Raw genomic sequence first — 61232 nt, 5'->3', positions numbered from 1 at the left:
TTCACCAGACTTGCTGACAATGTTTGTGGGCATTACATCTCGGCCAGTTTCGATAACTAGCCAAATTGTACCAGGCACTCTTTGATTATAGTCATTGAATTACTCGAAAAACGGGGAATTTAGCCTTGTCCGCTCTTTTAAGTCGAACAGTTTTCATCCGATCTTCACTAAACTTGCTGACAATGTCGGTGGGCATAATATCTCAGCCAAGTATTATTACCACCCAAATCGCCAAATGGCTGTTGTAGGGAGGTTGCACCATATACTTTTTTAATGATGATACGCAGAAAAAAAACAACATTCAATGAATTACGTATATTATGTATGAAGTGAAATAAAGATAGAATAAAAAGGTTATTTAAGGTCTAACATTGTTCTGTATAATATATATTTACACTCATACCAAGCTGAGAAAAACTAGAAAAGGCAGGAATACAATATTCAGTGAAACATTTTTAATTTAAACTATTAATATAGTAAGATAAAACAGATATAGAATAAAAAGGTTATTTAACATTGTACTGTACAATACGAGATATATTTGGACTCGTAGCGGCTCGTCCAATATGGTTTTCTCAGCTGGGTACGAGTCCAAATATATCTCCGTATTGTACAGAACAATGTTAAATAACCTAATATTATTTTGCAATGAATAAAACATGTTTGTATGAATTCATACATGTCTACACAAGCAGAAGTATATATTACTTATACAATGTATTGGTATAACGACTAACCATTAAAAGCATTCCGGTATAGCCAGTGCCTCGCATGTTTGTGAATGCTCGCAAAACCATCTCGTCATCCTGTTAAAAACAAAACAGCAAAAATAGTTATATAAACTCAATTTATTTATTTTACCTACACATATACTATAGTTCATTCTTACATTAAAACCACTTAACACTCTCTCGAATTCAAGAATTGGTTGCAGTCAATAGAACTATGTATTTCAATATTCAGGCAACATCTCTGTTATATGTTAGAATATTCCTTCTATCCACTTAGGCTCATGCAATATACTGTACATAACCAACCGGTATATTTAAATGCAGTTGACGCGATTATTTAGCAAACGATATGTTTTAAATAAAAGTAACAAATGTTACATATATAACGAACGGTTTGACATAACTTTCAAAGGAACAGACACAAAAACAACTAGAAGGGTAGTTAATAACAGATTTAATGACACGTTCTAGACCTGTTAATATGGGAGTTATGCACATATGATTTTTGTAACGTGTGTTACAATTGCAAACTCGTACAAACATACCGCTAAGTCTTTTACAATTCAAGTATGTAAGACATTTATCCACCATTTTACTCATTATTTGCTATTATTAATTGAATATGGTTTGGCATTTAATTACTTATTTTCGCAGAGACGCATGTGTTTTCGAAACTTATTTAGATAACTTAATTGTGACAAAGTAAATCTTACAGAAAGCTTACAGACAATAATAGTGTTCGAATCTCTCACAAAGATGAATCGTATCTGTAGTAGCAGGGGGCTTTATTTGTTTAGTTCATTTTAACAGATATGCGAGATTAGACTACAACGACTATCGATGACCTGGCACTGTTCAGTGATGAAACAGATTACCTAGAATTTCAGAGATGAAATAGAACGTTGCAATAAACTTTGCGGCATTTATTTACTCAATATAAAATTGATACGCGCAATCTGTTTGAGAAAGCCTCCTTCTTGGAAACAAAATTAATGATTCTGATAAACTGTCGCTCACTTTAAGACCATGTAGTAAATTTTTAACAAAACTGTTATAACGTAATTGATATATCAATTTTTATCCTGTTTTGTAGAAACATGTTATGTTAGCAAGAGCTTCACTAGCGGTTATATCTTGTAGTACATACCATTTCAACATATATAATATATGTTCATAGTATTTCAATAAACAAGTAAGAAACTTGACTAAGAAACTTCATACACCCATGATGACTATTCCTCTATGTACGAACGGTGACCTCAAAAACATTAGCGATCATGCACTGCCCATGTACGATGTACCTGTAATGTCTAAGAATCATAGGTGAAGTCAGTCTCCAATTACTAGTATTAAGTAGAAACGGTTCACGTGCTGACAGTCACTGCCCCTTGATGTTTGACATACTAGTCTCAAAATTGATAGGGGGCATTTACTATACATGAGCAGTGTGTCTGTACAATTTGATGATCATACAGCAAGACGTTCTCAAGATATTTAACGAAAACGGTTTTTGCAGGGTCACATTGACCTTCATCTTTATTCGACTAACCTCAAAATTCAAATGGATCATTTGCTACCCTGGTGCAATGTGTATATAAAGCTTGAAGATCAAGTCATTCTCAAGATGTTAAGCATATATTTTTGTAATACTGTCAACTTGACCTTTGATCCACTGAAAATAAAGAGCTGCCATTCATTGCCAATATGCGTATCAAGTTTTAGGATCATAGTTAAAAACAATTTAAGATTTTGATCGGGAACGAAACTACTAACAGGCAGGAGGAGTACGTACAAACGGACAGATGTCCAGCGCCTTTACGGAATACATCTTCGGATGTATAGGAAAAGAAAAATACCTAAAGGGGATAAATGTTTTGGCTGTTTCGGAAGAACACAAGCCTAATGTAAATGGACAATTTAAAAGTCATCAGGTATGTGAAATTGATATATTTCATTGATATACTTAGGCAAAATGATGCGCAAATCAAGGTATAAATGCAAAAATATTCTTAACTCCATGGACTTCGAACCCTTGTTGCATAACTCTATTGACTAAGAACCCCAACATTTTTGTTATAAAAATAATATAAATAGTGCAAAATACACGACACTTGGTAATACGGCTGTTTCAATAGTATGAAATCTATATCTGCAATTATTTTAGGAAATATCACCATTAAAATTTTACAAAAATGCGTTTTCTATTAAATGGAGATAGGTACCTTTTTGCAAAGGCCCTTTCAATTATTATTGTTACACCATATTCTTATATCCTTAAAAATACAATATCTAGGTCTATTCATTACGTAACTCAATGAAGTAAATTTGGCTTTGTATCCCGCCCCACGCGATCATAGATAAACACACACATTTGAATTTTCCAACATCGATATAATCAACCTAGATTGGTTTTATAAACTCAAATATGGTTGGTGAGATCTACATGAGTTAAAAATATGAAAAATGCCTTCTGTCATTAAATGTTCCATATCTTTTAAAAACTCCTACAAACTTAACTTTGCTACCCTTTCAGCTTCGTCTCATAGCTACTGTTCCGTCTAAACAGCTGATCGTATGTTTTGGCATGTTGCCGTTTGACTCCCTGTATATGGCAAGCCGAATTCGGAGCTCTGTGTATAGATCTAGTACACATCATCAGTAAGCTGCATAGATGCGTATAGATGTGTAAAGTGGACAGATTTTTTAAAGGTTTAGTGTGGGATATAACGAAAGCTTTTAAACTTTCACGATTCAAATTAATTAAAAAAAAAACTTATATGAGCCGTGCCATGAGAAAACCAACATAGTGGGTTGGCGACCAGCATGGATCCAGACCAGCCTGCGCACCTGCGCAGTCTGGTCAGGATCCATGCTGTTCGCTAACAGTTTCTCTAATTGCTATAGGCTCTGAAAGCGAACAGCATGGATCCTGACCAGACTGCGCAGATGCGCAGATGCGCAGGCTGGATCCATGCTGGTCGCAAAGCCACTATGTTGGTTTTCTCATGGCACTGCTCATATTTTTCTACATGATTTTGTCTGTCATGTCCAGGGATTAAATCTAGACTTGAAGTCAAACACGTGTTATAATACAAAAATATGTACTTAAAGTCAATGCAGTCGCGTGCACGTATTGCATCTTGAAAGTAAAGCAAGGTTGAAAAGTAATATTTATGAAAAGGCAGACGAACAGTTCTGATAGGTCTCGGACCTTTCGGCTTCGACTAAAACTGATTCGGTGTCAATTTTCTTTCAAGGTTGGACCCGTAACAACAAATCAAAAACGTTCACCAACAGCGCGTGCTCACGAAAATCTCCGTGTTTGTACACTTTTTCTCCAATTTTTGCATGCCCGAAAATGATAAAAAGAAACTAAGGTATTAAACTAAAACAATAAGCCGTAACCATATATTTCAGAAACTGAATTTTTTCAACTGCCTTTATTTGTAACACCGAGGTCTGTAGTCATTGTGATGAAATATTTGAGTAAATCAATTATCAATTATTCAATTATCTTCAATAACCTCTTCAGTGGTGTAATAAGATAATACACTTACTTTGATAAGATGTTCCACCTGAATCTGATTCTTCCCAACATATGCATTCACCTCGAAGTGTTCACTTTCATAACTTTCATCTGAGGTTGCTGCCTGATACGGAAATGTTTGTAACAAATTATTTTCTTTTATGAACTAGAGATGCTTTTGAGAAAAGCGCATGTCTCCCACAACTGCCCCTATGAAAAATGTTAGTTTCTCTAGATGTTTTAGACGAGTGGATCCAATTAGATGGTCTGGATGAGTGGATGCAGTCAGTAATTCAAGGGCCATAAATCAAAAGTGCCTGGGTGGATTTGGCTAGTTATCGAACTTGGGTAAGGTCTTATGGCCAAACACATTTTGTTCAAGTTTGGTGAAGATCGGATGAGAAATGTTCGACTTAGAGAGCGGACAAGAGTAAACAGACGGATTTTTTTCGGTAATTCAAGGGCCGTAACTCTAAAATGCCTGGACCGATTTGGCTAGTTATCGAACTTGGCCGAGGTCTCATGGTCAAACACATTTTTTTTCAAGTTTGGTGAAGATCGGATGAGAAATATTCGACTTAAGAGTGCGGACAAGAGTAAAATGGCCGATTTTTCGATAATTCAAGGGCCGTAACTCTAAAATGCCTGGGCCGATTTGGCCAGTTATCGAACTTGGCCGAGGTCTTATGGCCAAACACATTTTGTTCAAGTTTGGTGAAGATCGGATGAGAAATGTTTGATAAAGAGTGCGGACATGAGTAAAAAGGCCAATTTTTTGATAATTCAAGGACCGTAACTCCAAAATGCCTGGACCAATTTGGCTAGTTATCGAACTTGGCCGAGGTCTCATGGTCAAACACATCTTGTTTAAGTTTGGTGAAGATTGGATGAGAAATATTCGAATTAGAGTGCGGACAAGAGTAAAAAGACCGATTTTTGGTAATTCAAGGGCCATAACTCCAAGACGCCTGGACCAATTTAGCTAGTTATCGAACTTGGCCGAGGTCCTAAGTCAAACACATTTTGTTAAAGTTTGGTGAAAATCGGATGAGAAATGTTTGACTTAGAGTGCGGACAAGCTTTGTGACACGCGCGCGCACGCACGCACACACACACACACACACACACACACACACAGACTGGAGTAAATCGATATGTCTCCCACACCACTGTGTGGTGGGAGACATAATTAATAAAAGCAAGTTTACAAACATTTTCTAAACACAGATAGTAGGAATTTCATACAAAGTATTTGGATTAGTTTCGCTGAATCTGTCTATTCCGACTTTTTGATTGACCGTAAATAGATCTCAAATTAGTAAACCTACTTCTAATCGCATCACAGTTTCGGTGTTTTGCTTTTTGCTCATTTAGTGTCAGTAATTGCGGAACCCGTCTCGCAGAAAACTCTTTAAAATCATGTCAAACTTTGACAAGCTCTGCCTTCTAAAAATCGTAAGGCTACTGGCGGTATCTTATATATTAAATAACGCCAATTTTTATCGACAAATGATAGCATTAGTCTTGTGCTTTGCATTGCAACCACAACTAACATTTTAAATTTCAGTTCAGATTTACGTGCTTTAAGCGTCTCAGATCAACAATAATAATCTTAATATCACAGTAGAAACCAATCTGACTAAAGTACACCTCCTATTACGCTACGCTTAGGTTCTGAACACGTGCTGTTGATAGTCTCGTTCTGGCGACCCTTCCGCTAGCCAGAGCCTTATTTACAACATTGTGTAAATCTATGTTTAGCCTGGGTTTTTCATATTTACAATTCATATGACGACCACATCGCGACTACGCCCTCGTGTTTTGAAAGAAATCATATGTCTTGGTACGGACTTGGTCACGTAAAGTGTCAGGCAGCCGGTTAGTTCAGCAGGTAGGGCACGAGTTCGCAGCGAGGGGTCCCGGGTTGGAGCCCCGGACTGACTGAATATTTTTCTTACTCTTTGACATTTGAGGCTAGTTTGATGGTACAGCCAAATGCTTGTTGAAACAAGTCGTCTGATTTGTGAAAATAAAAATAGCAATATTGAAAATCCAAAATATACAGAAGATGAACGTGAGTGAGTCATTCTCAGATCTTCGTTTAGAAGATCAAGTACTTTAGTCAGATTGAGAAGAAACCTAATGATTACAGCACAGATATATTTTGCAGCGACTTATATGCTTTAATAGTACCTTACATAATCAAAGTTAGGTCAACATGAAATAAAAACTGATTGATTTGTGAGCCCTCCAAATTAATATCGAAATATTTTTAAACATTATTCAAAATTCTAATCTCATAATATAGTTTGCTCATAATGTTAAATTAAAACGCATAATTGTGCAGTTGAAATCACCTGATATAAGTACATTAGAGGTACAGCTCAGGCAATTAAAAGAACAATACATACAATTTAAAGCACCGCATGTACAATACAATACACCATATATAGAGGATATTACATGAGTGCCTTTTAACCCTTAGCCTGCTGGCGGCAAGTGATTCTGCCTTTGCGACCAGTGTAGACCAAGATCAGCCTGCACATCCGTGCAGTCTGATCATGGTCTGCACTGTTCGCTATTCAGTCAGTAATTTTTCAGTGAACACCCCTTTGAATAATAAGTGGTATGGTCCAAATTGAATGATGGATCGGTCTATTTTAGATATTTAGCAGGGTAAGGGTTAATATTGAATTTATTAAACGAGATGAATAAAATGATAAAATGCGAGGCTTTGCCGAGCATTTTATCAATTTTATTCAACGAGTTTAATAAATTCAATCTGAAAAGTCACAAATGTAATATTCTTTTTATCACATGTTATCCTTTCCTGTCAAACATCAACAAATCTACTTTCTTTTACTATATAAACAAGTCAATTTGACCAACGTTTCCTATACTGTAAATGACCTCGACGTCAAAGCTTTATTACACTAGTGTATTATCATTTTTATTTAATGGCTTTATTACACTCCCGCGACGTCAAACATGTGATAAATAAAGATAAAACACCGCATATGCAGTTGGAATCACAGCATGCAAAATGTAAAAGCATGTTGCATAGATTTGCAGGTACCTCACATACAAATGAAAGTATATCAAATATAGTTGCAAGGACCACATTCGAAGTTATAAATACAATGTACCACAAATAAAGGTAAAAGCATCGCATTTACATAATAAAATGTAGAAGACCCTTTTGAAACAAAGAATGTAACCAAGCAAAATAATAACAGACTCGGTTGAATTTAGTCTGTTGAGAGGATTTGAAAAGTGCAACATCCCACACGCCCCTTATTTCCGGCTTAAGCGGAATTCTATTACACAGATACTGAATGGATTCCAGAGGACCAGAAAATATAACATCACTGAAATCAAATGCGGTGAGACTTTTTATAACCGCAACATAGTCAAGTTAATAGAATTACATATAGAGTTAAAACCACCGCATATGCAATTGAAAGCACAACATATAAAATTGAATACCACATATGCAGTTGAAAGAACTGCATATAAAGTTTTAAAGGCCACAAATTGAAATGGAAACACTGAATATGCAAGTGAAAACAGGGATATATCAACATCACGAGACAGCTAGAGCGTTCCCTACATGCACATCCTTTCAAGTGTACATGCCAGGGTCGTTACGCAGACCAGACTGGCGTAATAAGAGATTCGATATAACTGTAGGGTTTGAGATGGAAAGTTTAACGTTACAAGTGTAAGATGAGGTAACACTTCATGAACAGTTTTTAAATAAAATTTACTTTTTTTGGAACATTTAGCATTTATTTTAAACGTTTCAATCATATTTCTTTTTAACTGTGACCATTACATAATTTCAAGAATTAGTAAAAAATTGCAGTATCTTGTTGTCCCCATTACATGATACTTTGAAGCAGTTGAGTGCCTTTTTCTTCAACTGGATTAATAATGACTATCCTAACAAGTTTTACTGGATTCTGTGCCAGTACTACCTTCTCCATAGTTAGAGGACGAATGATTTCGGACACAATGTCTTTAATTGAACTGTTACGGAGAAATACGCCTCGCCCGAGGATCGAACTAACGACTCCGCGATCCGTTTTCTGTGTTCTTCCTATTGAGACACATTGGAGGTTCCTATGGATATAAGTATCTAAGTTGTAATTATCCTGTCTCTATGAGTCCGTTATATAAAGTTCAAACATAAAAAGAGCTCGTAGAACACGAAATGTCCTCTGCCCATTGATGCATTCAGTGACTGCATAAGGAACAGAAGTTATTTGGTCACTATAGACTGAACGTTTGACGCACTGACCTTAAATCAATAATTATGGGTCATTTACCAGTCATAAGTGACCTCCGTATCAAATTTAATCTCAGACCAAAGCATTTTCTAGTTATTTGGCAAAAAAGTTCTACTGTTCTGGTTCAATGTAACCTTGACCTTTGACCTACTGATCTCAAAATTAATAGGGGCCATCTACTGGTCATGATCAACATCCAAGTTTCTCAAGCGTTCTCAAGTTATTGTCCGCAAACGTTTCAACTGTTCTGGGTCACAGTGACCTTTAGTTTTGACCTACTGACTTAAATTCAATAGGGGCCATCAGCTGGTCATGATCAACCAATCTATCAACTTCCATGATTCTAGGTCAAAACGTTCTTGAGCTATCATCCGGAAACGGTTAAACGGTTTCTGGTCCCTGTGACCTTGAAATGTGACCTACAGTTCTCAAAATCAATAAAGGTCATGTGCTGGTTTTAACCAATCTTCCTATCAACTTTCATGATTACGGATTAACTTTTCCGGATCACTGTGACCTTGACCTTTGACCTGCTGACCTCAAAATAAATAAAAGCATTTGCTGGTCATGACCAACCTCCTTAACAACTTTCATGATCCTAGGCCTGAGCGTTCTTGACATATCATCTGGAAACGGTTTAATTGTTCTAAGTCACTGTGACCTTGACCTTTGACCTACTGCTCTCAAACTCAATAGGGTTGATTTGATCGTCGTGATCAACATTCTTGTCAAGTTTCGTGATCCCAGGCCCAAGCATTCTCAAGTTATCGTCCGGAAACAGATTAACTGTTCCGGATCGCTATGACCTTGAACTTAGACTGTTGACCTCAAAATCAGTTAGGTCAAAGCGTTCTTAAGTTAATAGAGAGTCTGAGATTTCAACTTTCGCCTTCTTCTTCAACGTCTCTTGCGAAGTTAACGTATGAAGTTCGATTAAAATTCCTTGAGATTTCAAACTTTAGAATGACCCTTACTTCTTTTAATCCGCCCATTCAGTTTATCCATAATTATGATCTTTTTTTCCCCGTGCATTTTGATATCAATTGTCCGAAAGGGCAGTACTTTTACAAGAGGTTTTAAAAAAGAAAATTAAATAAAAACATTTCAATTAATATAATCATTGCATGGATATTAGTGCGATTACGATAAAAAACAAAACAGTGTGAAGAATGTAAAACCTCGTTGGTGTTGCTCCGGACATTTAGGTTTTATATAATATGATGTCAGTATACAATGCACGATTGTAAATCATACTTGAGAGGAAATAAAACTGATAATCATAACAACGTATTATATTGTTGATGGTGTTCTTGAAAGATAATACAGTTAATATTTTTAAACAAAACATGAGACACCAACTATTACAAATGCATTTCTCGATATAATTTGAAGTTAAGTTAAATATATACGATAAAGCAAACACAAAAGGCATGACCATAAAATATAAAGGACAGATTCATCCGTCATGCTCTCAGACAACACAATATTATCGTGCCAAGTCACCAATTGTCTAACGAAACAGTCAAGAAATGTTAGGTGGAGACGAAAATTGCCGCACAAAATAACATGTGGGCATATACACGTATTTGTTTGAATATACTATTTCATAAGTAAAGCATGTGCAGATCCAGGAATTTTGGTTAGAGGGACACCAACTTTAAAGATGGGGTCACCCCTTTCAGGGAGTGGGGTATGGTCACACCGAGTTTCAAGACCGATTCCCTTTGTAAAAACGTAAGAATCAACGAGGGGATTGACCCACAATGCCCCTCTGCCAGGATCTGGGTCCGTGCATGTAAATAATGAAGTTATCCCATACGGCTAACACGAAACTTCTCGCATCATGATATCATAGATCTGAAATTGTCTGATACTTCAGAAATTTGTCGTCTTACTGGTACCATTTTATGTTTATAATTAATACGTGATTGTCGTATTAAGTGTCCGACAGCAACGGATTGATTTTATTTGGAAGTGAAAATAAAATGTTCTACCGAATGATAATGACGCGTTATGATTCATTTTTCAAGTAAAATGACTGTCATGCCATGTGCCTCCATTTCAGTCTTTGATGCCGAGTATGTGGACAGAGTAGATGTAAAAAGACTGAAATTTTGACTTTCGTGATATCACATCTTCGGACGTACAAAACTTCATTTCATACAACAAAAATGCCCATCTGGTATAATCGATAGCGCCTAGGGACACAAATATGCCGTAGAAGTTAAAGTTTAAACAAAATCTCAAAGTTTCTCAAAATCATTTGATAACTTCATACTTCCAGGTTAAATTCAATGTATTTAGTTAAATCTTTAGCCATACGAAACGTCATTATTCTTATACTTATTGATAGTGTTTCGCATCAAATTTAGCCTAATTATACATATGGATAATCGAATAACTTAATAAGCAGAAATCCTGAAAGCTTTTTATTTCACATAGTAATAAAGAGAAGTCTTAGGCTTACTTGATATTACATGGAAAACTTTAGTAGCAGCATCTGATATAAATAAAATACATGCATTTCGGTGACGTTTTACTCCAAATATATATGAGAGACGTTGAAGGAGAATGCGATGGTTGAAATCTCAAACTCTCTTATATTATCTGGAAACGGTTAAACGGTTCCGGTCCCTGTGACCTTGAAATTTGACCTACTGATCTCTAAATCAGTAAGGGTCATGTGCTGGTCATAACCAATCTCCCTATCAACTTTCATAATTATGGATTAACTGTTTCGGATCACTGCGACCTTGACCTTTGACCTGCTGACCTCAAAATCTATAGGGGTCATTTGCTGGTCATGAGAAACCTTCTTATCAACTTTCATGATCCTAGACCTGAGCGTTCTTGACTTATCATCTGGAAACGGTTATATTGTTCTGGTTCACTGTGACCTTGACCTTTGACCTACTAATCTCAAAATCTTTAGGGGTCATCCGCTGTTTATGACCGACTTCCTTATTAACTTTTATGATCCTAGGCCCAATTATCCTTTGGTTATCATCCGGAAACCGATTGGTCTACTGAGAGACTGACCGACCAACGGACGCCGACATCTGCAAAACAATATCCCCCTCCTTCTTCGAAGTGTGTGTGTGTGTGTGTGTGTGAGGGGGTCATACATATGACGGACTAAAACAATGCGAAAAGAAAATACATTTCATTCCCTTTTAAATTGCTTAAATATACTTACCACAAACGTAATAGTGTCGGCACTTAGTGACGTATAAAAAACGGTCGCCGCTTGTCCTTTACTATCTATAGTTACGTATTTGCTGCTGTCAAACTGACCATTTTGAAACATTTTCACTTTAATTGTTTGTTTTGCAACCGGTTGTCCGTTAGCATACAACATATCAACCTTTGATAAAGATAAGGCAAATTGTTAAAAAATATTATACAGGAAATGCTGCAGAATATATATATATATACTGATTAATGTACTGCTGCTCGTTCGATCCGTAAGTGAGTTTTCTTCCGCCACTGCGAACTTGTTTAAAGTGCAACCCAAAATTTAAAGAAATTTCCGCATATGCAGAAATATTTTCATAACTTCTAAACTACATTAGAAACTTGTGTAAAGTTACCAAGTTTCTATCACATTATGAATTATGTAAATGATGTATACGCATTCATATGTTTTACTGGATCATGAAATATACTGCGAACACAGCCATACTAGTATTTGATTTTAATTAAGACGTTAGCTGTATAAATTTTCAAAACAAAATGTGAACACTACGCAAGAATATAATCTGTCCTGTAATAAAGTCCAATACCTTAAGGTTATAATCCATTCCTGGTCGGAAGTTTAATTTTGATCTTGTAAACTTAAATATGTACGGGTTAATGGCAAATATAGTTTCCCCGTGACTAGTAGCCTCCTCTTTGCCAGTGGCGCTTTCAAAAACAGTGGCAACAATTTCCAGACGACTTCCATCTGGCGGGAAATCCCTGTCTCTAAGTAACGGAGAATTTCGGATATCAGCAACACTGATATTGAAGTCTGTCACACTTACTTCTTCTCCATGATTGTTTTCAAGCTGACGTAGACAAATCATCAAAAAGGTCATATATTGTTTTTTACCAATCTTATCTGGACTGCGCACTATATGGAAGTAAGTACGGAATAGGATTTCGTTACATATTATACTGCTACGTTTCATTAACTGTCTCATATTTCCTTTCATACACAAAATATGGATATAATACATTATGTTGAATACAGGGCAAAGTTTCTTAGTATATTAAAACAAATCTGGTTTATCTTTGATAATGCACGCTGAAAGTTTCAAAGAAAAACATTTTCTTATTAGAAGCGAAACGATATAGTAGAAGCGACTATCCATATTGTTTATACAACAAAACGAACTAATTCATTCCATTTTATTTCTTACATCACATTACTCACAAAGGGTTTTATATGAATTTTAGACACCTACCAACTTCGGTATGATGTCCAGAATGTGTTCACTGAGTCCAGCTTGATTCTTCAAGTTCAAAGTAAGTCTTGCTTTTCCGTCGACAGGTTTACCATATACATATCTTAAAAAGACATGGCGATTCTAAAAGTGTTGAATAGCTGTAACTTGCATCATATCAAGCATTACTTAATGGTGGAGCTATCAGTATTTTGCTAGTTGTGTAAATAAAATAACTTTTTGGTACGTCTGAACAATAATTAATATTTCTAACACTGTACAAATATGAAGTAATGTGCTTTTCTTGTTTGAAACTGACAGCCTCAATTAAGTTTACTTACTTGGCTCTAACTGTTACTAGTATATCAGTTGTATCGTTAAGAATGCACGGTACATCAACGTCAACTGTTACACCAAATGTTGGAAGAACTGAAGATGTATAAAATCACATATTGGTATGTTGAACATGTGTTGAAAGCCTTATTTCGCTGAAGGCGTATCATGGAAAATAAATTCCTTTTGTAAATACAAATACAGGACGTAAGGTTAAATGCTCCTTACTAGGCTAATGACTATGAGTAGAAATTGTAAGGTTTGTACAAATGATATTACGTATGAGCCGCTCCATGAGAAAACCAACATAGTGCATTTGAGACTAGCATGGATTTAGACCAGCTTGTGCATCCGCGTAGTCTGGTCAGAATCCTGACTGTTCGCTAACAGTTTCGCTTATTGCAATAGGCTTTAAAAGCAAACAGCATGGATCCTGACCAGACTGCGCGGATGCGCAGGCTGGGTTGGACCCATGCTGATAGCAAATACACTATGTTGATTTTCTCATGGTGCGGCTTAATTATATTTGTGATGTCATAATATGCCATCTACTGTCCGCTTACCATATTCTTTTACTTCAAAGAATGCCTCTGATTCTGTTTCAAACTGAAATAGAAATCGTGTCCTTTAAACTGTACAGCTTTATTGAATGATCAGTATTCCCCTGTTCAAATACGGAAAATTATGTAAAAGGTGGATTTGGTAAAAAAATAAAGTTATGAGCACGTTGCACTGACCCATCGGTGCAACACGACTTAGGTAGACGGGTTATAAAATTAACCGTTATCATATGCACATAGAAAACAGAATCAAAGTAGTGTAGATAAAATGTAATATTGAACATTCTTGATATGTTTACATCTTGGTTCATCCTTCCAGGGCTGTATTTTATTTCAGGCCATCAAAAACAAAATTTTTGATTGGCCCCAGTATTAACACTAGTTAAAAGAGAACAAATAGATTATTTATACCTTAGTGTTATATCACTAGAAACGAAATCATTCATTTTAAGCGTATGCAGTTATTGCTCTCAGAATATGACCGTGGTGTGCAATTTATTTCGTAATGATATATTAAGGATTAAACGCACTTGTATTTCTGGGCTCAAAATTTAACACTGAAAAATAAATAGAAAATAACCTTTTCTATCGGGATATAAGGTGACATAATTTATAAGACTGGAAGATCATGTGCATAACACGTCTAGCCTAAAATGTAAAATACAAGGCATGAAAACATAAAACAATACAAATCTTACCTGTCCTGTGTAAAAAGCTCTTGCTTTCCATCTCCCTATTTCAGGGTTCGGAGGTAAGGCAAATTCGCTGTGAAAGAATCCGCTGTTACTCTTTACTATTGTCCTTCTTGCCACTGTTGTGTCTGACGGACTCTGTTGGAAAAATGTTAGCGCTACAGAAACAAAATGCATGCATGGATGTGTGAAATTGAAATTGTAAGAAAAAAACGTTCAAAGCAAAAATAATGCAATGGATTTTGTTGATGAAAGGTGGAAATAATGGGCTCTCTATATGACACAACATAGCATTGAAATGTATATGCAATATCACCAGCTGTGGTTACGTTAGTATAATCGACCTTAGAAATAGCACAAATGTCACAAGATTATGAATGCGACAAAGGTTCCCGTTCTTGATTATGGCTTTGTAAACCAATAAATGTAGAATCTGATATATATATATATTACATGCATTGCTTACCATATATATCACAGAGAAGCAAGTATATACATGTACTTTGAAAGTGTATATTTTACAATATTCATACATAAGTGCAAAAGATATACGTAAGTACATATGAGCCGTGCCATGGGAAAACCAACATAGCGGGTATGCGACCAGCATGGATCCAGACCAGCCTGCGCATCCGCGCAGTCTGGTCAGGATCCATGCTTTTCGCTAACGGTTTCTCTAATTGCAGTAGGCTTTAAAAGCGAACAGCATGGATCCTGACCAGACTGCGCGGATGCGCAGGCTGGTCTGGATCCATGCTGGTCGCAAACCCACTATGTTGGTTTTCCCATGGCACGGCTCATATACACTATTTAACTGTAATTCGCTACTTCAATGCCTTGTCTGGGTAAGCTTATAGTTTTAGTTTAAACATATTTTTATTCCGAAATGCATGAAATATTTACAATACAACATTCCAGGAATTGGACAGAAAGCTATATTAGCTTACAGTTGTCCTCTCCTTATAAGGTTAAGCTTATAGAAATGGATAAATGCGGCTTCAGACTAAATTAGTTAGTTAGGTTTATTTCCAAAAACCTTGAACGTTTAGAATAAACGTCATTGCAAAACAGATTACACAACTTTTCAGTATAAAAAAACAAGTTCACAAGTTTTAAGTTCACATCCCACTACTATCATTAATCTAAATATATATAATTATCTTATTAAGATAAATAACAATGTAATTTCATACTTCGTGGGTACTTATCGTAAAGTGTCTCGGCTGCCTAATTAGTCTCGACAAAAGTTATTCTTCTTAAACCATTTCAAATCCTTAACGATATCTGATTTAGCAACATTTTCGTTTAAAGTTGACAGTACTTACGACAATATCCATACCCACTTGCCAATTATTAACAGCTCTTAAGGACTCGTCAAGTGCTATTGTTCTTATTCTCACTGCAAAACAAAACACTTGAAATACACATGCATTTTGTAATGATTATTTAATTGCTTATTAGGAACGTTACAAAGGTTGTTTATCTCGCAGATTATAAGTTTAGTCTGCTTATCGACTGGTTATATGAACAGCAATACATTAACCCTTGCACTGCTAAATTTCTATAATGAGCTTGTCCATCTTTCAAGTTTATTATTAAATTCTCAGTATGTACATAATATAAACATGAGATTCACATTTCAAAAATAATAATAAGTACATGCCAGTATAAAAAAATAGAAAATCTATCTATTCTGATGTCAAGTACAGATGATCTACCCTTGACCGAAAACAAAACCACAAGGGCAGATCTGACTTGATTTGTCCGTAGAATTACCAGATTTTATGAAAATTCTTCAGTTCTAAGAAGAATTCAAATATTTAGAGTTGTAAACTAGCAATCAATATTAACAGTAGCAACAGTCAATAGATAAGTAGGGAAAGAGGTCTTTTGGGGAAATAACTTTTAGCTAAATAGTAAAATTTACAGTTGGAATCTATTGTACTTCCTTCAGGTTTCTAAATAACTGTTGTCCTGTTCAAAACAAGTACAGTGTACATATATGACATAGGAGTAGATACTGTTGGTGTTAACAAACTATTCATGTTAACTTAAAAATAAATGTTTAACGTTAAATTAACATGTTATTATTGTAACAAGTATTTTTAAATAGACAAATAAATATTTCATTTTGGTAAGGTACCTTTTTGAAATAAATTCTATGCAGTACATATATACCATATTCAGAAATTGTTCATGAATATGAGAAAAGAAAAAAAGCACAATTAGTCGTTTAATTATTATGGCTGTATGGCTATTAAAGCCGTGACAAATTTAACTACGCATACCAAAAGCATATCAAAATTGTAAACATTTATATTGTATAAAACATGTACCTATTATTGTGTAAACATACATATAATTGTTCAAACATATACATAGATCTACATGTTTTAAATAACAATTTTATAATTGTACACAGTTTAAAAACCAAGTATTAATTTCTCTGTCATATCTTCCAGTCAAAATAGTAATATGATAGCATTACTGTAGGTTATTCTTACCAAATAGATAAGTGACTGTCAGATTATAGGCTTTTCATACAAACTTGAGTCTTTAGATAACTGGCTTTTAGATTTTAAAAATTTCTTATTTCAAATAATAGATGCCCGATAATAGATAAGTTAAGCAAAAAGCATAAAATAAAGTTTCTTTCTCTATAAGAATGACTATCTATTAAGCTTTGACTAATTATTAATAGTGTACATACTACCTTGTATTTTTTTTAAATATTTAAATTATTCAAAATCTGTTCATTCTGTTTTGTAAACATATGTATAATTGTATAAACATAAACATGCACATTTAGTTTCCTTTCTCCATCTGTACATTTGTATGACTATCTTTTTAACTATGACTAATTAAAATTAAAAAAATACATGCTAAATTGTAGACATTTGTATATTTTCCAAAACTATACATACTGCTTTCTAAACATACATATTTTTGTTCCAACATATATGTACATACACATTTTAATCGAATATTTTATAATTGTACATTTAATTTAAAACCAAGTATTTCTTTCTCTGTCATAACTTTCAGTCAAAATGTTATATAGCGTTATTATTATCGTTATACATAGTTCTTGCAAAATTTAAATGACTGACTTTCAGGTTGTTAAGATTATTTATATAGGAAAATAAAAATAAAGTAGAAGAAATAAAATAGATACACAAACACATTACAGATATCTTTGTCCCTTAATATTACTGATGCAAAGATAACACCCATTATTAAATTTTGATAGCCTGCCTGACAGTTTTTATGATCAAGTCTATAAAATTACACAATTTTAACAATTCATTTTTATTTTCTGTGTTAAATAGTGCCTTGAACTTAAGTACATTTGGATGACTAAAGTAATACTTTTTAAGCTTTTTCTGTCTTTCTGTATGAAAATAACTACACTTTAATATATAATGATATTCATCTCCTACTTCATTTCTGTTACATAAAGTACAAAGTCTTTCAGTCACTGGAGTACCCGTCCATCCCCCTACTTCAATTGGTAATCTATGATTTCTTGTTCTGAAGGCAATAAGAATTCTACTTAGTTTGTTTGGCAAAGTTTTGAGAAATGTGTTCATTTTCAATTCTGTTTTAAATATTCGATAGTTAATGCTACTAGAAGATTTTTGTATAATGGCATTCCAAATGTGTAGGTACTGGTCATTTATCTCTTGCTTAAAAGCTAGTGAAAACCATTTTCTGTTCAGGGTTCGTTGTTGTTCCCAAATGTTACCAAATCCATTTAAATACAGTAATTTTTTAATTTGCTCAATCCATTTTGAATACAATTTTCCTTGCTGTTGCAACCCATATATAATGTAGTACATGTGATTTGATAACTTATCATTTTCTAAATCAGTAAGCTTACCCCAAATGTTTATTATTCTTTCATTAATATATTGTAGTGACTTTATGCCTAATTCTCCATATAACATATGAGTTGGTGTAGATCATTTAAGGTGAAATATTAGTTTAAAATATTTTAACTGTACTTTTTCTAAAATATCATTGTTTCCCAAGCCCCATAATTCACATCCATATAACAATATTGGTTTTATAGTTTTATTAAATAACTCAATCTGTATATCATAAGGAAGATTTAAGACCCTACTCTTTTTTAGAAGTAAGAACATTGCTTTGTTTGCCTGTTCAGCTATGTGTTTTTTAACTTTTAAGTAACTCTTAGATCCGGAGAGATATATACCAAGATACTTATACTCATTCAAAATATCAAGTTCAATTCCTTTAAAAGTAAAAATCACTTTGTAGTTTTTACATTTAGACCCAAATATAAGTGCTTTAGTTCTATCAATATTAACTGTTAACCTCCATGTATCACAATATTCTTCAAAAAGCTTTAGGTTTTCTTTCAAGTTAGTACTATTACTACTAACCAAAACAGTGTCATCTGCATATAAAATAATGAAAAGTTGAAAATACATTCCTATATCTTAATATGAGATATTACATTTTATTCCATTTGCATCATTCAGAATGAAAAAGTTCTCTAAATCATTTAGAAAGATGGAAAAAACAAGGGAGATAAATTTTCCCCTTGTCGAACACCCGTCATACAGGGAAAAAAAGCTGTGGTCCCCTCATTTGTTTTTACTCTAGACTTAATATTATTATACATATTTTTGATTAGGTTAAAGCATTTCCATTTTATCTGACCTTTTAGTAGTTTAGTCCAAAGGCCTTGTCTCCATACAGTATCAAATGCTTGTTTAAAATCTTAAAATCTATGAACACACAGTAAAGTTTCTTTTTTAGTGAACTTAATAAATCTATTAAACATTGCGGAACAAAAAGATTATCTGTAGTAGAATGTTTTTTCCTGAATCCTACTTGGTAGTTTTTAATAAGATCATATTTGTTTGCATATTTATTTAGTCTATCATTTATGATTCCAGTGAACAATTTCCCTAGACAACTTAATAAAGTAATGGGTCTGTAATTGTCTGGTAAATTTGCGTCACCTTTATTTTTATATATTGGTATTATAGTGCCTTCTGTCCAGCAGTCTGGAATTATACCGTGATTTAGAATTAAATTAAATAGTTTTTTTTTTATACTGGCATCATAATTCTCAAAGTGCTTTTGATATGTTCATTTATAATGCTATCTATACCTGGGCATTTGCCATTTTTTAGAGATTTAACAATTTGTATTATTTCTTCTTCTGTGATTTCTCCATTTATGTCTTCATTTATTTCGTTCAAATGTATTTCGTCAACCTCATCTTTATTTTCATTATTGTTATTTTCCACTCCAGACAGGTTATTATCATTTATAATTTTAAAAAACTCATAAAAGTGATTACAACTTGCCTGCACTTTATTTTTTGTTTTATTAATAGAATTAATTATTTTCCAGTATTCCTTTGGATTATTTGACTTTAAGTGTCTTATAGACTTTCAGTCTTTTCTAGTTTAATCTTTCAATTTGGGCAGTACCATAAACTATTAAAAGGGGTGCTTAATAGCAAACAGGCTGATCACGAATCAATCGTGTCTAGTACGGTAAGGGTTAGTATTTGATTATCGTTAATTAAGATTAAAATTCATAAGGACCTTAACGGTTTTAATATAAATTTGTTTCAGAATTTATTCAAACTTTAGTCACCAAAAACATTTATAGCTTTATTAAGATACGACAAGTATAATAAGTTTTAGATTGCAAAAATATCACGGTGCACAATCACGTGACTTGTGACGTTTCAGCTGGGGTCTCACACCAAGCACAATTCATAAACAAAGCGGTGTTTTTGAAGGTAAGCTTTTTAAAGATATATTTTTGTAAAATGACACCTAGCTGGTGCAAGTCCTTATATTAATGTGTACCTTTGCAAAGTATTGCGTTGGTAGTGAAAAACATAACTTGCGTTAACTGCGGCAGTGCATTCAACGAGAGGAACGAGAAAATCGCAATTTAAAATAGTGCTTTCTGTGAGAGCTTTTGGACTTTAGAAAGGATAGTTTTCAAGTTCGGCGATCTATCCAGAAATACGCCATTTTTTTAGCGAAAATCATATCAAAATGATCTTAGATATCAAAGAGAACGCATCGGTGACAACTAGTTGGTCGTTTATCAAGGAGCAGTCGCTTGGGTTTGGTTTTCAAATTCAAACCATTTGAAAATATGCTAGCTGTGGGAACATTGCGGTTTGTCCAGGTTACCAGCAAAACTAAAGCAGACACGGACGTATGTTATATCACCGGAGGTACGCATTAATATAAGGACTTGCACCAGCTAGGTGTCATTTTACAAAAATATATCTTTGAAAAGCTTACCTTCAAAAACACCGCTTTGTTTATGAATTTTGCTTGGTGTGAGACCCCAGCTGAAACGTCACAAGTCACGTGATTGTGCACCGTGAATATTATATCTTTATCAAATACATGATGAACATGTTATTTGTGAGGTCGAAACTATTAAACATTCAAGCAATGTGTGTTAGTCAGAAGTTTGGGCGGGAGAGTACAATGGCCCAGAGCTAGAATCATTAAAAGTAGGAGATGTAAAGTTATATTACATATCTGAAGAAATGCTATGTAATGTATCTTAGCAGTAGATACCACTAGCCAGTTTTCTATTCTGTCACAGTGTAAACCTGGATCATTTTTAACTCCATTTTAGATATATTTAGTCAATGAATGTCTGCAATATTTTGTCGGAAAATAGGACAAAATTAATACCGGTAACAGAATAGGTTTATTGCAACGATGACGATGATTTTAATGTTATAAAATCTGTAAACAGATCTTTTGAAAGCATAGAATGCAACCAAGCAAAAAAACAGACTCGTGAGAGGTAATGGAAAGTGCAACACCTCACATGCCCCCTAGCACCGGCTTAATCGAAATTTTATTATAAAGATATTGAACGAACCCGATGATCCCAAAGGGCCAGAAAGTATAACAACACTGACTCCAAGTTACGGGGCGACCTTTTACGGCCGCCACACGGCACTTAAAATTGCAAACAAAACAACGCAATATTGACTCATTACATTTTTCATTTTTGTTCCGGTCATATGATGTAAACAACTTGTTCCGCTAAGGTCATATTTATGATTTTTTTTTTGTTTTTTTTGTTTTTTTGGTTTTTTTTTTTTTTTTTTTTGGTTTTTTTTTTTTCATAAATGTTGTAGAAATAGATCTGTTAGTGAGGTACTTAAAGGGGAAAGTAAAAAAAATAAAAGTACCTCAAATGCGATTGTAAGAATTTTTAATCCAAATATAGATCAATTTTGAGTATTAATAACTCATAAATGGTTTAAAATGGAAAGTATCCGGAAGTTCCTTTGCGTAGATGCAATTATATAGCAAAATAAGTTGAAAAAAATGTAATACTTTGGTGCGCTAAGAAGCGCCAGCTTCTTTCACATGTAACCCCCTGCGAACCTTGATCTACGCGCCTGTTTTGACGCCTGAAACGTCACATGGATTCGGAACCAATAAATAGTTTTAAATATGTCTTGCTTTAGACAGTCTTTCATTTGATACAAGCTTTAGAACTGTACATGTCTCTGCCTATTAGAACTTTGCCTGAAAGTTACTCCAATGTGAGCATTTGTTTCTAAACAAAATTTGCTTGGTTCCATTGACTCTTCAATTTTGCGAATACGAATATGTAAATTTAACAGTCACCAGGTTTAACTCATTATAACTAACCTATAAGAAATTGGTTTTCACCACTGTTTCTCGAAAAAAAACCCTAACAATATACAGCGTGTGCCATTTATTTAAAAGAAAAGAAATTGCTTGTTCTCATTATCCCTCGTTATTAGCATAGATATGTGTTCATATTGAATTACCTGCTTGATGCATTAAAAAAAACTCACTGTTAATTCGTTTATTTGCATGCAAAAATACAACAAGTAAACAATGAAAAGTGCGAAAAAACTTTCCGAGAATGTTCAAAGTAGTTACATTTTACCAACTTTTAACAAGTTTAACATTTAAGGATTTTCAGAGCTGTAAAAGTATGAAATCATTTAAAAGAAACAGGCTAGAATAGAATTTTATTTTCATATTTCAATAAACGATTACCCCGACCTCTGCAACAGGTAGAAACATAAAACAAATATGAAGAATTCTACATTCATGTAGAGTTAAGCAGAGTTCATACAAAACTCTCTGAGGTCCTTTTAAATGAAAAGCAATAAAAGCTAATTTGGTATGTGTTAAAAGTTACAATAAATTAGAAAACTACTGCTACTGAATATCTATCAGTCTCTTTGTCTGCCTCCCAACCTCCATTCCCCAATACCTTAAACCATCCTTGTATCCATCCATCAATCCACCCAACAATCCATCTATTCATCTTTCTCCATCCATTCACCTTTTAATCTTTCTCATCCATTCACTTTTTAATCTTTCTCCATCCATTCACTCTATCTATCCAAAAGAACATTTTAACTACCTACTTATCTCCCTACATTCCTATACCTACTTTTTTATTTATCTTGATCCATCCATCCATCCATCTCTATCAATATATCTTAAATCAAAATACAAACCTCTTTGACGAGGTGTGTAAATCGGTTTGTCCGTCTGTACAATCAGATAGCCTGTGCGATAGCTCACTACTATTTCTATAGACCGTGTCTGTCCGTTCCACTCTGCGCATAATTTTATTTCTGTCGGCTTTCCTACATCAGCGTTAGTATTAAATAAATCAATCTCCGTTGCTTTGACTGTTGTATGGAAAGGGGCGTCTTAAACGTTAAAAAAGAAATAAATTATATTTATAATATTATATTTCAGCGATTACCAATACTTCCGAATTGTACTTTGGTACTTGTTAAATGTGCAAACGTTAAGTTCTCCTCATGCCGGAGCAAGAGGGCACTGACGGTAGCTGTAATATAATTGACCATTTATCTTTAACTTTGTTTGTTTCAATTGTATTCGTTGAAGATCTTTGTTTTTTACTAGAGGAAATTATATGTCATAAACACTGGTCAGTTAAGAATCACAGGAAGTACTAGTATCGTGACAGATGACAACTGCGTATCAGTCGCGTTTATAAACGTAAAAAAGCGCGATCACATTTGAATGCAGGAAGGTAAAACTTGACGAACATTGTGATTAAATGTATAAACATTGGGCAGAACAGTAGTTGCTGGTGTCTTTAATCGTCAACAAGAATGTTGTTGTATACAATTGTTTCTCTTTATAGACATTTTTATGGGATATATAGCATGGTTCCATGATTGATCATTCCTCAAGTGTTAATGTATATTTTATGAGGGTCCGGCCAAATGCTATATAAGAGCTTTTCGGGAAGGGTTGTCGATCGGACGTTGTGCTGGTGACAGACTCTTCGGAGCTCAAGACAGCGATCCGAGGCACGAGTACGAAATCCTGTTGGGGCCATTTATAATGTCGCCGTCGCGTTTGTGGGCTCGACACACGACAACGCGAAGTTACATAGAAACATAACGAAGTGACACCCGACAATCGCAAACGACGGCGACAATCCCAAACGACAATGTCGCGATATCCACTTTGAAATGTCGCCTTTTAAAAGCACGATATATCGCGATGTCACTTCGCGTTGTCGAGCGTCATATCGCATTGTCGCTATGTCACTTCGAAATGTCGCGATGTCACTTTGCGTTGTCGTGTGTCGACCCTGCAAACGCGACGGCGACATTATCAAACGACATGCGATAATCACAAATGTCGTATCGCATGTCGCGGGGTTGGGTAAGGGTCGACGCACGACAATTCAAAAGGATACACGACACGCGGAACGACACTCGACAGAAAATGATTTAACTTGTTATATGCGGTAGGGTGCTGGCCAAGACTAAGCTGACCCGACCCAGGGCGCCTAGAGAATTGCTCCAATGGTGTCATTGGACTCAGTGAAGGTAGTGCTTGTGTTTTAGGACCGTCTTGACTGCTCTGACAAGTTCATATTTTGAGAATATCACCGGAATTTGACCTAAGACCTTGACCCCTAGCCGACCAGGTTCGAACCAGACGTGACCTCTTTTCTCTTGGTATAGGCTTGCCCTTTGCAGCAAAGTATCATTTATTAAATTTGGACATCAGATTATGAAGATATGTCTCCTCAGACAAGGACCACCCCTCTCTTTAATATATGAAGAAGTATGCATATTTTCACGAAAACTGATATATTTTGAGACGGTCCTCCGACGAAACCGTCGGCGGTAAAATTATACAAGTTACATATCCGTTTAGACAATGTCTGAATTTAATATATAAAAGTTATTACATTAAAATATCTTGTGTTTGGAACATTCTACAATTATTTGAAGTTAATGAAAAACACGGACATTTTCCGTACGGAAAAGTACGGAAATACAGATTTTATCTGTAAATACGTACAGACGGACGAACAGATGTTGTCTTTTTGTCACAAACATTCAGATTTTGTCATTTTCTTTCAAAAAAAGTTTTTATTTGCAGTTATTTATCCAAAATAAATACTTTATAAGCACTTTTTACTTATTTTACTGCAATATTTTAAGCCAAAAATGGCAAAGTTCAACAAATGTTTCCGACGGGTGCTCGTCGGGGAAGAACATTGTTTTTAATATTCAATTAGGCAATACTACTTATTAAAAGAAATTTCACTTTGATACCTTTACTTTTAACGCTTTTAATAATAAAATGAAATTGATGAATTGTTCGAAAAAATGCGACCAACATTAGCCGGTATTTATTCAAGCGAACACCAGTCGACGCATGACAATGCAATTTTTCATTTCATTATGAAAATGTCGCTTCGTATTGTCGAGTGTCATTTCGCGTGTCGTGTATCCTTTGAAATTGTCGCGCGTCGACCCTCACCCAAACCCGCGACACGCGACATACGATACGACATTTGGAAAATGTCGCTTCGCGTTGTCGAGCGTCGTTTGTGATTATCGCATGTCGGTTGACAATGTCGCCGTCGCGTTTGCAGGGTCGACACAAGATAACACGAAGTGACATCGCGACATTACGAAGTGACATAACGACAATGCGATATACCGTATCGATATGACATCGCGATATATCGTGCTTTTGAAAGGCGACATTTCAAAGTGGATATCGCGACATTGTCGTTTAGGATTGTCGCCGTCGTTTGCGATTGTCGGGTGTCACTCCGTAATGTTGCTATGTCACTTCGCGTTGTCGTGTGTCGACCCTACAAACGCGACGGCGACATTATAAATGGCCCAGTTAAAAACAGACTGGGTGTTGACTTGATTTATAAGGTTGCCACGCTACATAGCGTGCATTTCCACTACCGTTTACGGAATTTATGAACAGGCTCAATCAAAAAGAGCCTGCAATATTTTTACATTTGCCGTGTTGGCACCTATACAGTTCTACATTTTTTCTATTGTGAAAACGGGAAAATTGAAAGCAAATGTCACATTTTGCTGTCTGACTATAACAGTCAATAAATCAGTGAAGCAAAATGATGTGTTTGTAGCCATTACCTAACAAAACGATACATTTAGCCTCTGTGCGATGTCTTTATGCAAAAATAGCGATATTACAAGTGTGGTGTGCAGAAGTCCTGGTGATATATTGCTGACCTTTACCTACGGTCACAGTTACAAGCATAACAAAATAAACTGCTACATTATCGAAATTTATTAGTACAATGTATATATCTATCACACAGTATATGCGTTTTAAAATGTAAACAAGCAAAAGAATAACGTAAGACTGAATCCATAAACAACGTTTCAGATCCAAATACTAATTCCTCCTTGGCCGAGTGGTTACACATACCGTTTCGTTCATTTTCGTCGGGAGCTCGATTCCCAAAACCATAACTGAGCTGCGCCATGAGAAAACCAACATAGTGGCTTTGCGGCCAGTATGGATCCAGACAAACCTGACAAACCTGCGCATGCGCGCAGTCTGGTCAGGATCCATGCTGTTCGCTTTCAAAGCCCACTGCGATTAGAGAAAATGTTAGCGAACAGGATGGATCCTGATCAGACTGTGCTGATGCGCAAGCTGGTCTGGATCCATGCTGGCCGCAAAGCCGCTATGTTGGTTTTCTCATGGCGCGGCTCATATGTTTCTTTTTTTTTTTTTTTTTTAAATTTTATTTTTAAAAACTGTATTTAATTTCTTACTTATTTGTTAGGACTTACAAAAACAAATGAACTTAATAAACCAGGTTCCAACTTTCCATTTACTAACATATATGTCATTATTAACAAGCATGTTTAAATACGTTCCGCCGTAAACATAATCTTATGCGTTTGAAGCTCTCCTGTGATAATTTCAAGCACAACGCGTAAGTTCTGTAAATTTTATGGAAATCTTCACTTTAAATTGCATTGACCTGCCATAACTTCAGTTCCGATTTATTTAAAATTGCTGCTGATTTTACACGAAAAGAAGAACAAAGAATGGATTAGAAACTGGAGAAAAAAACTTGCACAAAGTATGTTATTTGTATGCAAAGTATAAAAAAACTTCATAGTCGGATGTAGTCCAACCCATTGTGTAATTATCACTTTCATTTCATTTCAGTTTGATATTAGCAAAATAACAGCAGACTCAGTTTAAATGAATTGTATGTTTTAATAGCGGTGAAAGACACCTAAAAAGTACTGCACAATTATTAATGTGACTTACATTCGTTTAGGACGGTGACGTGCTTCTCAGAAAACTTGTTTTCGCCATGTTGAAGCCAAACCTGTACAATGTAGATAGTAAAATTAATTTAAACATATTGGTATAAGAGACATCTTTACAACGTCATGTTTTACTGCGAGGCGCCGTTTCAATATCTATTGACAATTTTGAGATATCTTTAATCTCATTTTTGATATCCCTAATTCATTTGCATGTAGTTATATCTGAAAATAACTTTATCGAAAGACATTTAACAATCGTTGTATTATAGTCCAAAAGGTAATGCATTTTGCCGGTGTGCAGTAAAAAGGAAGAAAACTGATTTTTTTAATCTATTTTCGTTTTGATGGATATCAATTATTTGTACACAGAATAATGTTCTGTACGACTTTTACTTATTGAATGATATCATAAATAGAATTTGATATCAAATGAAACAGTCATTGATTTTGGATATGAATAATTCATTTATTAATATCACAAAAATCGATTTTAAGATATCTAAACCTCATTTAAGAATTTAATGCTTTTTTTGTGCGTTTATACACGTATAAACCACATACACAAGTAATCGCGCTAATTATGTATACTTCGTATTTAATTATTGTATTAGTATTAGAGTATTTTTATCTGAAAATTGATGTAACGATATTAAAAATTAAATTCAATTTTAAGCTGTAAAATATCAATTATAGATATACCAAAATCATGCTTGTGATATCTTTGAATGCATTCTGTTGTCAAAAATAACTGATGCTAATGACTGGTAATTTTAGATATCCATACATATATTAATGATATCATAAAATGAATTTTAATTAAAGATAGATCACACAATGAATTTAAGATATCACAAAATAGTAAATAAATAGTGAAACTGCACCCCGTTTATAATACTAATTATTACAGAGGGGAAAATGGAACATGAATTTTTACTGTGTTACTGAGGATAAAGGTCTTTAAATTCGTATGATATGCAAACAATAGCTTAATAAATGCAGACTTTATGGTATGTCCAAGATATAAAATATAACGTTTATTCAATTACACCAAATCTTGTGGGGTGGGGGGGGGGGTTGTTGTTGTTGTTGTTTCATTTTTATGTTTCTTTTCTTTTTTTTTTGTTGTTTTTTATTTTTTTGCTGTTTTTTTTGGAAATACGCGCTATTCAAATGACCTGTTCTTACATATCCGAGAAAAGGTCAAGATGTTAGTGACCCCACATAATCCAAATACTATTTTATTCAATTAGTATAAATAAATCACAGTTCTAGATATATAGTCTATTTGTTGCAAGAAGGAATTATAGGATCACTATATAAAACTTGTTACCTTAACTTCTGCATTGGTCAGTCCGAATACACCGACAACAACGGTCTCCTCGTGGTCAAAGCGTATCACATTTGGTGCCGTAACGAAGTAATAGCCGCTGCATAATATACAAAAAAGATATGACGCTGCATAAAAGTCTCATTCTATACCATCTTTGCATTTAAAATTACATTTTTGTTTACCCTATGGCTATTTCTCTATTGGTTAAAATCATAATTATTCGCATCTCATCAACATTAATTAATGACTGCCATTCCCAAAATGTGCAAAACTAAAACATCATCTTGTGGAATGTTCTATTCAATAATTACAACGATTACAAGATACGATTTTATTAACTTGGCACTGCTTAGTTTTGTTTCTGCAATCAACGCAGAAATTTGACTGCAGACCTTACGTCAGACTATTGGCAAAGATTTAATTGCCGCTTTAGTTTCCCTCGGCATTTCACACAATTTTTTTGTAAATGAATGCGAAGCGTATCAATGTGAATATACCTACATCATTTTGTTACATTTGAGAATATAAATATATATTTAACATGTACAGTCATGAGTATGAACAGATTATATCAAATAAAATCAGAGTCAAGATTCATTGATTTGTTTAAACTCAGCCTAAAATATAACTTAATTGTCAAAGCATTTGACTATAACTATAGAAAGGAGAGAGTTTCCAATAAGCTTACAGCTTCCGCCTTATTTTTGATATATGTAGATCTACATGTTATAAATGAATAGCGATTAATAAAATATTGTATAAACCAACTATAGATAGAAGATAAAAATATAAAACAAAAATAAAAAAATACTTACCATTTTACTTCAGAAATGAATATCCCTGTCAGCAGGAGTAAAAAATACATCCTTCTTCCTCCTCTTCAAGTCGCCGAATAGCAGTCAGTTTAAAATTCAAGTGCTAGAAAATAAGAAGGGAATTCCCCCTTCATAAAAACAGATGTTAATTTTAAAGAAAATAGTTCACCATCGAAAGGAAAACTATTATCCAGTAATAAATGTCATCTTTAACTTCCAGAAGGCAATTCGTCATATTTGCTGCCATAGAAACTTTTTATATTGATTTACTAAATAATTAACTCATCATCTATAAACCAGCTTTCATTGTTTTAGGTATTGTTTAATCACCATCTGGATATGGGGTCTGCATTTTTATATTTTGTCTTAAGACGGTTTTTGTCAGTCTCCATAACCTCTCATCCCATCTCTAAAGTCTAGATGGGAGTCTGTGATACACAGGTTCCATAACCTCTCATCCCATCTCTAAATTCTAGATGGGAGTCTGTGATACAAAAGCTCCATACCCTCTCATCCCATCTCTAAAGTCTAGATGGGAGTCTGTTATACACAGGCTCCATAACCTCTCATCCCATCTCTAAATTCTAGATGGGATTATGTTATACACAGGCTCCATAACCTCTCATCCCATCTCTAAATTCTAGATGGGAGTCTGTGATACAAAGGCTCCATAACCTCTCATCCCATCTCTAAATTCTAGATGGGATTATGTTATACACAGGCTCCATAACCTCTAATCCCATCTCTAAATTCTAGATGGGAGTCTGTGATACACAGGCTCCATAACCTCTCATCCCATCTCTAAATTCTAGATGAGATTATGTTATACAAAGGCTCCATAACCTCTAATCCCATCTCTAAATTCTAGATGGGAGTCTGTGATACACAGGCTCCATAACCTCTCATCCCATCACTAAATTCTAGATGGAATTATGTGATATAAAGGCTCCATACCCTCTCATCGGGTACCATCTCTACATTCTAGCTTATTTCTTTCTACCCGATAGGTTTCTTGTTCAGTGCTAGTCCATTTAAACTTGGGTTCATGGAATAGCTCACTAGTGTATCTTTTAAGGTTCCGTATGAACATATCTGTAGATGTATCTAGATCGTATTTAAGTATACAAGTATTGCAGTAACATGTGTAAATGTTGAGCTCTGCTCAACCCGGGGCTAGAGGGCATGGACGGTAGCATGTAATTATACCACCTTGCATAAACGCACTCAATCAAACATTTAAGTTACATTATAATCTCTGTTAAAGACACCTATAAAGACAATATTTTTTCTCATTTGAAGTAATTTATAGTAAATTAACGTTTCAAGAGCAAAAACCTCTAAACAACAAATACATTTCAGATACCCGCCCGCTTAGCTCAATAGGGAGAGTGTCGATCTACGGACCGCGGGGTCGTGAGTTCGAGCCTCGGGTGGGCCGTATGTTGTCCGTGACGATTTGATATAATACATTGTGTCTGAGATCATTCGTCCTCCACCTCTGATTCATGTGGGGAAGTTGGCAGTTACTTACGGAGAACAGGTGTGTACTTGTTCTGAATCCAGGAACACTTGTTAGGTAACTGCCCGCCGTTAAATAATTGAAATACTGCTGAAAACGGCGTTACCCAAAACAGTTCTGGACAAACAAATATTTCAGTGGTGTTTGCTTTAGAAGTTGCATTACCCATACGGTGTAATGAAAGCTGTTTTGATGACATAATGGGTTCAATCATATTTTTTCAACAGTATTTATATACATACGGTATTCATTTAATATGAACAGTGTTGCTTGATTCCTTACCAGAATCTAACCAGTATTAACATACATGTATAGCAACTAGTTTACAAGTAATTCTTATAGTCTCTGCAAGCGACTGAAAAAAGTTTCCCGCATGAACCAGAGGTGGACGGCGAATGACCTAAGATGTGATACACGATACCGTCTCTAATATAAATCACATGTATAGAGCACGTCTCAAACAGGATCTCGGCCTATAATTATAAACTCCCGATTTTAAGTGTTCTGTTTTTGTGTGTTGTTGTTTTTTTCCTGTTGAACTCAGTAGATTTTCCTGGAACTATGAAACGTATTTTCCATTCATTTATTTTTTCTTGGTATAGTGCAGGATGCCAGCCTACAACTTCCTGGTTTTAAGTATTTTGTTTTTCCCGCTACAAAAACAATATCTGTAGTTAGATCTAAGATTTTAGAAATATTCTGTTGTTTCAATGACACAAAAATGCTTCAAAATGGAAAAAAAAGTTAAGAAAAATTTAGAAATAAAAACTTTTAAAAATTGGTGAATTTTGGTATTATAGATCTATTAGTCACAGAAATATCAGATACTTAAAAAGATGATCTCTACCCCGGTTGTGCATTTTACATTAGATTAAAAAAGGCAGATGCCGGCCAAAAGTAAGAGTGATGTAAACAATGTTATAAGTTATATTTTGATGATTTAGCATTTATTTTCGACATTAATTTTGTTAGGAAGAAATGTTCAAATGGACGTGTTTCAAAATGGAGGATATTCTGAAGAAAAGAAACGCTCGTACATCCCTAAAAATATTTTCCAGTTTTAAGTCAGTTCATGAACTGTAAAGTAAAATTCAGTTTCATACATATCATTTTATTTTGAACTAACTTAAAATTGTTTTTATAAGCCCCTGTACTGAGTATTGGATCAGTAGCTGTCCCTGCATTTGTGGGTGCATGGGTAGTTGTCTGTTACAAATGCATCATTATTGAATTTACATCTCTCTATGTACAACAAATTAATGTTATATAATTATAACAAATTTTATGACAGGAGAAATATTTTAATTTCATTATTGTAAAGGCGTGGGATTTATATACGCTTTGATCCCCAATTTTTCGATGAATACAAAGTTCGATGAAATAGAGAGAAAAACAAATGTTTCATTTACAAAAAAAAAAAAAAAAAAAAAAAAAAAAAAAAAAAAAAAAAAATTTGAGCTACGCTAGTATGTAAATTTTACCATTAAATTGTCTGGTTTCATCTAATTGTGTCTGAAATAAAAGCTTTCCTAAAACATATCGCGAATTGGCAACTGGCTCTCCTGAGTGATTCCAAGACTGATCTATATATTGAAAGTGTTGGATATTGATATGAAACTTTATGAACAAAATAAATGTTAAATTGGATGATTTTATCCATTTGTGTCTGAAAAAAATGGCTTTTCTGAAACATATCGCAAATTGGCAACTGGCTCTCCTGGTACTTTTGGAGACTGCTGAATGCATTTAAAGAAATAAATATTAATATTTAAGAAAAAAACAAGGATTAAAATGAATGTTTTTATCATCTTCGCCCCCAAAAATGACCGTCTAGAAAATGTCGAATAACCAACTGCCTACCAGTAGACAGTTGGTTATTTGCATGCGAATTGACAACTGGCTTTCCTGAGTGTTCCCACATCCAATGGGTTTCCTCTATCTGTATTTCTGCCTATATATATATATTGACAGTATTGGATGTTGATTTGTAAAAACAAATTAAAACATACATTGAATGTTCTGTTGTTTTATGTCTGAAAAAAAAGATTTTCTGAAACATATGTCGAGAATTGGCAACCGACTCCCTTGGTACTTAAGAAGACTACTGAATGCATTTATTTCAGAAAAAAAGTGAGAATTAGAATGAATGCTTTTATCATTTTCGACAAAAAATTGACTGTCTGGAAAAATCTCGAGTAACCAATTGCCTACCAATAGGAGGTTGTTTATTCGCATGCGAATTGGCAACTGGTTTGCCTGTGTTCGCAAGACAGATCTATATATTGAAAGTGTTGGATGTTGATATATAAAAACAAATTAAAACAAAAATCGAATGCTTCTGTTGTTTTATGTCTGAAAAAAAAGGTTTTCAGAAACATACGTCATGAATTAGCAACTGTCTCCCTTGCTACTTGCAAAGACTACTAAATGCATTTAAAGATGTTTATATTAAAAAACAAAACGAGAGTGTATGTGAATGCTTTTGTCTTTTTCGACCAAAAAAAATGACTTTCTGGAAAATCTTGAATAACCCTCGAATTGGCAACTGGCTCTCCTGAGTGTCCCCAAGACTGATTTATATATTGAAAGGGTCGGATATTGATATATAAAAACAAATCAAAAAATGAATTAAATGTTTCTGTTATTTAATGGCTAAATAAGTTTTTTATTGAGCATTTTGCGAATGACAACTGGCTCCCTTGGTACTTGATAAGACTGTTGAATGCACTTAAAGGAATAAATATTTGAGAATATTTAAGAACGAAACAAGCGTTAAAATGAATGTTTTTATCATATTGACTTTTCTGGAAAATATCGAATTACCATCTGCCTACCAGGAGGCAGTTAGTTATTCGCATTTGAATCGGCAGTTGGCTCAACTGAATGTTTCAAAGACGGATCTATATATTGGAAGTGATTTGTATTGAAAAAGCAAATTAAGTTTAATTGTATAATTTGATCCTTTTAAAAGAGGTATTGATTTTTTTTCAAAATTTGAATAACTATTTACTTTCCAGTATGCAGTATTCATGCGAAATGAAAAGCGATAAACCAATACCACAAAATTGATAACATATTCTATATTGAGTTTTATTCTGAGTTTAAAAAGGTAATCGAACTTGCTAATACATTTTGAATAACCAACTGGCGGCTAGTAAGTAGTTGGCTATTCGAATGTTCAACTACCAGCTGCCTACCAACTTTACTGTCATGTCAGAATACACAATCATATACTTTAGTTTTGGAATTGTAAACTTAAATATGGAATAATATTAAGACAAAATGCACATTGCATTATGACAAATCTATGCCACTATCTGTCAAGCTGAAGTAATGATTTTTACAATTGGAACAAGACTGTGACTCAATGCAGACTTGGAGCGCCGGTATAAATTACAGACTCCGGTATATACCGGATTAACTAAATTTGAACGAAAATATCTTAAATGTACATATTTTGTAACCATGGTAATACTAACCCTAACCTTTAGTCAGTATTTTATGCATATTGTACACTAAATGCAAGCGGACATGCAAAAATATGCGTATTTTTGCCGTGCGCTACAACTGATAATCACTTTCGGGCATGCGCAGAAGACCGCTCCAAGTCTGTAATGAGCTACATCGTTGGAACAATACATTCATCTTTATGGAATGCCAATCTAAATTACTTCTGATATATAGAGGATATTACATGAGTGTCTTTTCATATTGAATTTATTGAACGAGTTGAATAAATTCAATGTTGAAAGCCACAAATGTATTCTTTTTATCACATGTTAGACTTTCTTGTCGAAACGTCAAAGATTCGACTTTCTTTTACTACATAAACAAGACAATTTGACCGACGTCGCTTATACAATAAATGACGTCGACGTCAAAGCTTTATTACACTAGTGTATTATCATTTTTTCAAACATGTGATAATACGATTTAAAATAGGCTGCAATTGCACATGCTGTATTCTCTACATTACCTATCTACAATACTAAATGCTCCGTTCGTGTATGTTTGAGTGAGTTCGGCTTATTTGCTCAGGAATATGATGTCTGAATGCTTTCCCGTCTCTAGCGTCCATGTATTTGTACTTCATCAGTTTCCTTTCAGTACCTTAGCAAAGAAACATTCATTGTTGAACGATGCTCAGTTCAAAGAATTTTGCAAGTACCCACTATATGTCAAATCACTTAGAATTATGCAACATAGTAGAAAGTATATGTTACCATTTAATTGCACCACAGGGTGCTTGTTTACTAGGCTGGAAAGCTTCCATATGACCGACCAATCATAACATAAAACAACAAAATATCCATATATGCCCCGTAATCCGACGCCCAGCCTATCCTTGTCTAGACGCCCGCTAATCAAGGTAACGAAGAGTGCATTAAATATATGCTATTTTTTGCATTACTGACATATCATTTATTTAAAATAAAATACACTTATGGCGTGTAATAACTGTAGTTCTTAATGTCATTCGGTTTGCGCTTTATGTAGTATAAGATTACATTTACACAACTTCTACTATTAAGCTTTGATTACCACGTGGTAGACTTCTTTGTCTCTTTTGGGTTTAACGCCGTTTTTCAACAGTATTTCAGTTATGTAATGGCGGGCAGTTGCCCTAACCAGTGTTCCTGGATTCTGTACCAGTACAAACCTGTTCTCCGCAAGTAACTGCCAACTTCCTCACATGAATCAGAGGTTGAAGACGAATGATTTCAGACACAATGTCTTTTATAAAATCATCATGGAGAAAATACGCTTCGCCCAACGCTTGAACACACGACCCCGAGATCCGTAATCTGCGCCCTCCCTATTGAGGTAAACGAGCTAATTACAACGTGGTAGAGTGTCCGCCTAACACGGGAGATATACTGGGTTTTGATCCCGATCAGGGCCGACTTTTTGTCATAACTGTTTATCAAATAGTCAAATTTATGACAGTGAGCAACAGTCTCTCAAAGCCACTAGTTTCATTGCAGTGTATATTTACCTCTAAAGAAACATTACCTGGAAATAAAGACAACTATTGACTCTATCAGAGGAGGTCTATGCACACAAGAGTTAAACATCATCAATAAATCTGTAAAAAGACTCTTTGGAAGCATAGAATGCAACCAAGCAACATAATAACATAATAACATACCCGGTTTTACTGAGTCTGTTGATGAGAGTAAATAAAATGTGCAGCAGCCCTCAGGCCCCCCTAGCAACGGATTCAGCGGAAATATATTACAGGAAACAAAGGCTGTCCATAATTATAGGACGAGAAAATCTAATAACAATTGAGTCAGAGTACGGAGAGACCATTTACAGCACTTAAAAAAAACGCAAATAAAATCAAAGCCTTGAGATGTCTGATGGTTGCGGGTTTTGCTAGACTTTTTTTCCGGTTTAAATGCTAATCTATAAATATACATGTATAAGAATCAAATACAAATGTGCCTTATGTCTAAGATTAACTCTGCCTGACCTCACATGAACTTATTTAAACTGACAGCTGGAAGTCAGTGATGTAACGATGGGCTGGAATACCTTATCTTTGATAGATCTAGTATAATCTAAATGGTCAGTGTGAATGGATAGAGGTTGAATAAGAACTGCTTGATCATTGATAATTCATCCGCATTGTTCATGAATGGGACTACTTTGTGAAGCACATGAACATCCTTTGGGTGTAATTTGGAATCAAATAAAAATGCTATATGATTGTCAGAAATACACTTAACTTTGGTAGCGGGATAAACCCGCAACCAAAAATCAAACCACAAGAGAGAGAGAGAGGGAGAGGGAGAGAGTGAGAGAGAGAGAGAAAAAAGCTACTAGTTCTTCTGTTGAAACAAGTAAAAAAGTAACGTTAGAAGTAAAACATTAATTAATTTCTTGTTTGTTTTTTTTTTTGTTTTTTTTTTTTTTTTTGTTTTTTTTTTTTTTCGTTTTTTTTATCAATTTCCTTTTCAGAAGTTCTAGTGACAACAACAAGATTTTCAAACGATCACGTTGTTAACAGATTATGAAACGCTTTCTTATATCTCGACAAAGATTAATGGTTCAATAAATGTTACAATATTCTTTGATCTCTTGTAAGTACGAAAGATGAAACATACTCTAATTTCATTTTTATTGTACAAAAGAGTGGACCAAGTATGCTAGTCCAAATTTATTCTGGCTGTGTTGTGCTTTAGTATCTTTCCATACAGTTGTTGAACAAACTCTTATTATTCGGAAAGTTTGTTATCTGAAAGGCTAATATGCATTTTACCCGCCCTTTCACTTAATGTTGTTTGTTGTAGAAGTTCTTCATATATGATATTGTTAAAGAAGGACACTTGACATAAGCTTGAACGAGCTAAAGTTAAATTATTCGGCTCTTAAAATAAGCAGGAAAATGTCTTATACTTCTGTAATGTAACAAAAGGTGACACAAAAGTCTTACAGATGTGCAATAAATCTGCACCGAAATCACTGCAAAATATTGAATAATGATTCCAGTAAAAATTGTGACATAACATGTGTAAAATTGGTTTCCGATGCTTTATAGTCTAGTCCGATTTGGCAGATATAAGCTTATTTAAGAAGTTACAAGCATTTTGTTAGTATTTGGTCCAACATACTTTTTTAACATATTTTGGGTATGCTGAATCCAAAAATGTATGTTGGCCATCTGGCAAATGCCTCTGAAAGAGTTAAAAATGGGGGCAAAATGACCACTATTTTTAACACAAAAAAATCCATCGATATTACTTTATGATACAAACCTTTATCTTTAGATATGTTTCAACAAATTATTTCATGTTATTAGTATAATTGAGTAAATATTTATCAATAAAATATATCACAAGTTAAAAATGTGAACTTTACGGGGTTCAAAAAGGGGAATTTGAAGACAATTAAAAAAAAAAGAAATTAAAAATTTCCAACAATATTATGCATTCGTAAACTAAGAGCTCAGGTGAAAACTGTGGCACAGATTGTGATTTTGTGAAACATTTCATTTAGAGTTGCGACTATAAAGTTTATGTTAACTCCAAATGAAATCTAAATTTTATATGTAGATGTGATTATAGAGTTTCAAGAGTTTCAAGAGTTTATTTTATAAACAACCAGAAGGTCATAAGACCCATGAGGCAACATTTACATGATAATGTGGCATACAATTGCACATGAAGTGTTCAATATAAATACAAAGTTGTAATAATATTTCCAAAATACGAAATAGCAATGGCTAATGAAGACAATAGCAGAAAGTTATATCAAAGCTAGCACTGTCATTAATAAAAATCAGCTCAACAGAAAACGTATAGTTTCCCTTAGACCGTATTATAAATTGCACTTGTCATTACTAATAAAATCATACGTTTACATATATATATATACCGTGCATAGTTATTCTTGCATTTTTTATAGAACATGACCATACTAAATATCACAAATCAATAGCGAATTAAGTGATACAATTATTATACAAAGGGAGGGAATGAGCAGACTGAGACTTGAAATTCTGTTCCCCTGTACAACATAATATAGGACGGAGTTATGTCCAGAGATTGCATCCAGTAAAAGTTTGTAGCATTGTATATGGGATAACTTTGACATGTTTATATAGGCAATACCATTTTTGTGGAGGTGAATTTGGCAAAACATTATACCCATAAACATGTTTTAATGTCTAATGTTTAATTGTAATATGTTTGATTGAAAAATACGTAAGTATGTAAAGCCAACAAGGCTGTTTAAATGACTTAATCAAATATATGTACTATACAAAAACTGCACTCTAAAGTTTTAAAAATCATGTGGTTAGAAATTCTGCGTGTGTTTTGATAAATTCGAATGTTATATAGGATGAGACTGTTCTAAATTTAGGACAAATATGTCTTATTCCGAAGTATAAATAAGCATAAAACAACACACACAAAAATTAATTCATAAAATTTGTATTTTATATAGAAGTTGGTCAATCTGACCTGAATTGACAATGGTTTGAAGGTTGATAATTAGTTAAATTGTATTGTCCGTAAGTATTGATATTCCGTGTGTTTCTGTAAATTAAATTTCGGTTTCCAAACCTCAATAACGATACTGGTACTGATGATAAACCCGGACAGATGATAAAGTCGACCACCTTGTATATATTCGATTGCAATCGGTTATTTATAAAATTGAACACACCATCTAATAACAACCACTTACAACACCAACTGGTGTAAATAAAAACAAAATCGGTAAATATTCTGTATAAATAAATGACTCACATTTATCTGTATAATACCGTGTTCAGACTACGCTTTTAATCCTATATTTACTTGGGTTTATTTTTTAAACTTGTTTATTGTGGTGTAAAACGTGAATTATGTAAAGGTCAGGTGGTTTCTGTAATATAGCATTAAAACTACCTCGGGAGGTGGTTTTAATACTATATTAAAATGTAATACTACATTATTTTACAAGTGTGAACACAAATGTGAGTTATAACTGGTTTTACAATCCCAAACTCACCAGATCTTACCTTTTGGCTGAAGAATACCATGTGTTTCTCTTTTGTATCAAACAATTGATGCTATGGCTGGCAAAAGTACTTGGAGTGTTGATAAAGCAAAAACATTAAATTGCGATATGGAGCCATGCTGATGCACAAAATGGACTATAGATGGAATGAACAGAAATGTTTAGATGAACACGGAAGTTTAAACATTGATTACTCCTTCTTGTTTCTGTCAGCCTCCTTTTTTGTAACCTTTATTCCTTATTGCAAAATATTTGTTTACTTCCAGCATTGCATGTATATATTTAAACCACGTTTTCGCCTAGTGTGGACGCAAACTAGATTATATTTTGATGGGTTTTAAATGTCAAATACCAATTATAATTAACCAATTAGTGCCTGATAAAAAAAACCGATCTGCTAGTGTGAACACGGTATATATAAATATTTATCCAAAAATACTGGAAGAGGGTGTTTTTGGCGCATGCTCACTGTCGCCACATGAAGGCCTGACATTGGGTCACTTTTCATTACTTGATCAGGAATGACTGTTGCAGCTTTTGGGGGAAGTTTCAATATAATACGAAGAAGAAAATTTTGTAAATGACAAAGCGGTCGAATTTATCATCAGTCAACCTTCGTACGGTTCCCATTTTACAAGCCCCTTTCAGGGCCTCATTTCTCACTGCTAACTAAATATAAATTTGAAATCTGGTAAAGTTTTCAGCTAATATTAAGCTTTATTTTGATACCGACAACTGATTCCAAATTGCAGAAATAAAAAAGTTACAGGGAATAAACCTCATTTTCTGTTCGGGTTTATCATCAGTACCAGTACTGTATAACTATTGTAAAATTTTATGCAGATTTAGCTGTGCGGAGAAAGCGTTCAGGTACAAATCTCGGGGTTGTGGGATCGAGTCCTCTGATTTTCTTTATTTTTTTACTTCGTGTATAAACTTAATAGACGGGATAATTATCACACTTGTCATGATTTATCATTCATTTATTGAAAGAAATACTCTAATATTCAATATTCCCTACGTACATGTCAACTGTTTCATAAAATGTCGACTTAAATCTTCAGGGCTGGACAAGTGTTCGGTCAATCAACGGACTTTTCAAGGAATTGGTTTAAGTTCGCGAGAAAATTATATGTTTCATAAAAACGATTAGAATAAAAGTAGTAATTATTTATACAGTAACATTACATTGAAGTAAAAAATATGGTTTGAACTGAATTCGAACCCATAGTAACGTGCATGGAAGGCGGTCAACTTACCACTATACCACCATGTCATTAGTTAACTATATCGGTCATTTTGATAAATTGAGATACTTTTCTGATCAAAATATCGTGTAAAATAACGGAAACGCACGAATATATTGGCGGAGATTAATGAGTGCCAAGTCAATTACTTACGGACAATAATAAGTGTTCCTATTTATAAGTCAGTGTTTACAAACATTGTAATGACGCAATATTTAAAGAAAGTATTATAATATTTAGCACATCGTCCTAAAAAGTAAAACAGCTATAAATATACACAACTCAAATTTTATGTAAATAAAGTTTCTCATTAATAGAAATTTAAATATTGAATTAAAAGCTGAACACGCCTTTGCTGCATGATATATAAGTAGTGTCATGCACTTTAAGTAAAAAGAAAACATTATAGGTTACTGGAAATATTTAATTCTGTCAAAATGCCAAACGTTATAAATTCCAAACTCTGTCAGTAGGTCATGTTAAGTGCGAAAAATAATTGTTATATTATATTCTGGTAATAGAGGTGGTTAAAACAAGTTTGTTTACTACTACTAATTGTACGGAAGACTCTAAACCCATTTATGTGTTTGTTAATGAATATATACTAGCATGTGTTTATGTAAATGTTTTGAAAATATATTCCAGTAGTATATTTCTTTCCTTATAACTACGAACTAAAGACCAAGCCGTACAATGGAAGGTTGCAATACAAGACAGTGTGTGATACATTAAAAGACTATCCAAAATAGCCTGAAACGGCATTACTATGGTGTCTGCTTTCTGCCATTTCGTGTCTTCGCAGCGAGGACACGAAGACGCGAAGATACAAAAGAAAGAAAAACTGCTGATTTGTGGTGTCTTCTTGTCCTCGCGTGACGGACTGAAGGCGTGACGACAACATTGAAATAACAAAACTTCCATAAATCACCGAAAACATGTTATTAAAGCTGATATTTTAAAAATGATAACAACTAAAATCGATTAAAAATTGCTTAAGAGATTTATGAGTTTTAAAATAATTCATCAGCCATTAGTTTAAACTTATTTTATTCCCAGTAATACATGTACAAATTTAATGTGTACAATCATAGTCTAAACAACAAGATAAGCAAGAAAGGATAAAAAGTAAATACTCATAGTCTTATAGAATTCATCTTAAAATCAGCGGTTAATACAAATATCAAACTGACATACATGCAGCATGGTATGAACTGTTGTGCAACATCGTGTTTTTAAAAAATTGCACATTCAGGAATCCTTATAAAAACGTATATTACCAGATCTCTTAAAAAATAAAAGTAAGTATGATCGTATGATTTATTTAAACATCGCTAAATATGTGCATTATTTTTAATTTAATTTCACGTGAACGTTTTACAAACCAGAAGATGTTAGTTTAAATGAGATGTTTCTATTTATAAATCAATGTTTACAAACATTTGGATGACGCAGTTATACCTAAAAATAACTTAAATGGAAGTGAATACAAACACGTTTGTCATTAAGTTCATACAAATTGTATGAATTAACAGAACAGATTTCTTTTAATTTATATGATTTATATTCCTATGTTTTGCTATCAAGGCCGCCAACATAACTACATAGTATATTACCGAGTTATTATCCTTTGAGCATACATTTAACGCATGATTTATTTACATTTTACTTTTATCAAATACTTTACTAGTAATTAAAAACGCAGTGTATCATCCTTAAAACATGTCAGAATTATAAATTATCATGGCAATGTGCCAAATGTTGTAAATTGTAACTTTTGTAAATACGCCCAGGTATAAATATTACTATACATGTATTTGATAGTTCTATTACTACTGATATTAGCTTTATATTCTAAACCCTTTCGGATATTTTATAATAAACCATCCATAAAGCCAAACGATAAACATTTTGAAAATATATTCATGTTGTCAATTCTTTTACTAAATTAATATTAACTACCTATGTCGCTGTGCAGGTCGGTTACAAATTAGGACATATACGTTTATCAACAACGTTTGGCGTGAAAGGCCATGTGCCTGGAATGCATTTGCAAAATCCTTCATACTGTGTGTATGTTTATTCTATACAACTATTGTTTCAGTAAGCGGTTACCACATACATACTCGTTTACATACAATCGTACCCCATTACTAACGCTCTTCAATATTAGTAAAAACAACCAATTCTCAAGTGTTTCCATCACATAAAATATGTCAGTAAAGAATTTTCAAAGCCTTCTTAAGAAATATAACAGTTACTTTCTGATATATTTTTTTCTTTACTGTTTGGATGTCAACCCGTTAAAATGTCTATTTATGGCAATATTTTTACCTTTATTCCAGCTATTGAACTAATGCTTCACATTAAATACAGAAGAGTATTTTAATACGCATGTGAAAAATAAATTATTAGCTTTGCGCCTGTTCTTCAGCTGAGTATTTCTGCTCCTAAAGTCGCGCAATGTTTCCACGCCTGAATTCGCGAAATGCTTCCACGCCTGAATTCGCGAAATGTTTCAACGCCTGAATTCGCGAAATGTCTCCACGCCTGAAGTCGCGCAACGTTTCCACGCCTGAATTCGGGATATGTTTCCACGCCTGAATTCGCGCAATGTTTCCACGCCTGAATTCGGGAAATGTTTCCACGCCTGAATTCGCGAAATGTTTCCATGCCTGAAGTCGCGCAATGTTTCCACGCCTGAATTCGCGAAATGTTTCCACGCCTGAATTCGCGAAATGTTTCCGCTCCTGAAGTCGCACAATTCCTCCGGCCCTGAAGTCGCGAAATATTTCCCTTACAGTACTCGTGGATTTTTGATACATTAAACTATAATTAATAACTGAACTAGAGGGAGTGTCAGAGGGAATCTTTATTACATGTACACCGTTTTTGGAATAGGAACAAAAGAACAATTGACACACTTCTAGTGCATTGTAAACATTTCAAAAACTAACACTCTATAAGAATAAACACGTTGATGCAAAATGTGAAAGCAAAAATACAACAACAAAAATCTGAAAATTACAATTGAGCGAGTCTTTGTTTATGTGTATGACATTGTGTTGTTTCTTCTAACTGTGGTTGCTTAACGTCCGAAAAGGAAACGATACCAGTAACGTACAGGTTCTCTGAAAGAAAGAAAAAGAAAATCGCCAGCTACATAAACGTGACATGGGTCAATTTTCAACGACAGAAACGTGTACACACGTACATTGTACGTGGTGTTTCGGGAATGTTAATGTTATACAATACAATGCTTGAAATTTGAACTTATTCATTTCATTCTCATTTCCAAAATAGAATTTTGAAATCTAGGCCCATAAAGTATACCTATAATGTATTATTTTACTCGCCTTCTATGTTGAGTGTATACTGAAATACAATGAATTATATTCTTTTACTCACGGTTTTTCGTAGACGTATTGTAGATTACCCCAGTCACACCATTCATCGCTCCATGCATAGGTAAAGAAATTGAGTGCATCAAGGCAATGTTCACTATTGTTCTTGTTGTTTGGTTGTAGGTCACCCCATATTTGGTACCTAAACGGTTCAGTAGTTGACTCCCACACCCAATTGCCTTCTTCACTCCAGTCTGTGCCACTTAGCCAAAATCCGTCGTCAGCATCCGAATCTAACAGGTGAATAAATTAAAGTGCTACAGTTTTAATCTAAAACTAATAAATCTAACTGATTGCATTGTCGCGCTACCAAACCAATATTAACATCAAAACCAAAATCTTGCAAATAATTCTGAAGTTGTAAAAGCGGATATTACAGAAGTGTCTTTTAATATTGAATTTATTCAATGGTTTGATAAATTAAATGCAATGCTTAAAGACGTGAAAGACACTAATGTAATTTTATATTTGTCACATGTAAGCTTTTTCCTGCTGAAACATCGAATTAACTTGTCTTTTTTCTTTACCTATTCTATAGACCAAGTTTGTTCGACTAACGTCTCGTATACTTAAAACGACGTCAGTCAGGGTCAAAGCTGCATTACTCTAGTGTTAAACCTAATTTATGTAATGGTTTAAGAGATGAGTACTCTTAAGTGTCTACAGTAACATTCAGTGCAATCTTCGTAATCTTGATGCTAACATATTTTATCTCTGATTTTTAGTCTTCTGTCAATGCTCTCTAACAACGTTATGAACCAAGACGAAATATATCCCAAACAGTACAGTGATATTGTCGTTGAAAAAAACAACGTTGTTATGAGGTAAGATGCGCAATGTCACGATTGCGGGACTTCCATGGCCCAATGGTTAAGGTCGTCTTCACCTCACTTGCACCTCACCGATGTGGGTTCGACCATCACTAGGGGCGTTGAATTCTTCATGTGAGGAAGTCATCCATCTGGCTTACGGAAAGTCGGTGGTTCTACCGAGGTACCCACTCGTGATAAAATAATAGCACGGAGTGGCACCTTGGGTCTTCCTCCACTATTAAAGCTGGAAAGTCGCCATATGACATATCATTGTGTCAGTTTGACTTCAACCCAAGAAAAACAAAAACAAATGTCACGACTGCACAAACTCACGTGTTGAGATACAGTCAAATCTGTGTTAAAGACCACCCCCTGGCTCTTAAGACCACATGTTTTGCTTCCCATTTTAAGATTTACAGTGTATCTTATCCTGTGAATAAAGACCACCTACCAATAAAGACAACATTTCTGCATTCCAAAGAGTGGTCTTTATAGACATGTTTGACTGTATAGTATTTCTTAAATTTATTTCTTCAGCTGATACTAGTCAAGCAAAATTAATATTCATGACGAAATTTCCATATATTTGCTATTCATTTTCAGCGTTCTGTTTGTTATGACGCTTAACGTTATGTCGTAATAATTATGACGTATTAGCTGTGATTTTGCTTCATACTAACGTCACATTTTCTTTCCTCTTTGTTTAATAGGGATACAGATCACGTCGTGTTAGAATACATACTACCCTTGCAATTTATGCCTTTATATGGTATCTAGTATATGCTGTTAATACCGAAAATTAACAGTATACTTACGATTGAATGTCAGGGCCTGCTGAACAAACCAGTTCTGCTCTGCTACTGTTTCTATGGCCATCAGGTCACTGTCATGCCACTTACACATTTGCTAAACATAAATGTTTATTTGAAACAATGTTAACATTTAGATAACACTTCAAGCTGTCATGCCTGGTAAATTTCTAAAATGGACTGGTCCATCATTTAACTTGGGCAATACCATTTATTAATCAAAGGGGTGTTCACTGAAAATTTACCGACTGAATAGCGAACTGGTCGCAAAGGCAGGGCAGGCTAAAGCAAATCTGAACTTCAAAATAACAATAGCGTTATGGAAATTTTGTGTAATTTAATACTTTATGACCCTTAAATTATGTTTACAGGCAAAAGTAAATATGGTTGACTTTCCCTTACCCTTGCGTTCGGCCAGTTTTGTTTTTCTGTTTGAAACTTGTAGCATCTACCGTTGTTTCTTATCCATCCATTAGGACAGTCACTATGCACTGGAGTGTGAGAAAATGCTTTCTTAAATATTTGAGCCGCACTATGAGAAAACAAACATAGTGCATCAGCGACCAGCATGGATCCAGACCAGCCTGCGCATCCGCGCAGTCTAGTCAGGATCCATACTGTTCGCTGACGGTTTTTCTAATTGCAATAGGGTTTGAAAGCAAACAGTATGTATTCTGACCAGACTGCGCGAATGCGCAGACTGGTCTGAATCCATTCTGGTCGCAAATGCACCATGTTTGTTTTCTCATGGTGTGGCTCAAATGATCTCTGTTCTTCAATGTATTGTACTTTTGTCGGGAGTGTTTAAAATGAAATTATAGCACAAAGAACAAAGGTGGATATTCCATCTTTTAAAAGAATATGTTTAATTAACATTATCTTTCTAACAATTATGACTGTTTTATCCTCTTCCTTTAAGAACAAAATTTCTAAGGAAATGTAGATCTTGATGGTGTTTTTAGAGTCTGCGTCAAATGTTCTGATAATTTATGTAATCCATTTAAGGTGATTTATAACGCTTTATGAATAATTGTTTATCTTTTGCTGAAATCCTCAAAGTAGGTTTGTTAACAGTGCCACTAAAATGATATTATTCATCCTCAAACTAATCCCCCCCCCCCACCCACCACAACCCCCCACCCTACCCCACCCCCTTTCCCGCCACCTATCCGGTCAGGAACGTCATACTCATATTCTTTTAAACTGGAAAGGAGTTTACGATATTTTCGCTTTCACTGCAAAATTCTGTCTTACACCCGGGTGTAAGACGATTCTCATTCATGCTGTAAATGATATAATGAACTATATCTTTACAGTAGATTCGTGTAGTAATTGTTCGTATCATTAAGACCAAATACCTTGAATGCTCTTCCTCATTCCTTATAGAATATTTTTCAATTCAAAAAAAAGTTTTGTTTACGTCATGACATATTTCCTATTTACGAACGTAAATTTCCCGCGCTTTGATTAAATACGCAATTGTAAGAAAAAAAAGCATGTCAACACTGACTGTTAGTGCTTATGGGAATATCCAGCCCATGTGATAACTCGGCACAGGGCCGAAGTGGTTACAAGTGATACAGAAAGGTTACCCTGCATGTTTACCTGAATAATTTGCTTCGAAATGTCAATCTAGAGGTCGCCAGTTAAACGTATTTTTTGTCTTAGGTCTTTCAAGTTAAGTTTTCTAGTTATAACACAAAAACTGAGGGACTAAGATCCTATCGAAATAGAACATTGCCCCCTTCTAACGACACTCTACATGAGTGACGTATGGTTTTGTGCATAACTGCCAGACGATTCTAACATCAATCCAGAGCATCATTGTGTAGTTATTCATTATTTGCAAGGGATAACTAAATTCTGGTTCAATGGTGGTTAATCAGATCTTGGTCAGCCAATAGATTTGCTCAAAACGTTAACAACTGACAACTTACACTTAATTGCGTTCACTAAATTCTTTATAAATCGAGGGTTCAACGCAATAAGGGCGTATCTACATATAGTTATTATATGTAGATACGCCCTTATTGCGTTGAACCCTCGAAATGGTAGTCTTTACTTGATGCAGTTTTAAATCAAATTTGCATATTCCGGCTGGCTATCAAAGATAATTTAGCAAAAGTATAAATTCAGTAATCTTATTTTACCTAAAGAATGATGTGAATATATTATATTTTTCAAAGAGTGCCATTAGCAAGCATACATTTTGCCAAAATTCTTTAAAAGTGCAAGTATGTAGCATTGTTATTACTTCCCTTTCCTGCATTGGTTTAAGCTTAAGAAAAGTTTAATAGATTGTCCTTTGTTTCATATAGTTGACATGTCCCAATATCTATCTAATGCAAATATAAAACTAATGATTACAATGTATATTGAAATAAAAAAAAATCAATTCTGCTTATCAGTTAATGTTATATTGGAGGAAGGTAATGGCAAATTGTCATACAAAATATCAAACATACATTTCTAATATGGATCTAATTCTATGTAATGTACCTAATTTGCTACCTTAGATAAATCTCTTTACTAAATATGCGAAAACTGACAAATGTCATAAATTGTCGCTTAAATCTGATTGACAAGCCTTTAGAATGTCGAAAGCGGGCATAGGAGGTCAGTCTGTTTCTTCTGATTAAATACATGTTGGTATTAAAGAAATATAGAACACTATTTAGAACAACATTTTATCTAACTATAAATATACCCTTACTAGTTACGATGTTAAACTTCTAATAAGAACATTTCAAACAAAGATTACATGATATAAAGAACACAAAGGCTCTTTATTTGCTTTTTAAAAGCTTTATTTGCTAATTCTTTTTATATTTTATATATTTATCAAATACGAACGAGGGACTCTCAAAAATACTTCTCTTACTGGTAGAAATCGAAAATTTCAAAACTGTTCGGAACTGCGTTATGGATGTTTTTATATTATTACTGCATTAACTTTAAACGTTTGATTTAACATGTGGTTGCGCAGATTAAACGAAAATCAAAACAAGAGCTCGTAGAACACAAAATCCCTCCCCCTTGATGCATTCAGTAATTGCACAAGGAATAGAGATTATTTGGTCACTGTATACAAAAGTTCTACTGCTCTGGGTCAATGTGACCTTGAACTTTGCCCTATTTACCTTAAATTCAATAGGGTCATCTGCTGGTCATGATCGAACTCCCTATTCATTTCCGTGGTCATAAGCCAAAGCGTTCTCAAGTTATCGTCCGGAAACGATTTAAATGTTCCGGTTCACTGTGACCTTGACCTTTAGACTGCTGACCTCAAAATCAATAAGGGTCATCTACTGGTCATGACCAACCTCACTATCAACTTTTATTGTGCTAGGCCCTAGAGTTATTGAGTTATCTGAAACCGTTAAACTGTTCCGGATCACTGTGACACTGAGGAATCATCCCTGATCATGTTCAACCACAAACTACTGTTACTACTACTGCCGCTACTAATAATTATAATGATAAAAAGAAGAAGAAATTATAAAGATAATAGTGATGATGATGGTGATAATAATAATAGTAATTATGATAATGATAGTAATGATGATGATGATGATGATGATAATCATGTTTTTTGTCTTTTCTTTTTGTTGGGCTTTAACATCACACCGACACACTTACATGGCGATTTTCCAGCTTTTCATGACAGTTGCCCCAACGAAAACAATTTCGGACACTTGCGTGAAAATGGGTAGAGCCTCAGGTCCTCAGGTCAGCTGGATAGTTTCCTAAGTCATGTGAAAGAGGTCTACACCCCAGAGCAAGGTTTCCAACCCACATAAATGAGAGTCAACAGCCTTATCTTCTCGACCGCAACCCTAAACAACAACAACACCACCAATAATAATAATAAATGATTTTACATGAACATACGGAAATTTGGCAACTTTACAATGAAGTCCCTAGAGTCACTTGCATTTTATCAAGAATACAGTCCATCTGATTACAGTAAAACAGAAATTTGACCATAAGACGACCTTGAAGTCACTTGCTATTTAAAAAGAATACAGTCCATTTCGGTCAATACCATAATTAATCTGTCAGTAGAACAGAAATTTGAACATATGATGCCCATAGTGCAACCGAGTAAAATGATAGCAAACTCGATTCATGTGACGGGACGTGAAAATCTTAAAAGCAAAGATCTGTTTTCGACCGTGTCCTATTACAGTATAATCGAACATATATGTATCTATATTTGTACAATTTGAATTCCGTCTCCCAAAAACAAATTTAGTTAAATTCCTGGGAACATTTCGTGTGGTCTGAGTGAAATTCCTTTCTACACTTTCGCTGCAGGTATGGGCATTGGTAAAGGCCATTTTTACCACTTGTAAGCGACTTGTAAACGCATTCACTCAAAAGCTTGTTTCCCGTCAAATTTGGCTGGACTTGTTTGGAGGAAACTGGCGACCTCATCCCGACCAAGGGGTTAATACTCGTATCAATCATTCAAAATCTACAATATAGGGCTTCCAGTAAAATTTGGTAGCATTCCATCCAGTAGCCCAAAAGTAAAAAGTACTTTAAAGACCTCATCACATTACCTGGAACTCGCGTTACATCGTTTGTACAAATGTTGAATATATTTCAACTTGAAGGTAATGTTTCCAGCTAAAATGAGTAGAATTCCAGGATTATCATTATACTCAAGTGAAATTATTCTTACCCGCGTGGTGTCGGAGCAATCATCTGTACAAGTTTTATCACAACTACTATTGATGATGTTTCCAACCGATATGGTTAGATTCTAAGAAAACATAAGTCAATTATTTGCTTCTTGGTTAATCAGTTACGATGACATGTTTAAACAATAATTCTAACATGACTCGGTTTGATTTCCAGTTAAACAAAAAACAAAGTTAAGCTCTGTATATTCTGCGATAAACAACGGTTGACGCGCGGACCGCTAAGAGAGCATTATGACGTCAATTATGACGTCAAATTGCCACATGACGTCCGATACATTACTCCTCGGGTAAATGAAATCCAGCATAATATTTATTAAACTATGTCAATGAGCATGTCAGAATGAAAACAATCAAGGCCTTCTTGTGATTTATCGTCTAATTTACCACGGTTCATCGTTCAGATGCTTCAGTATTTAACCACTCGGGCTAACGCCCTCGTGGTTCAATTCCTACGCATCTGAACTCTGAACCGTGGTAAATCAGACGATAAACCACTCGAAGGCCTTGATTATTTGTAAAGTAAATGCTAATCAATCACTGATTGAATTATCTGAGTACAGTTGTTCCGATCAGAAAAATACTGGCTATTGAAAGGAACACTGTTGCATCATTTTGTGTAAAAATGGTTAAAATTGAATAAATACAATTTTATGACAGAAAAAATAGTGTGATGCATTATTGATACACATAATTTTTCAGTGGGTTTTCAGGGCACTGGCACTTGCACCGACCCAATGTCAATCCAAGAGCCTTATATCACATAGTATCACTATCTTATAGGAAAAGTCGAGTTTTAATATAACGTACACAAAACTTGGGTTAAAATATCCTCTTTATTGTTGAATACTGGATGATTGCATAATATTGATTTTAAAGTAAAATTACTCTGTCCTGTATTTTGACTAAGCTAAATGTACTTGTATCATAACAATAAACGTTTAAGATCAGGATTGCGAGAAAAGAATACGTGTGTATTGTACACAACCAATTTACTGCTTTAGGATTTTCATATTGACATTTTGACCGTAATTATAGCATTTATATGTAAAATGATAGCTCTTCATAGAGCAATGTTTGCAAACATTAGGATAACGCAATAGTTAACTAAAGTGAAATTAATGGGGAATTACCCTGAAGTTATGATTTAATACTAGTAATACTATAAATCTAAAATAGATACATACTGGTCATGCCTTACTGCGTGATAATTTCATGTTTAATTACGATTATAGGTTACTGAAAAAATGTCTCTAAAAATTCCATTAATGTGTCAAAAGTTATAAATTGTAATGATTGGCGATATGCCATGCACAATTGTAAAATTCTGAGTGAATACGACAAAGGACTATATTTAAACTGCTCTCGCAACAAAACCAGCATTAACGTGCCAAAATCTTTTATAGACTGAAACATTATTAGAATTAGCATTTAACATTGAAACAAATTTCAAAATCAAAAGTACAAAAAAAAATCTGATAACCACTCAGCCAAAATCCGTCGTCAACATCACAATCTGAAAATAGCTGGAGGAGTTCAAAACACATGTAACACCTCTACGCAAATTGCATTGTAGTAAAAGTATTTGTTCTTCTTACAAGTAGTCTTGCAAATAATTCCAAAAGTTTCAAAACGCTAAACTAGCAACAGTACAGGTATGGTGGGTGTTGCACGGTTTATTGCCTAGCTCTCGTGAACAGACTAAACCTGCTACTATTTTATCTTGGTTGCGTTTTATGTTTCCAAATGATCGTAGAATAGATTTTGTCAAATATCACAACAGCAGACCCTAGAGGCTGTGTTGAAGACTCAATCAAACTGAGTCTGGTCGCGTTCTATGCTTCCAAAAGATCGTCTTACATATGAGCCGTGTCACGGGAAAACCAACATAGTGGCTTAGCGACCAGCATGGATCCAGACCAGCCTGCGCATCCGGGCAGTCTGATCAGGATCCATGCTGTTTGCTTTCAAAGCCTACAGTAATTAGAGAAAGTGTTAGCGAACAGCATGGATCATGACCAGACTGCGCGGATGCGCAGGCTGGTCTGGATCCATGCTGGTCGCAAAGCCACTATGTTGGTTTTCTTATGGCGTGACTCATTTGATTACTCTCCTAAATTATAAGAAATAAATAAAACATTGTTTTAATTTATCTAGAATATATTGTTCAATGCTGAAAATTAAAAGTAAATTATTGAGTGTCAGTGCCTGCTTAACAAACCAGTTCTATTTCGATTCTGTTTCTATAGCCATCAGGTCGAAATTTTGCCACTTACACATTTGCTGAAGATGAATGTTTGTTTGAAACAATGTGAACATTTAGATAGCATTTCAAAACGGCATTAGTCTTTCAAATATAACTGTAACTGTAAACATTTGCATGAAAATATATCCGAAAGTAAAGACATTACGGAATGTTCTTGTAAAATAACAAGGTATGAGTATCTATGTTCCAGAGCCTAATCTAGGAACTATATATGTAACACTGTTACTTGTAAACGAAAGAATGTGAAACTTTCAGAAACGGTTCATTTCAAATATTTCTATTTGCATAAAATTACCTTTTAAAATAACACTATTAGTAAACGTTTGCGTAAATAAACACTGTTTTGGTTTAAAAGAAGTATAAAATTACAAAAAAAAAAATGTTGTAAAGTTTCTACTTCTTGTATCTGTGTCCATTTTTTTTAGATATCCTAGTACCTTTGTCCATCTTTTGTTTGAAATTTGCAGCCTCTACCGCTGCATAGGACAGTTACCATACAGAGCTTTGTTGTACTGTAATGTAAGAGTTTTAAAAATGTACGCATATTTTTCAGGGGTGTCCAAAAAAAGTGCAGAACGAAGTATACTGTATGGAAAAAAAATAATAATGGGAGATTAATCTATAGTTTTTAAAAAGAAAACGTGAATTTGAAATTATCATTTAAAATATCGTGATTGTTATACCCTGTGACTCATTAGAAGATTAGCCCATACAAATATTGTTGCAGTTGTCCGAATGAAAATGTTGCGACGGCGCCACAATTGCTTAAAATGACATTTGCATTATATCAGTAACTGTATTGCCTGATAGCACGTATAGCATTACTATTTATGTCGATAAAGTTGACATATATTCTTACTTATAATAACAAAAGGGACTGTCTAATTTAAAATAACGTTCACAAAACTTTGGTTAAAATAGCCACTTTATTGTCAAATATTAAATTGTTTATTACGATATATCTATTTTAAAGCAAAATTGCTTTGTCCTGTATATTAACTAGACTTCATGTATCATAACAAAAGAAAATACGTGTGTATTGTATTTTACGTTTCTCCCACAAAAATATTTTCATATTGACATTTCGACTGTAATTAGAGCGTTTATAAGTAAAAAGATAGCTCTCTGCAAACATTAGGGTGACGCAATATATATCCAAAGTGATAATTAATGTGAAATTAAAATAGCTTTAATATTAATTGCCAATCAAGATTAATATAAATATAGAACTGAAAAAGATACATACTGGATAAATGTCGGAGCATTTTACTGCATGATAATTAATGTTTAGTTGGGATTAAAGGTTAACGGAATATTTCTCTAAAATGCTGTTAATGTGCAAAAGGTTATAAATTATAATGTTTGGCAATATGCCATGCAAAATTGTAAAAATCACCGGGTATCTTATCACATAACATATTTTTAAAGATTATATTCCTATTTTTCATATCGTTTCTTATGGCATTAAACTGAAAAACACAGTATCAATTTTTACAACGTGCCATTTTAACATTACAACAAATGCAGGTTTGGCATAACGGACAAAATTCCATATCTATGACACTATTTAGACACATTTTTGGATACATTAATGATATACAACTGTTGTATGCAGTAAACAGTAGCTATACCTAGATGAAGTGTCAGAACAATTTAACATTATTGTCCGAGTACGACAGAAGACCATATAAAAACTGCTCTCTCAAACAAATTAGCATTGAATAACGTGCAAAAATCTTTCATATACTAAAACATCATTAGAATTAACATTTATCATTGAAAATTTAAAGTATAAAGTAATGTGAAAGCTATACTTGTACAAGTATATCTCTTCGTGTTGCTTTAATGTCTGAGAATAAAATGATACGAAGTATGCACATATTCTCTGAAATATAACGGTGACCGTCAGCTACTAAAGAGTGAAGGTATTCTTCATCAGTGATGACAAACAGACATTCGAATATAGGGTAAAATATTGTATTTTGCAAAATTTGAAGAAAAAAACTGCCAGCCATTACGGGGTCGAAATTATGGCAGACATTGTGGGGGTCAAAGTTCTAGATATCATTTAGAGATATAAAAATAAAATAAAAGGAATAACAACACCTGTCATGATCCTGGAAACGTGTAAAGGTCACATTTGTAGCAACAATACAAGAAATATAGAATTTCACAGCATCGTTTTCACAAGACCGAGTCCAACTGAAGGATAAGATTATGTTGAAAACCCTTACAGAATTAAATAAAATGTGATAAAAATTCGTTGTCGTGGACGTGTTAAAAGCAAAACTGCACAGAAAGATGTCATTTTACTCAAAGTTTTTCGCAGACGTATTGCAGGTTACCCCAGACAAATAATTCATCACTCAGTTTGTAGGCGAAGAAACTGAGTGTAGCAAGAAAAAGGTTCGTTACTGATCCTGTTGATAGGTCATTGGTCACTGCGTATGTGGTATCTTAATGGCTCAAAAGTTGAATCCCAAACTCAGTTTTCTTCTACACTCCAATCTGTGTCACTCAGCCAAAATTTGCCGTCAACATCGGAACTTAAAAATGTTTAGAAGAGATTTTAAAAAGTAAGACTTCTGATGCTTGTCCTTTTTTATAAACAAATCTTGCATATTATATTCCGCTGGTCTCCAAACGCTAAAGTATTTGAAGGAAATTCCTTATCCGGATGGTACAAAATTGTCAGCCAAATCTGACAGCCAGTCAGTGTTTAATTAAGGTCCATCCTCCCTTTTAAACACAATGAATCATAAACATGTCATGTATAGTATGGAGCGCATATATGTCGCTTTTGGTGTTCTTAAATGGAATTTTTGTTGCCAAATGGGGGATACAGATTACCCCTGTGCAATTCCCAGACAGTTGTGTCCGAACAGAATGAATTTTGTTGCCAATTAATGACTATAAGAACAGCGGCCAATAATACCAAATCTGAACTCTAGCATTCCGCTTACACCGGTGCTAAGGGTGTCATTGGTTTTGCACGTTATATTACCTCCCATGAACAGATTCAGTGAAACTGAGACTGCTGTTATTTTGTTTTACTGAGTTCTGTGCTTCCAAAGGGTCTTCTTATGTATTGCATTAACTATCGCAACAGTAGTCTTAAAGTGTTGTGTGGCGGCTGTAAAATGTCTTGCTGTACTTGGCCTCATTGTTGTTACATCTTTTTGTCCTTTGGGATAGTGATTACACTCAAGTTTCTTATTACGGAATTCAACTTAAGGCGAAAGGAAAGCAAATGAAAGAAATATAATAAAACACTGTTTTACGATTAAACTTGCATATATATTATTTAATGCTGAAAAATATAAGCTTACGGTTGAAGATCGGGGCCTTCTGAACAAGCTAGATCTGCTTTGCAACTGTTTCTATGTATAATACTATGACTGCATCGTTATGGTAATTACTAAGGAGGGTTTTTATTGATTTTAACTATTTTCTAAACTTGAAATCATATTCATTTTTATTAAGGTAGCTCGACTATAGTAAAGGCGAGACTAATTTAGGGGTCAGCAATTTTAGATAAAGAATGAGAAATGCCACAATGGTATCTATCCGGCGTGCGGATATTTATCACTATTATAAGATGTTACTGGATAGGTTTCCTTAAATATACCTTGTTAGAATATATTATATACTGATTCCACTAAGATGGCATGAGAAATGGTCAGCAGTTGACACATCATCCTTTAAGGTTTTGCTATATAACCCTGGTCTCTGTGGGGCTTAGTAGGTAGAATGTGGAGAGCACCTTAGCTAGGCAGCGCTTAAGCTGCAGAGCGCCTTAGCTTTCGAACAGAGCTGTAAGATGATGGGTGTCTCTCAGTTTTGGCATTTAAGATTCTAAATTATAATTATTATTATTGAACTTACTTTTGTTTTAAAGGACTATTTTGGAACTATGGATAAAATAGTTTAAGAAAGATAGAATTATTTATTTTAAATGTGCATCTAGAGAGAGAGATTTTATGTATTAATTAATTCAGGATAATTTCGGGATTTGGAATGAATAAATCATATTTAAAGAACTTTGTACCTCATGTTTTTATGTACTAAATAAAATCCACTATACGATCGACTAATGAACTATATAAAACGGCTGATAGGGGTACATATGGCCGTCAGACCACTTCAAGCCACTAACATATAGTTGCTGAAAATAAATATCTAGTCACAGTGGTACATGTGTATGAAAGAGTGTGAATATTTATAAAACAGTTCTAAATGTCATGTTCTATTTGCATCAAATTACCTCTCAAAATCATTTAATAGGGAACGTTTGTGTGAACCAGCAATGTTTTCTTTTTAAGTAACATACACTTATCTTCTCAATGTTTCTGGAGAACAATAAAATTATACAATCTATTGTAATCTTGTTAGATCGTTGTCTTTGCTTTTGAAACATCCCCATACCCTTGAATTCGGCCAGTTTGTTGTTCTGTTTGAAACTTGCAGCCTCTACCACTGCTTTGTCTTCAGGACAGTCACCATACACTTCATTGCACAAAGGGCTTTGCTGTAATATAGAAGATTTAAAAATGTATGCATATTTTATCAGTGGGGCGGCGGTCAAAAAGGAGTAAATTATAGAACAAAGAATACTGAGTGGAAAAATTATTAAAGGGAGAAAATTTTATAGTTTCAAAAAAAAGAAGACGTTAATTTGACATTTTTATTAAAAAGTATAATGATTGTTATACCCACTGAATCATTTGAAGATATGCCTAGTCAAATAAGGTTGAAGATGTCAGAAGGAAATTTGAGACGGTGCCACATGATCCAAATGTTTCAAACCCGATTTAGCTTAAAATAACTTATTCATTAAATCATTAACTGTATTGATAATGCATATAATGTCAAAAAAAAAATGTTAACATATGGAGACAATTAATATGTTGATCAAATCTTTAAATAAACCATGCCTGTATAATTATTCATATAATCAATTTTCGTCCCTATTGATCTTGATATATCCTTACTACCGTGCTGTCTAGACTGTTAATGATAATCAATAACTGACTAAATTGTTTCAGTAGAATTTTTCCAGTCCTAACACATATAGTATAATCAATGTATTGATAGGGAAATTCCTCGTTGTAAAATTCCATAGTAAAACGAGACCCGCTTGAAAGTAGTACTGTTAGTAAACAAACCGTATTTCGTTTGTAAACAAACTGTAAATTTTATATATAGAACACATGATCAGGTCGCCATTTCAAGTTATCAAAATGTATTATTAAAGAACAAATTGGCTCCGTAGCAAGTATTGTGCTTTCTTACTTCGTTGTCAAAACAACTTATTTAAAACAGATATCTGTACAGAAGGATTATATACTACACTACATAACCTCAATAATAACACTCGTGATCAAGAACCTCAACCTAGGTATTTCATTGACGCGTAGTGATTTTCGCCCTCGTTCTGGATTGAAATGATTCATTCATTCACTCTTTACATTTCACAATAGTCAGGCGTGCATATTGGATAAAGGAACTGGAAAGTTTCCTCGGCCAGGTAAGACATTTAAGGGATTTCATAACTTCTTACATGTATATTGAAATGTAGTTTATTAGTCAAATGAAAGTTATTTGATTAAATACGCTAGCATTTCTAGTATGCTTAAACGTCTGTATCACGTGACCGACAATGTAAATTGATAAATGACATTTTGCTTACAATTAATTATTCTGTTTGTTGCTAAAAAGTCATCTGTATATAAATATTTCTGAAAGGATAATCTACAGAAAATGAATATATTTTTTGTTTAAAAGAATGTTGACTTCTGAACACAGTCGGAAACGATATATTAATTGACCCCCACTCCCACCCCACCCCCACGTGACAAGGTCATAATGCTAAAAAATATTCCACAGACAGTTATCATTCTTTAGTAGCATAACTTGTTCCTCTTACTTTTATGTTGAATAAAATTACACTTTGGTTAAATACTTTACATTTTCAATGACAGAACGTTCTTTTTCTACATTTTTCTGTAAATTAGGTCAATGTTGTTTACAAACATTTGATCATGCAATATACATCATATATGGTCGGTTGAGCAAAGAAAATTAGAAATACCTGTTATTGACCCTTATATTTCTGTCTGCAGGTTGTAGAATCGGTAAGAGCTTGAAACACTGGATGTTTTCAAAGTACTTTTCCGCTGCACCAATTCACCACTTATAAGACTTGGCACGGATTCAAAGGATCATAAGACTAGGTTTCCCGTTATTTTAAATCTATTTTAAGATATTTACACCTGATGTATTACAACAAATAAAATGATAAAAAGTAGTAGTAATAGTGATAAATTGTCTAATTTGTCTAATTAACTTATATTCGTTGATGACATAAGATGTAGAAGACACATCTAGACTTTGATACTGTGATAACTATGTAAATAATGAATAACAAAGAAATGCACAACTCGCAGTCTAAAAATAGTAACATGTGTGTTTTCCCCAAGACTATTTTAGGAACGGCACCAAGATGATTTTATATTGTTTTTAATTGCAGATTTCGTTTTCCTCTTCCGTTTGCTGTTGAATAAGTAGGTAAGACAAGTCTTTATTGTCGCATTGTCCATATACGATTTGGGTAATACTTCAGCTGCTGCACTGCTCTCAACAATTTCTTGAATTACATTGTACAACTTTTACCCACTTCAAATGCTTAAAAGTTTCGATATCATAATCCGAAAATAATTCATAATATGCATGGCAACAAGGATATGTAAACAATCATTACCTAGATTAGAGTTCGCCTTTGACCTTTAGGATGCGCTGCTCTATATGGTTTCCGCGTGAGGAGCTGTATTCTTTAAAACGACTGGCTGGTCCGGCTAAGTTTGACTTATAAATCAAAATATAAAGATAGTTGTATGAAAAATAACGCCACGTTAAACAAAAATCTTCGTAAATTTAATGAACATTGGTCAAATTCTGTTCACAAAATTTATATACGATTATCACCCATGATCCTTAAAAAGTATATTGTTAAGCCCTATTTAAAGGACACATAAATCAAAATATCCACAACTACAAAATAATTAAAATATATATTATATGTTTTTGACAAATAAAGTTAAGTGTTTTCCCTGTTTTATTGTGTATTGATGACAATGTCGTACTTATTTTTAAATGTCAAAATACGCTTACTAAAGAAATAATTAACTAATACTTAGACATGAGCAAAAATTCAGAAAATATTATGATATTGTAAGGTTAATATGAGGACGGTCCTCCGACCCCAATTATACCAGTGACACGGATAATAAATGGGGTTGCCCGCGGGACCTCAAACTATTATTTTAGAAGAACTCTATTATTTATATGTCCTTGATATATTTTATGTTCTGTGCTATCTAAACTGGTTTTAGTATACATGTAATTGTACTGTTCTTTATTTAACCAGTTATATAGTAAGATTAGCCCATTTGTACCGTTTTCCCTTCTCTTTTCTCATTACATAGATGGGCATATCTGTAAACAAGATCTGCGTAGGAATCAATACCCTTTTACTTGTGTACGGTTGTAGTGCTGATGGTGCTGATGATTTGATATGTACAGGGACTACCTTTTACCGCATAAAGGAAAACGGTCAGGCCGGTTGTAAGGAATGTCGACCGTGTGTAGGGGGTGGCATCGGATGGAACACTACTGTAAGTCCAACTAATGCTGATTTCGGTTCACTTTAATAATCATGTAAGTTTTGAGCAGTAGAAGTCTATTTTGTTTTCATTTGCATATTGTATAAACTGTATCATGACATGTTCGGGTTACTTAACTATCATTTCTCATATGTAAGGAAGTAAAATCTATAACGTATTTTAGAAGCGTACAACACAACCCAGCAAAACAATAGCAGACTTGATTTTATTGATTAGGTTGGTGAGAGATAATGAAATGTGTAACACCCCTCACGCCACTAGCGCCTGTTGAACAAGCAAACTTTGTAAGGCTTCCAGGGTCCAAAAAAGGAGCAATAAATAAAACTGATCTAACACGTTTTAAGTATATTTTCAGACAGCTTAATCAAAGACTATAACCACCGACATTTTGAGATGAACAGACATGTTTTCGTCGGGTCTCATTGTTATCCATTTCCGTATTTAAGGTGAAGAGACGGGAAGATGAGCACGGCTTCAGGTCTTGTTATCAGTGTACCAAGTGCCCAAGTGGTACATATCGGGATTTAGAATCTACAGATTCCAGGTGTAAGCCTTGTACCCTTGATTGTCTCAGACTCCATAGGTACGGTTCTGTCAGATGTGGTGGAGCCAACCCCGGGCACTGTGGAGAATGCAGAACTGGGTAAGTGACTGAAATTCAGACAAATAGTACCAGTAGATATATATTCTGAAAACAATACTTTTGTGTTTCGATATTTTCTTCTGTCAGAGAACATGGAGAATACCTTCCTGAGACAAATACCAGGCTTACCTTGTTTAACCCTTTTTGGATATGATGCCTGCTTTTTAATTTTGTCTTTGGTAGTTTATGGGATACGCAGACTCCATAACCTCAGATCGCCTCTAAATTCTTGTTCGTTTCTGTCCATTGTTTTCCCATTTAAGAAAACCACAATTTTAAGTACGCTGTATATCACT

The 61232-nt window shown here is 34.2% G+C and overlaps 3 protein-coding genes and 1 long non-coding RNA gene across 4 annotated transcripts in view; 1 reads left to right on the top strand and 3 right to left on the bottom strand.

The window, feature by feature from the left end:
- Positions 1–621: 621 nt before the first annotated feature.
- Positions 622–29425, bottom strand: LOC128552027 (complement C5-like). Its single transcript, XM_053533020.1, has 13 exons — positions 29341–29425; positions 28526–28622; positions 27194–27254; positions 23092–23289; positions 15881–15954; positions 14562–14693; positions 13867–13909; positions 13312–13399; positions 12992–13094; positions 12329–12592; positions 11743–11910; positions 4289–4381; positions 622–806 (listed from the first exon to the last, which is right to left on the bottom strand). The coding sequence occupies exons 1-13, from the start codon at positions 29388–29390 to the stop codon at positions 705–707; spliced, it is 1473 nt and encodes a 490-aa protein (XP_053388995.1). The 5' UTR covers positions 29391–29425; the 3' UTR covers positions 622–704.
- A 14100-nt stretch (positions 29426–43525) lies between these two features.
- LOC128552024 (perlucin-like protein) lies at positions 43526–47016 on the bottom strand. The gene is made up of 5 exons (XM_053533018.1): positions 46998–47016; positions 46042–46130; positions 45646–45736; positions 44023–44251; positions 43526–43745 (listed from the first exon to the last, which is right to left on the bottom strand). Exons 1-5 carry the CDS (start codon positions 47014–47016, stop codon positions 43703–43705), a joined length of 471 nt encoding a protein of 156 aa, XP_053388993.1. The 3' UTR covers positions 43526–43702.
- Positions 47017–56836: 9820 nt separating this feature from the next.
- Positions 56837–58833, bottom strand: LOC128552026 (uncharacterized). The gene is made up of 2 exons (XR_008368952.1): positions 58703–58833; positions 56837–57139 (listed from the first exon to the last, which is right to left on the bottom strand). It is a non-coding gene; the product is annotated as an uncharacterized LOC128552026 (long non-coding RNA).
- LOC128552025 (uncharacterized) overlaps positions 58111–61232 on the top strand; it is a 7073-nt gene continuing 3951 nt past the window's right edge. The window contains exons 1-5 of the mRNA XM_053533019.1: positions 58111–58138; positions 58734–58844; positions 59141–59178; positions 60096–60284; positions 60740–60936. Of these exons, the coding sequence (XP_053388994.1) occupies positions 60096–60284; positions 60740–60936 (386 nt within the window). The 5' untranslated portion in view covers positions 58111–58138; positions 58734–58844; positions 59141–59178. The remainder of the gene's footprint in view (positions 58139–58733; positions 58845–59140; positions 59179–60095; positions 60285–60739; positions 60937–61232) is intronic.

This window comes from Mercenaria mercenaria, unplaced genomic scaffold, assembly GCF_021730395.1.
Source record: "Mercenaria mercenaria strain notata unplaced genomic scaffold, MADL_Memer_1 contig_1954, whole genome shotgun sequence".
Taxonomy (NCBI): domain Eukaryota; kingdom Metazoa; phylum Mollusca; class Bivalvia; order Venerida; family Veneridae; genus Mercenaria; species Mercenaria mercenaria.
The sequence above is the reverse complement of the archived record's forward strand: the minus strand, read 5'-3'. Positions and strand labels throughout refer to the sequence as shown.

What these genes read in the sequence shown, in the direction of transcription:
- LOC128552024 (XM_053533018.1), bottom strand. An exon ending in AAAACTGGCCGAACGCAAGG is followed by an intron (nt 45,737 to 46,041) that starts GTAAGGGAAAGT and finishes ATTTATGTTTAG; the next exon opens with CAAATGTGTAAGTGGCATGA. An exon ending in GCAGGCCCTGACATTCAATC is followed by an intron (nt 44,252 to 45,645) that starts GTAAGTATACTG and finishes TTCACCTGTTAG; the next exon opens with ATTCGGATGCTGACGACGGA.
- LOC128552027 (XM_053533020.1), bottom strand. Translation starts at nt 29,390, where the DNA reads ATGTATTTTTTACTCCTGCTGACAGGGATATTCATTTCTGAAGTAAAA. An exon ending in CTAGTAACAGTTAGAGCCAA is followed by an intron (nt 13,095 to 13,311) that starts GTAAGTAAACTT and finishes TGTCTTTTTAAG; the next exon opens with ATATGTATATGGTAAACCTG. An exon ending in GAATGGATTATAACCTTAAG is followed by an intron (nt 11,911 to 12,328) that starts GTATTGGACTTT and finishes TCTTTATCAAAG; the next exon opens with GTTGATATGTTGTATGCTAA.